General features: G+C 41.4%; 1 protein-coding gene across 1 annotated transcript; it reads right to left on the bottom strand.

The window, feature by feature from the left end:
• Positions 1-14,849: 14,849 nt before the first annotated feature.
• ADAMTS5 (ADAM metallopeptidase with thrombospondin type 1 motif 5) lies at positions 14,850-70,156 on the bottom strand. Its single transcript, XM_055567749.1, has 8 exons — positions 68,307-70,156; positions 55,391-55,523; positions 42,867-43,034; positions 32,747-33,030; positions 30,744-30,927; positions 29,994-30,169; positions 27,672-27,847; positions 14,850-20,173 (listed from the first exon to the last, which is right to left on the bottom strand). The coding sequence occupies exons 1-8, from the start codon at positions 69,420-69,422 to the stop codon at positions 19,606-19,608; spliced, it is 2,805 nt and encodes a 934-aa protein (XP_055423724.1). The 5' UTR covers positions 69,423-70,156; the 3' UTR covers positions 14,850-19,605.
• Between the last annotated feature and the right edge of the window lie 1,933 nt (positions 70,157-72,089).

The raw sequence follows: 72,089 nt of genomic DNA, 5'->3' as shown, positions 1-72,089 counted from the left end.
TATCTACAGACCCCCAATAACTGCCTGAAGCCCTAGTATAACCAACAAAAAAAGAAGTAGGAATGTAAGCTTGGGCCACTTTCTCCTAAATTCCCTGGCCCTCAGATGCTTTATCTATATGATGAAGAGGGTGGGTGACATGATTTAAGGTTCCGTTAATTCTCTAATCTATACTGGGTGTTCTTTGGAAGGAATGATGCTAAAGCTGAAACTCCAGTACTGTGGCCACCTCATGCGAAGAGTTGACTCATTGGAAAAGACTCTGATGCTGGGAGGGATTGGGGGCAGGAGGAGAAGGGGACGACAGAGGATGAGATGGCTGGATGGCATCACCGACTCGATGGACATGAGTTTGAGTGAACTTCGGGAGATGGTGATGGACAGGGAGGCCTGGCGCACTGTGATTCATGGGGTCGCAAAGAGTCGGACACGACTGAGTGACTGAACTGATACATTATATTATTATTACTCTTATTCAGTATCAGGATTTCATTAGCATTGAGAATAACAAATACAACTAAAAACATATTTTTCTAACTTTTCAGCAGTTATTTTAGATGTCATGGAGATTCCGTCTCAGCAACAGGTCTCTGATGAGGTGAGTGAAGAATTTGCATGCAATCCCAAATTTAAGAAGGAGGCTGGGGTGTCATAAAAACTCATAATCAAGAAGAATAATATCTAGTTTTGCATTTAAAAAAATAAAAATGAATGCAAAAAATCCATAAGACCAAAATATCAGCAATCTATGTAAGGACATTACACTAAAAATTTAGATTGACTTAGTATTAGAAAATGTCTAGTGTTTGTCCAAGGTAATATTCAAATATGTTCTCATGCCATCATTCATACAATAAATTGGCAGTGATTGAAAATATAAGGATATTGAAGACATAGGCTTTGCCTTCAAAAGATTTATTTCAATATGGGTTGGTGAAGTCAGTGAGATAGGGAAGGAAGCAGAAATAGACGATTATAATAATGTAGAGAACCATAATGTGGGCATTTAGATGATATGGTAATTGATTTTGACTGGGAGTGTGTGAGTGTGTGTAGTAGATCTGTACAGTCTTCATAAAGAATGTGACTTTTTACCTGTAAAGGATGTCATTGAGAGACATGATACAAAAGGCAAGCAGGCTGAAGGAACAACATGGAAAAAGTACAGATACTCGGGTACACAGAGAAAATAAGAAAGATGGCGGGCTTTGGGGCAGAACTATAAGTGTGTCTGATCAGATATGATAGTTGGGCATGTGGCTGGAAAGTTGGTTGGATTTGCAATGCTATAAGTAGCCGTCTTCTGCTGGATTCCAAAGTCGGGCCCTCTACAGTGAAGAACTGAACTGTAAATACTCTTCAAAGAACAGAATCCCCACAAATGAGAACCCACTGCATTTCTAAATGCAACAGTGTTTTGGAAGCGTGTAGCTCTGACCTAGTAAACCAACCAAGAAGATTTAGTTACGCATCCAGGAAAACATGTTGCCTCCAGAAGTTAGCTTTGAACTGACAAAAGGAATTATTCACGCTCTCATCTCCATCACCTGCCCAAGGAGTCAGAAGCAAGGTAACACGTTTTTAGAGATGGCTGTCAGTTTTGATGAGTAGTGTGTGTTAACATACCAGTCATCGTGTATCAGATTTTGCGTTGAGCCAAGACTGACTCTTACGATTGAAAGTCATTTCTGTGTGAGAAAAACAAAGACATCAAAGTGCAACCATTTTTCAAATTGTACACTCGCTTCTAACGATGGAGCACTTTTGGCTTTGACTTGAAAGCTGTGGTGTTGAGTCTTTTAGGAGGTGGAAGGTAATGAGTTGGAACAGCAGAAATAAACAAGAACCTCAGGAATCCTTCTGGTTTGGCAGGAGGGAGCCCAGTGGCAACGACACTGTATGTATCTAAAAATGAATAATAACCTCATGAAAATGTAAGCAGAATTTCACTGTGTCCTCCCCTGATCTTACCTGCTCTTAACTAAAATGCTTGTGAATCTCGCTCTCTCTAAAATCTTTTTTAAATTTAAATTTTTATTTTATATTAGAAGCTTCCTTGGTGGTTCACTGGTAAAGAACCTGACTGCCAATGCAGGAGACATAGGTTTGATTCCTGGGTTGGGAAGGTCCCCTGGAGAAGAAAATGACAACCCACTCTAGTATTCTTGACTGGGAAATCCCATGAACAGAGGAGCCTGGGGGGTTACTGTTCACACAGTTGTGAAAGAGTTGGGCATGACTTAACAACTGAGCTACTAAACAACAACAGCATAGTTGATTTCCAATATTGTGTTAGTTTCAAGTGTACAGCAAGGAGATTCAGTTATACATACATCCATTCTTTTACTGCTGGCTTCTCCAGTGGCTTAGCGGTACAGAATCTGTCTGCAATGCAGGAGCTGCAGAAAGTGCTGGTTCGATCCCTGGGCGGGGAAGATCCCCTGGAGGAGGGCATGGCAACCCACTCCAGAATTCTTGCCTGAGAATCCCATGGAAGAGAACCCTGGAAGGCTACAGTCCACGGCGAAGCAAAGAGTTGGACATGACTGAAGCAACAGCACACATTCTCTTTTAGATTCTTTTCCCATATAAGTTATTATATAGTATAATAGAATTCCTTCTGCTATACTGTAGGTCCTTGTTGATTATCTATGGACTGTAGCCCACCAGGCTCCTCTCTCCATGGAATTCTCCAGGCAAGGATACTGCAGTGGGTTGCCATTCCCTTCTCCAGGGGATCTTCCCGACTCAGGTATTGAACCCAGGTCTCCTGCATTGGAAGCAAATTCTTTACCACTGAGCCCTTATTTTATACATAGTAGAGTGCATATGTTAATCCCAAATTCTTAGTTTATCCCTCCTCCCACCTTGCCCTTTTTTTAACCGTATATTTGTTTTTGAAGTCTGTAAGTCTGTTAGTTTTGTAGATAAGTTCACCATATCATTTTTTTAGATTCCACATAAAAGTGATGTCATATGATATTTATCTTTCTGTCTGACTTACTTCACTTAGTATGATTAAGAAAAAACAAAAAACAAAAAAAAACTTCTCTCCCTCAGTAGTCAATTAGAATATCATTTAGGCTATCCTGAAGAGCCAAGTTTGAGAATGTATAGTTTGGCATGAAGCTTCATATATAAACCTTTATATAACTCTTATTCTTAAACAAAAAAAAAACATATCTATTACTAGTGACTCATGGAAAACTGAATTCAGATTTTCTGTTGTACGAGGGTTTCCCTGGTGGCTTAGACGGTAGAGAGTCTGCCTGCAATGCAGGAGACCCAAATTCGATCCCTGGATTGGGAAGAGCCCTTGGAGAAGAGAATGGCTACCCACCCCAGTATTCTTGCCTGGAGAATTCCATGGACAGAGGAGCCTGGTGGGCTACAGTCCATGGGGCTGCAGAGTTGAACACAAATGAGCTACTAACACTTGTACTTTCACCTTGTTTTTGTATTTCTTAGAGTTTTTGTGTTTCTAGAATTCCCTAGAAAGGAATACATACTCACTTATAGCAGTTATTATTTAAAATATATGCTATTGCATCTAAAATAAACTATTGTTTAAACGTACACTTGAAGGAACAAAACTTTCATTCTTCTCAATTCTTTTCACTTGGCTATTTGGGAAATATTCCACTTAGCTCATTCAGAAAATGTGCATACCTGGCTTTGGGCACAATGCTAATATTCTGAAATGGATGGACCAGGGCTAGTTTCCACACATTTCTTGCAATCGGTTGCATGTGGCTGGAAGTCAGACTAACAGGGATTTATAGTAATTGCCTATGATCAGTCTATGTCATGCTCACCTGCATAATCCATCAATTGTCCCCCATATGCCCAGGACTCATAACCTACCTGAGGTTATTTGATTCTTATATGAAGAAACACAGCAAGTGCCAATGATGCAAAATGAAGCATGGCCCTCAGCTCCTACTGCTCCAACTATCACAGCACCGAGGAGAAGAACGTCACGGGCCTGTTGACTCCCATCTCGTTAGAAGGTAAAAAGTAGTTTCCTGAGAATGTGCATTCCACAGGCCGAGCAGGGCAGGAGTCATCTTCTAAGGTGGTATCTCTTAGCCTCAACACTACTGACGTTTTGGGTGAGATAATGCCTGGTCTGTGCATTGCAGAATCTCTTGATTCTTTCCATTACATACTAGTAGTGTCTTGACCCCTGCATTCTGGCAATCAACAACATTCCCAAACAGTGTCAAATATCCCCCTGGGGAAAGCGGGGGATTTGCTCTGAATGAGAACTACTGTACCGGGGAAAAGTAAAACTAGGCTCTTATAATTGGCCAGCATTGTGCACTGAATTCCTGAAGTATACAGGATAAAAGTATATAGGACAAAAGGAAATAATTAGATAAATATTTATGGAACATGTGCTCAGATGCTCAGTCGTGTCTGACTCTTTGAGACCCCCTGAACTATAGCCCACCAGGCCCCTCTGTCCACAGAATTCTCCTGGCAAGAATACTGGAGTGAGTTGCCATTTCCTCCTCCAGGGGATCTTCCCTTATTAAACATGCTTACAAGTAATATATATATTATACCCATATCTGTGTATGTATGTATTGTTGTTGTTGCTGTTGTTCAGTTGCTAAGTCAAGTTTGACTCTTTGTGACCCTGTGGACTGCAGCAGGCCAGGCTCCGCTGTCCTCCACTATCTCCCGGAGTTAGCTCAAATTCATGTCCATTGAATTGGTGATGCTATCTAACCATCTCATCCTGTTCTGCCCCTTTCTACTTTTGTCTTCAATCTTCCCCAGTGTCAGGGTCTTTTCCAATGAGTCAGCTCTTTGCATTAGGTGGCCAAAGTATTGGACTTCAGGTTTCAGGGTCAGCATCATGTGTATGTATGTGTGTGTGTGTGTATGTGTATATATCACACATATCTCCAAAAGTACACTGATGGTTTTGGAAAACTTCACTGGGGGAGGGGAGTGGTAAAAATAAACCAGTTATGGTACTTCTGCTGCTGCTGCTAAGTCACTTCAGTCATGTCCGACTCTGTGTGATCCCATAGACGGCGGCCCCCCAGGCTCTCCCGTCCCTGGGATTCTCCAGGCAAGAACACTGGAGTGGGTTGCCATTTCCTTCTCCAATGCATGAAAGTGGAAAGTGAAAGTGAAGTCGCTCAGTCATGTCTGACTCTTAGGGACCCCGTGGACTGCAGCCTACCAGGCTCCTCCATCCATGGGATTTTCCAGGCAAGAGTACTGGAGTGGGGTGCCATTGCCTTCTCCAATGGTACTTCTAGAGCACTTGTTTTTGGAACAAAAGTTGCAATGTGAGAATGGTAGACTCTTTCGCCTACATTGGTCTTTACTTTGACCAATTCATTGGTTTTAATTTTACCCTTTCTTGATATGCAAAACAATTGTAGTTTTTCTTCCACTTGATAACCCATCAACTATATGAATACATATACTATATATATTGTTCTAAAGTCCCATTCCAACTCTTTTAAAAACCATACAAAATAGGACATTGTTGTAAGCTCCTTCAGTTTTCCAACTTCTTTCTTTCCCCAAAGGAACTTCAGTCTGTTTATATTATTTTTAAATTACAGTTCCCAGAATTGAAATGGGAACTCGAGTCAATGAGCAATGCTTTTGTCTTAACAATGAGAAAATTCAACAAGGATTTAAACCTTTAAAAAATTTTTTTCGTAGAACAAGTATTCCAAAGACAGTTGACTGTTGGCACTGGTTCAGCTTTGCAATGACAGTCTCTTCTGCCCTACTATTGTTAATATAGAGCAAGGAGGAAGGTGAAATATGTTAATATTAACAGTGTCTGCAGCATGGAGAATAGGAGCACAATTACTGAATGCAACTGTATCAGTATACTTCAAGAGTCTAATTGCTTCTTTGGCAACTATATCACATGACTGCCTCTGTATTTAACTATCAGAGAAACTGTCACACTGCAATATAATTTCTTTGTAACCTATATGCATCTCCTTGAGGAATTATAACTATTTATTATTGCAATGATATTATTAACATCATTTCAGGCTATATTCTTTAAGTGAACAGTAAATTTTTTTTAAACTTATCAATGTATACCAAATATATTCTAATCTAAAACTTTTCACTTGCAAAAGTTGTTTATTAGAATATTTCCATTTAAAACATATTTATTTTTCTTTCTGTTGCATTATAATTTCTTGTTTAGCTCAAAGTTCTGTGAATTCTCTAGTAATTGTGTATAATATTTGTGTGCACATCCACTTATGAAGCAAACCACAGTTTTAATCAGGTTCTTAAAGTGATACTTGGCTTAAGAAGTTTAAGCTTCTTATACAATATAGATTTTTTTTAAAAGATGAGAAATTAAAAGAAAATTTCTCTGAGAGAATTATTTTCAGGAAAATGAAAGCAACGAGCAAGGGCCTATTTTGGAGAGATCTCTGTCTTCCTATGACCCTGAAGTAGTACCAAAAGAAGAAAAAACAGAAAGAAAAAGAGAAAGAGAAGAAAGAAAATAGCATCTTCTATGACACTTCTGGATTTCATGTCAAACTGTCTCTGAGCTCATATACTGGTGTCTTGCCAATGTCAAAATCCAAAGAAGGTTCAGGACTCTACTGGATTATAAAAACAAAAATAGTGGGCTCCAGAAATACTCCACAAGTACTGAAACTGTTTTATTATTTCACTAGGAGAAAAATGCAACAGACGGGTTGTCCTTTCTACAAATCCCTACCCATTTTCAGAAGTAGATGCCTTTATGATCCAGCAATCCCACTGCTGGGCATACACACTGGGGAAACCAGAAGGGAAAGAGACACGAGTACCCCAATGTTCATCGCAGCACTGTTTATAATAGCCAGGACATGGAAGCAACCTAGATGTCCATCAGCAGATGAATGGATAAGAAAGCTGTGGTACATATACACAATGGAGTATTATTCAGCCATTAAAAAGAATACATTTGAATCAGTTCTAATGAGGTGGATGAAACTGGAGCCTATTATACAGAGTGAAGTAAGCCAGAAAGAAAAACACCAATACAGTATACTAACGCATATATATGGAATTTAGAAAGATGGTAACAATAACCCTGTGTACGAGACAGCAAAAGAGACACTGATGTATAGAACAGTCTTATGGACTCTGTGGGAGAGGGAGAGGGTGGGAAGATTTGGGAGAATGGCATTGAAACATGTAAAATATCATGTATGAAATGAGTTGCCAGTCCAGGTTCGATGCACGATACTGGATGCTTGGGGCTGGTGCACTGGGACGACCCAGAGGGATGGAATGGGGAGGGAGGAGGGAGGAGGGTTCAGGATGGGGAACACATGTATACCTGTGGCGGATTATGTAAAGTTTAAAAATAAAATAAAATTTAAAATCTTAAAAAAAAAAAAAAGAAAAAAAAAAGTCTGTATTGATAGATTTATATTAATTCAACCATAGTCTCTGGCTTCCCTGGTGGCTCAGAAGGTAAAGAATGCCCCTGCAATGTGGGAGACCCCAGTTCGATCCCCGGGTTGGGAAGATCCTTTGGAGACTGGTGTGGCAACCCACTCCAGTATTCTTGCCTGGAAATGTCCATGGACAGAGGAACTTGGTGGGCTACCGTCCAGGGGATCACAAAGAGCCAGACACAACTGAGTGATTAACACACGCTAACTTCCTGTAGAACCAATGACATAGGAACTAATAAAATTAGGAGTGAGGACTATCACTGTAAAGGAACTAGAACTTGAGGTTGCCTGTACTAAATAGAGACAAATTAAGGTACTATTCACATTTCCTAAACAGCCCATTTCCTAAGTCTTCATCCTCCTAATTAGAGTGGCTTCCCTAGTGGCTCAGATGGTAAAGAATTTGTCTGCCATGCAGGAGACCTGGGATCACTCCCTGATGTGGGAAGATTCCCTGGAGAAGCGAATAGCTTATTCACTCCAGTATTCCTGCCTGGAGAGTTTCATGGACTGAGGAGCCTGGGGGCTATGGTCCATGGGGTCGCTTTACTTGCTTATGAAATGACCTGCAGATGATTGAACAATTTTATTGTATACATGTGGCTTAATATATTTTAGAAAATAAATATTTATTTATTATTTGCTTAATTCCACAGGTACAGCTGATACCCTAAAATTTCTTTGCAATATTGAGACCTGATTAAGTCAGACATTCCTGGTCCACAGAGCTTCAACAACTTTTCAGACACATTGAAATGTTTTTTCAGGGAAAAGCATGCATAGTGGGAAAACTACAATAACAAAACTGAAACAGAGCAAAACAATAAAAATCAATTCATGTTTCCCACCCAACCAGAAAGATTCCCTAGAGTCTGGGCTGGTATACCCAGTTAATTACAAGACTGTGTGACTTCTTGTCTGCAGCCCACTGGTTTTGTACTCACACAAATATAAAGGGTAATGATTTCCACTTAATTGTTAGCTATTATGTCTTCGTAATTCTAAACATTGCTTTTTTCTGAAATGAAAGCCTCCATTTATTTGTGTGGAAATGACATGGTTGCAGAGAAAAGTTAACTTTAAAAGGTTGATAACTACAAAGAATAGCATATCGTATAATCTTTCAACTTTAGAAGAATCAAGGAAGGATCTATGAATGTTGTTGATTCCTGTATTGTGAAATTTTTAATTAGTTAGTTGTGCTAAAAAAGAGTGTTCTGGGACTTCAGAATCTTGGCCTCCAGAAACCATGTAGGTTCCACTTGGTACTCTAGAAACACCTACTCTTGGCCTTCTGAGCCACCTTGTAAGAAGACTGACCACAACCTGCTGAAAAGATCTTTCTTCAGGGCAAGACCTGAGATATATAAAAAGGAAGGCTCCAGCTGAACCCAACCTTCTCGTTGTCCTTGCCAAGATGCCAAACTTGTGAGTGAACCTGTCTTGGACCCTCCAGTCCCATCCAGCTACAGATGAATCTCATCAAATAACTCCAGTTCATATGTGAGGCAGGCACATCGCTTAACTGAGGCCTGACTCACAGTGTCATGAGGCTCAATACGCTGTAGTCTTAAACCACAAAATGTGGGGATGGTTTGTTAATAGCAATTTATACTCAGAACATCCTTATTAAAACTTTGACTTATTTGATCAAAACTTTTATTCACTGATTTATTGCCAACAAAAGATTTCTTAGCTGCATTTTGGAGAACAAGGTTCCAGGCAATAGATTTCTCTATTTCATGAACTCCTATCCCTTCTGCCCCTATTTTCAATCTGTTTTCACTTGTTCTAATCTGTAGCTGCAGATTCTCACTTCCCCTCAAGTTTTTAGCTCATCCTGTATTTGAGTCAAGGTATATATATGGACCACTTTTCCAGCAGCCCAAGCGACTCCATGTCAAAGTGAGCTTAGATAAGGGTCTGATCTCAAGCCTTTGTCCCTGTTTTAGCAAGTCAGAGTCTTTGTTTTTCTGTGTTCCCCCTTCTTATACTATAACCCCAAGAACTAGTTCCTAACCTTGATCATTGTTCATTCAGCTTAATGGTCTAAACCAGTTCAGTTAAGTTCAGTTCAGTCGCTCAGTCATGTCCAACTCTTTGCAAACCCATGAACCGCAGCATGCCAGGCCTCCCTGTCCATCACCAACTCTCAGAGTCCACCTAAACCCATGTCCATTGGTTCAGTGATGCCATCCAACCATCTCACCTAGAGCCAGACATCCTGGAATGTGAAGTCAAATGGGCCTTAGAAAGCATCACTACAAACAAAGCTAGTGCAGGTGATGGAATTCCAGATGAGCTATTTCAAATCCTAAAAGATGATGCTGTGAAAGTGCTGCACTCAATATGCCAGCAAATTTGGAAAACTCAGCAGGGGCCATAGGACTGGAAAAGGTCAGTTTTCATTCCAATCCCAAAGAAAGGCAATGCCAAAGAATGCTCAAACTACCGCACAATTGCACTCATCTCACACGCTAGTAAAGTAATGCTCATCAACTGTTGTCCCCTTCTCCTCCTGCCCTCAATCTTTCTCAGCATCAGGGTTTTTTCAAATGAGTCAGCTCTTTGCATCAGGTGGCCAAAGTATTGGAGTTTCAGCTTCATTCAACCCTGAATGTTCATTTGAAGGACTGATGCTGGAGCTGAAGCCCCAATCCTTTAGCCACCTGATGCCAAGAGCTAACTCATTGAAAAGACCCTGATGCTGAGAAGGACTGAGGGCAGGATGAGAAGGGAGTGACAGAGAATGAGAGGGTTGGATGGCATCACCAACTCAATGGACATGAGTTTGAGCAAACTCAGGGATATAGTGAAGGACAAGGAAGCCTGGTGTGCTGTAGTGCATGGGATCCCAAAGAGCCACACATAACTTACCAACTGAAAAAATATCAGGCTCAGCTTGGCTCAGTTGGGTCTCTGGTTTGGGTATAACCAGGTTGAAATCAAAGTGTCAACAGAGTTGCCTTCCTTTCTGGAGGCTCTGAGGATGACTCTGATTCTGAACTTCATGCTGTTGCCAGAATCCAGTGTCTTGCAGGTGTAGAGCTGAGGTCCCTGTTTTCTTCCTGGCTGTCAACTGGGGGATCATTCTCAGCTTCTAGACTCTTTCTACGTTCCTTGGCCTCTGACTCCCTCTCTCCATCTTCAGAGTCAACAGTCATGCGTAGAATCCTTCTCATTCTTGGAATTTCTCTGACTTGCCCTTCTGCCTTTCTTTCCTGCCTTTAAGAGTTCATATGATTACTTTGAACCCTCCACCCCACTCCCGGTTAGCCCAAGATAACCAACCTAGATAGCATATTCAAAAGCAGAGACATTACTTTTCTAACAAAGGTCCGTCTAATCAAGCCTATGGTTTTTCCTGTGGTCATGCATGTATGGATGTGAGAGTTGGACTGTGAAGAAGGCTGAACACCAAAGAATTGATGCTTTTGAACTGTGGTGTTGGAGAAGACTCTTGAGAGTCCCTTGGACTGCAAGGAGATCCAACCAGTCCATTCTGAAGGAGATCAGCCCTGGGATTTCTTTGGAGGGAATGATGCTGAAGCTGAAACTCCAATACTTTGGCCACCTCATGCAAAGAGTTGACTCATCAGAAAAGACTCTGATGCTGGGAGGGATTGGGGGCAGGAGGAGAAGGAGATGACAGAGGATGAGATGGCTGGATGGCATCACTGACTCGATGGACATGAATCTCAGTGAACTCTGGGAGTTGGTGGTGGACAGGGAGGCCTGGCATGCTGCAGTTCATGGGGTTGCAAAGAGTTGGACATGACTGAGCGACTGAACTGAACTGAACTGAACCTTCCTTTCTTGAATTAGAGAGGGTAGTAGCATTAATTCCATCTGCAAAATGCCTTTACAGCAGTATCTGGATTAGCGTTTGATTGAATGATCAAGGGATGGGAATTATGGAGGGACATCTTTAGAATTCTTTTACAACATGTCATCCTAGGAACTAAAGATCTGTCTTGGAACTAAGGAGCTACCATCCATCGGCTTTGGTTTCCCTACATCCTTGATCTTTTGTCTAAAATGTCAGAGCTCCCTGTTTAAAATATTTTCATTACCTGTTTTTCCCCACTTGCTAAGATATCTTTGACCATTTTCTGAATCCCTTTAGTGATGATTATCTACTTGGTTGCTATCCATTCCTTCCCTCTTTCCTTCATTTGGCAAGAACTTATGAGTATTTATTTTTGCCAGGTACTTTCAGGGTAGCTGAGGAAATGGCAGTGAAGAAACAAACAAAAGACTGTGCTCTCAAGATATGTTGTCAGTTGGCCAAAAAGTTCATAACAACTTGCAGAAAAACCTGAAAGAACTTTTTGGCCAGCCCAATATATCAAGAAAGACCCCAGAGAATCTAGGAATTAAAGATGGTTTGGACTTTTCACATGCCTATAGTTCCATTTTGAACCATCTTCTTTGTTCATTTTACTTCTAATCTAAAAACTAGCCTCCGGACCACTTTTATACTTTCTACTTTGCCTGAACTAGCTCAATATTAACGTGAAGGAGTTTGTACGATTAAATACCAAGGTGCTTTTTCCCCTTCCAGCCATTTACTGGTTTTCTAAATCAAATTCTCTCTCCTTAAACAACAGTTCTTTGTACACTCTAAGCTCTTGTCTCTTTTCTCACCGTTTGCCCAACTCTCCACAGTTTCCATGCCATTTTAATTGGAACTTTAGGATCGCTCTTGTTTTTACTCAAAGGCCCACACATTAGGTCATTTAAATTCTCCCCCTAACCTCCCCCCCCAATTTCACGAATTCTTCCATGCACCCTGCAACCTCTCCCTCAGACTCCTAGTACTTTAAGAAGCCAATAATTGATGACAAATATCTAAGGGTATTATACTAGTGCTTGGTCCTTGGTGGCAGCTAGATGACCGCTGACAATTATTATGATTTGAGGGCCATCTGCAGTGTTGGGATCTTAAGACCAATGTGCTAAGGGTCGTGGAGTGGAAAACCTGGGAGACAGATTGTGATGTATTTACTATTGCGCCTGACACAAAGAGGTGTTCAATAATCTTAAATTATAATATGCCAGACTTTTAAATGTTTAAGTGTTTTTAATTATTTCTTTCAACACTATACATCCTACCAAGAAGAAAATTTAAAGTACAATTCTGAAGTACTATTTGATAAGAAAGAGAAATTCAGGGTTTGCAATGTATACTAACTAATAATGATTTCAGTTTTAGAAGGAATTCATGTCCTTCAGAATCTTAATGCTATAAATTTGATACCAAATAAATAGCCTTTTGCTAGTGAATGTTAATGCCTTTTAAATTTCCATGCATGCATTATTTTTTTGGCTCTTTAGTTTTATAAAAGTAAGGATGAAGTAGGTAGGTTATGTTGCTTGTGGTTCCAATTTAACATCAGAAGTCTGATACTAGACAGATGTAGGGGCTGATGGTCTGGTAAGAAGAACGTGAAGCAAAAGTTCATTATAGCTTAAGATAGACCAAGTATTAAAGGCCTGTGCCAAAGTGGATGAGAGATGGTAGATTCTAGAGAACCTGGGGCTTCATTAGGACCTAGCTTGGTCCTGTTGCTGTTATGAGAACAGACAGTAGTTTCTACCTCTAAAACATATTATATGCCGTACATACTTTAACCTATTTTACAATTTACATTTATTATGCCCACTGAAACCACAAAACCAATGTTTAATTTTACAGTTTAAAGTCACACATAAGGAAATGCTTTACAAAATAGGATATTGTTCCTTAATGAAAAATATTACAGTAAAGGTCCCAAACATCTTATATCAAATGGTTTACCTGAATAACAGAGCTGTTGTGGAATGTAGGCTACAAAACACAGTAATGCTTTCAATAGTTGTTTCAGGTTTGAAATATGCCAAAGCTGAAGAGACATTTTAAACAAGACCCGTCTTCGTTTTCCAAGATCTTTTTTTTTAATTTTCCAACAGCATTGTATTCACTGAAAAAATGCCATCACTTCTGGAAAACTGAGAGTAAAAAGCAGCTTACATTTTACTGCTTGTATACAGCATGTAAATCTTCAATATTTTACTCTGCCTTGAAAGCATCTTTCAAGACTTAAAAATATCAGTTCTATACCTATTTTGGTTTATTACTTGACTTGACTCACAGACACTAATATGGAAGTCAAATATCTGTGGCCACTGCCCACATCAAATCCAACATATTCCTGAAATCTGTTTAGTTATCCACAGTCTATTTACAAAGCACATGCATGATTTTCTCTGATGAATGATCTTATTAAAATGTAAGCAGTATTTGTCAACTCCTACATTTATGTTATGCTGGAGTGTGCAATGCAAAAATACCATCCAGAGACAATATAAATTTCTTAATCCAAAGTCTAGTTTCACAAAGTCACACAGTATGATACTCTATCTTAGATATACTCAGCATGGGGTGAAATGTTTCTAATACGTTGTGAGTTGTTACAGAAAAGATGGAGATAGAGTAGCCAAGTGTACAGACATAAAATACTGCAAAACTTGAAATCCAGCCAAATATACACAAAAGGTCCTTTGTGTATAAGAAACTTGAAACAAGTTTGTTTGAAAGGAATGCAGATGCCTTAGTACATGATGGAATGTGACTCATCTAAAACTGGGCTACGGTGACCTGATGCTTTTCAAGTTTGGATGTCACCTTAAATATCCTCAATGTACATGGAGCTTCTGTCACTAAACCCTGCCAATCTGAATGACCATTAGGCACAATTTCCCAAACTTTGATTATCAAGTTGTGCCCAGCCTTGACAAAAAGACTTAAAGAGCTCTTTCTTGCAAACCAAGAAATCACGTAGAATAAAATAGTAACTCAGTAATACTGCATTTGGCAGTTGGGTCACTGAAAATGCTAGCACCTTGATAAAGATTGCAATTGTTCATTGGATGTGCCAAAGGAAAAGTAAAAAAAAAAAAAAAAAAAAAATCCCTGTTTTATTTGTAAATCACAGTTGTCCTCACAGTGTTAGACTTGGATCATTCTGCTGTGGCAGTGCCTTATAGGAAGATGTGTGCGTGTGTGCTCAGTCATGCCCAACTCTTTGGCAACCCCATGGACTGTAGCCCACTAGGCTGCTTTGCCCATCGGATTTTCCAGGCAAGAATACTGGAGTGGGTTGCCATTTTCCTACTCCAGGGGATCTTCCCAACCCAAAGATTGAACCCGCAATAGGATGATGGGCCATTATTTTTTTTTTTCACTTAACCTATGGCAGTGCACATGGACCAGCTGGTGGAGCCGTGAGATATGGACCACAGACAGCAAACTTACTGTTAGTGTGAGAACATTAAGAGAGTGCAAGTTAATGAATATATATATATATATATATATATATATATATATATATATATATATTTATTTCAGTCCTATTCCATCTTAAAACCAACATTTTCTAACAACACATTCCTTTATCTTTTCTACAAAATCTGCATTGACAATTATGATAGCATGGCAACAGGATAGCCAGATGGAATACTTTCCTGATCTGAACACTATGTATATTTTCATTTTCTGAATCACTGATGCATGGGTTGGTGTTTCAATATGTTCTCATATATTAATTGAATAGAACATTCAGTATGCAGTGTAGACTGATGTGTTTTAAGAGCTGTAACTTGAAAAGTCATTTCTGTAGTTCATGCTAGTGAAAGTGAAACTCACTCAGTCATGTCCGACTCTTTGCAACTCCATGGACTATTCAGTCTATGGAATTCTCCAGTCCAGAATACTGGACTGGGTATTTCCCTTCTCCAGGGGATCTTCTTATCCTTGGGATCAAGCCCCAGATCTCCGGCATTGCACGCAGATTCTTTACCAGCTGAGCTACAAAGGAAGCCCCGTAGTTCATGCTAACAGGGAGCTACTAGAAAGACTGTATTTTTCAGTGGGCTAGTTGATCTAACCACTTAGTTGGTCTACCTGTTTGACAACCTAAAACTACAGGTTGTTGTCAAATTAGAAAAATAAGAGAGAAAACATACAAGTTCCTTTTCTGTGTGTCTATATGATAGATCACCTTGACCCTGCACTTGAATGGCCATTTGTGTTCTCAAGGTCATTCATGTAGAATAAAATAGTAACTCAGAGGTTTCTTTGTAACTTTGAAATGTTAAAAAAAAATATATAAGGTGTTTCTATCACTTCAAGTTTGACTATTAATAGATTAATAATAGTCACTGATCATGCAGATAAGATTTCATACTCAGCCACAAACTATTAGCAAAATCCAGCGGTTGTTAAGTTCAATCTTATTTCACAGTGAACTCTAAGTTATAGCACAAGTCCTGAACTTCTTTGGATCTGGCTGCTGTCCTCTCCTAAACCATTAAAATGATCTTGTTAATAAAGGAGCCAAGGGGAGAAACATCAGAACCAAAGATTGATCTGGTCAACTGCGTGTCCAGAGGTGCTTTGCCTTAGTGTGACCAGATTGTGAAATTATAGTCTGAGGCAAGCTGGTGTGATAAAGGTGTCCCTGCTTGTCCCAAATATTATCCCTCCAAAAGATTAACTTGTAATAGTAAAACATCATATCATATCAATGGAGATCCAGAAACAGTTGTGACTACAGAAAGTTATGCAGAAACAGCTATGACTACGAACATCTAAATCATTTAAATTCGATTTGTTTACTCTCATTTATAAATTCCTAAAGATGCTGAGAGGAAATGATACTAATGTTAAGAAGGGTTTCTAAAGCAGCAGCAGAAGTTATTTTGCTGTATTATCATTGATATCATTTGGAGGTTGTGATATATCAACAACTCCTTGTCCAAGTTTGTCAGTGAAAGTGTATGGACCTGATTCTGAATTGTCTTAGCTTCTACTGGAAGCTTCCAGGCTACCTATATACTCTGGTTTTAAACTTAGACCTTAGTTCCTTGAATAAATGTGTTTCTTAGCTGAGGTTTGGGAAGATTAGGAACCCAAAGACCTGTTAACATAACTACAAGTGATGAACACTACTAGCCATGGAAGATTAAATTTAAAATGTCCTTAGAAAGGAAAGGAACAGTATCAGAATAAGAATACATAAGGAATATACACATATACACCTGTTTCACACAGAAAGCTTTCAGTAAAAAAAAAAAAAATACAAAAGCAACCAGTGCCATATATTATGTAAACTCACAAAGTGTACTTTATACACAAATATGAAGCATAAATTAAAAAGTAGGACAACAGCAAAACATCTTAAATATAGAAGAATTTGCACATATTTTTGTTAAATAAGAATAAATAATTTTATCACACAAATTCACATACCAGTTGCAAAAACAATAAATTACTTTTTTTTTCAGTGCTGCATTTTTTTTGTCTGTGATTAATCCCTTCATTCTTAATGTGCTAAAACTGTTTCCACAGGAAGGCAGAGGAAATTGAATTGGTTGAATAAATTAAAACAATGTCCTTAAGCCTCTAAACGAAAAGGTAGGGCTTCATTTGACATTTTCTGTTCCAGAAGAAATAAACGTTGTATTGTTCAGGGATCCCTTTTATCTACTGAAACAATCTGGAGCGTTTAGTTTTGTGAGTGTGATTAGATTCTTACTAACCTGAGCATTTTCATACAAACTCTTTTAAACTCTTTTCTTTTTAGGAAGTGGCTTCCAGCATCCTGAATTTTACACTCTTAATTCAAGATGCAACTATGGAAAGGGAAAAGGCATAACACAACTTGAAACTGAACTAAATTACTGTGCATATAGTGAGGATTTTTCCTTTGCTCATCATTCTCTGTGTCTACCAAACACTCCATTTCTCTAAATTTCAGTTTCCAGTCTATATATTTTCTCAGGAGTTTAGACATACATTCCTTAGTCAATCTACTGATACCCATACAAAAAAAAAAAAAAAAAAGCCCCTTAGATAGAAGCATGGAATAGTGGTTTATTTATTTTAAACTCTCTAGGATTGCTCCTACGAGAAGTGTAAAACTTCGGTATTTGGGGAAAATTGGAATCATTGATAAATCATATTTTACAAATCTATGAATACAGTATGGAGAAGCAGAATAGGAGACAATCACGTTTGCTCTTCAATTTTTTTTAATGTTACTGCCAATACAACCACAAAAGATTAAAAAATTGCCATAGCTGAATTACTTGATTCAAGTTATTTTGAATATTGGAAAAAGTAAAGCTGGTCTGTTAATTCTCTCAGCATAGTCAAATGATCAGTGTTATTTTTCTTTTTTCTACTGATGGGAACAGCTTTGCTCTCAGTGCCTCATATCTGGTACCTTCATCAAATGAAGGTTACCAGTCATGTACAGGCCTCCATTCTCTAGCTGGTACTTGATTAAGAAAAAGGACCATGTCTACAATGAAGTCAGCCTACAAAAACCCAAAGGATGATTTAACACTTTTGATTTCTTGAGAAAATACTTGAAACACAGAGACATCCATTCCCTTGGTTTACTGAAATGAATGTGCTATATCAAGATCAATTACATAATTCTTTTATATTAAAAATATGTTATGACAAAAATAAACTCTTATGAGTTTAAGGAAACTCAAATAGTAGTTCCCTAATATCCTTATAAGCAAATCTCTAATAATAGGGCACATTTGGTAGGATTATTATAAAATTTCATAAAAGCAAATTGTTTGTGCTATTTCACAAAGAAAAATCAAATAAAATGAAATATTTTAGTTTTTCTGAACCATGGCATAGAGGGATGTGGTTTATTGCCTATAAAGTTTCTATGCAGGTGACTGGAAAAATTTTCCATGTCTAACTATTCCAACTCACAATCTACCTAAACAGGCTATGGAAATAAGAGCAAACTTTGCAAAGGCCATCACATTTCATCACTCACTGATACTACCAAATGCTTTCTAACTGGGAACACTCTTAACAGTATCAGTATACTTGGATTAAAAAAAAAATGCAAAGAATTATTGCCCATGGTGTGGAAACAGTCTTGTTAATATTCACTTTTTTTTTTTTTTTGCACTAGCCACATTAACGATAACCACTTCTACATGCGTCAGACTACCAAGTCAACAAGTCCAAAACATCGTAGGTTCAGAACCCTTGAACAAAGCAAACAAACGAGCGAAAACAAAACGCATTATAAAGGCTTGCTGGTAAGAGGTATACCAGTGTTGAATGTGATTGAAGACTTTGCTGTGTGTTCTGTATGGCTACAACACATTGTGAGATATCAGATAGAAGCCACAGAGAGAGAAAGCAGTTGTGAAAATATAACTTGAAAATATGGTGAAGCAGGTATTTTTTTGTTTGTTTTTACTTTTAAACTCTAACAGGAGGAAATTAATTTTCAGACCTTTGAATACTGATACACACACAAACACTTCTTCTACCTCCTCATGATACATTAATTTGTCTGGCTGCCTGAAAAAATACAGGCAGTTAGTGATTTAAATAAATGGACCCCTGCATATATTTAAATGACTAGATACATTGAGACCCTTTTTTCTTTTCAGAATTTCTCAGAAGATGCTTGCTGTCAAAATGGTTTTTGACAAAAATTATATCTCCCAGAGTCTGAACATATAACTAACTCTTTTTAAAGCAGCAGCAAGTTCTTAATTTCCAGTAAAACATCCACAGCTCTTTCTGGAAACTGGAAAGAGTGGAAATAGCTGCAGACCTACTTTGGTCAAATACTTTTTTTTTTAATAGAAATATATATATATATATATATTTTGATAGAACCGAGTGATATAAAGTGACATACCAAGGAAGAATGTATTTACAAACAATAAAAATAAGCTGCTGTGTAAATAATATGCATGAAAATGATTATGATGCCTTTGAAGACATTCTATAAGAGGTAGGTGACGAGGGAGAGCCTGCTCGGCCATCTTCGAATGTCCCCTGATTCTACATTCATCCGTGTTTCTGCAATCTCCTCGGCCCAGGGGATGTTCAAGAACTCGCAAGTGTTTCCACGTTCCAAGGTCACCACTGTCCCACGAAGCAGTGCACACCTTCATTTTGGTCGCTGAGGGCAGATTCTGCCCATAATCGGACTCCTCGTTGACGATGACACGGCAGGGTGTGACTTTCTGCGCTTTAGGTGGACCCTGTGTTCGCCACGCCTGCATCCGCGAGCCATCCTTTCAGCCGTCCCGGGAGACGGTCGTAACCACAGGGCTAACACTTCTTCAGCAAACACTGCTTAAACGCGGAAGGCCTCTGGGAGAGGAGACATCCCTTCGCCAGCTTCCGATTCCCGTCCTGGCACTGCACCGTCCTGGTGTGCCAGCCCGTGTCACAGGTTCGCGAACAGGCAAGCCAGGGGCCCGTCACCCACTGCAGCTGCGGGGTGGGCGAGCCCACTTTATTGCTGCCCTGGCTGGTGACAGAGTTTGCTTTTGGAGCCGACTTCTTGGGAACGAAGAAGCTGTAGCGGACATCGAGGGCTTTCGTGGGGTCTGTGGCAAGAATCTGCACGATGAGAATTTCCTTGGTGGCTGAGTAGCCCATCCCATGCAAGAAGTCGTCCCTGTGGCTCCAACCGCTGTAGTTCATGACGGTCCCGTTGATGTCGATGATGGTTTCCGAAGTGGAGATCATGTACTTGCCATTGATCAAGTACTCACCGTTTTTCTTCTTCAGGGCTAAGTAGGCAGTGAATCTGGTCTGGTCTTTGGCCTTGAACTGGCGGACTTTTATGTGAGTTGCCCCTTCCGGGATCCTCACGACGTCAGTGTAACCCTTACTGGAAAGCAGGGATGTCGGGCAGGGGAGAGAGGAGGAACAGGGGGCGGGGCGGGGGAGGGAGGAGGAAGGAAAAAAAAAAAAAAAGTAAGACGCTTAACAAATAGATGCACAAATAGAATTTCTCTAAAAGCGTGGAAGACCCGGGTTTCATCCCTGGGTGGGTATCAAAGGGAATGGAGAGAAGGGAATGGATACCCACTCCAATATTCTTGCCTGGAGAATTCCATGGACAGAGGAGCCTGGTGGGTTACAGTCCATAGGGTCACAAAGAGTTGGACACTAACTGAATGATTAACACTCATACATTACCTTATCTTAGTGCAGTTTTAATGTATTAAGATTTAAAATTTTCAATTTATTAAAGCTTAAAATTGTTTTCAAATGGTTTTCTTATAACAAGATAAAATTATAGTTAGACTATCACATGGTATACATTTCTTTAAACAACAGGATTTTTTTTATTTTTAAAATTTTCTCTTATTATTTTTGGCCACACCATGAGTCACGAGGGATCGTAGTTCCCTGATCAGGGATTGAACCTATGCCCCCTGCAGCGACAGCACAGTCTTAACCACTGAACCAGGAAGGGATGTCCTGTATACATGTTTATTACGATGCTCAAAATTTACAAAGCTACTCTATGTTCTTTTTGGCACAAAATGGGATACACATAAACTCAAACCAACAAAAATCTACCCTCAATTCATCTCACAGAAATCTTTCAATTAACGTTCCTCAAGCTTGTATGCACATTAAAATCACATGGGGATCTTTGAAAAAGTTCAAAGCCTGCAAATCTGAACCCAGGGCAGTTGCATCCTCATCTTTCAGGATGGGTCAGAGGCAGCAGTACTTTTGGAGTTTCTCCCGCCGTTCCAATGCACATACTAGTTGAGAAACCATGGGCTTAATTATTTGTTAGACCAGAGACAGCATGGGGCTCTGATTCGGTTTCTACCTAACACTCTGGATTTGCTGGGGCAGGACAGAAAATACAACATAAAATTCTGTAACTGGGTAACCACAGCTTACTGGTATCAAAAGTGGGGGGGGTGGGGTGGAGAAACATTAATGCCTTAGCAAGTTTCCCAGAATTACTAGGGTCTGCAAAACTTTATGGTGGACTGCCTGAGGCTTTTATGATGAGCAACAAATGAGATAGATTTCTAATGATCCATCTTCTGCTCAAGAAAGTGGGCAAAGGTATAAGTAGCTCTGATACCCATAAGTTTGCAGAAAAGGTTAGGATGAAAGTTAACTGAGCACCAAGGCATTACACCAGTGCAGAGGAGGCATCTTTTGCCAAAATCTTTGTCTAAGTAATTAATGTCTCCATATGTTTTAGCTTCCTAGCTATTTAAATATAAACAAATACTTTGCTTGTGCAGTTTGACTAATGTGTGTGAAATTTACTTATTTACTTTCAAATTCTTACTCAAGTTTAGAGGATATGGGGCAACTGATCCATATATGGAAAATCCAAGTGTGTTTCCCACTCAAGCATTTCCTCTGATTTGGAGAGAAGGCTTATTCCCAGCGAAGGCCCCTTTGTACTGGGCATCTGATCTACAGTGATGGCCAGGCAGGTGGCAGAGCTTCTTACTGTCTTGAAGAGAGGAGATGCAATGTTGACTATACGGCTTACCTATTCAATTTGATTTATTAACTTTATTTATGTAGTACATTTTGGATTAAATTCTGTCACAGGATCTTTTTTTTTTAAGTGTCTAATAGTAAGAGATGAGATGTTTCTACAATGGCTTCAAACAAAGCCAGGAGAAAAATATTCCATCTTACCTAAAAGGCCTTCAGGGTGAAAGAGGAGAGTGAAAAAGCTGGCTTAAAACTCAACATTAAAAAAATGAAGATCATGGCACCTGGTCTCATAATTTCATGGAAAATAGAAGGGGGAAAAGTGGAAGCAGAGACAGAATTTACTTTGGGGGGCACCAAATCACTGTCGACAGTGACTGCAGCCATGAAATGAAAAGATGCCTGCTCCTTGGAAGAAAAGCTATGACAAACCTAGACAGCATATTAAAAAGCAGAGACATCACTTTGCCGTCAAAGGTCCATCTAGTCAAAGGTATGGTTTTTCCAGTAGTCATGTATGGATGTGAGAGTTGGACCATAAAGAAGGCTGAGCACCAAAGAACTGATGCTTTCGAACTGCAGTGCTGAAGAAGACTCTTGAATCGCTTGGACTGAAAGGAGTTCTAACCAGTCAATCTGAAAGGAAATCAACCCTGAATATTCATTGGAAGGACTGATGGTGAAGCTGAAGCTCCAATACTTTGGCTGCCTGATGAGAAGAGCCGACTCATTGGAAAAGACTCTGATGCTGAGAAAGATTGAAGGCAAAAGGATAAGGGGGTGGCAGAGGAGGAGATGGTTAGAATCACCAACTCAGTGGGCATGAATCTGAGCAAACTCTGGGAGATAATGAAGGAAAGGGGAGCTTGGTGTGCTACAGTCCATGGGGTCGCAAAGAGTTGGACATGACTTAGTGACTGAACAACAACAACAAAATCATACATTACCATGTGTAAAATAGATAGTCAATGGGAATTTGCTATATGACTCAGGGAACTCCAACTTGGGCTCTGTAACAACCTAGACGGGTGGGATGGTGAGGGAGGTTCAAGAGAAAGGGGACATATGTCTACTCATGGCTGATTCATGTTGATATTTGGCAGAAACCAACATAATACTACAAAGCAAGTATCCTTCAATTAAAAACAAATAAAAATAAGAGAAAGCATAAAAATTCAATGTGTAAATGAATTACACTGCAAATCTAAACAAAACTCAAATACATGTTTGGAAAAAAAAAGCCTATCGGGGAAGATGTATTAAAGTAATTTGCCCAAGTTCACTAGAGTTAACCAGTGGCAGTGCTGGGAGATTTGACTCCCAATTTCTGCTCCTTTTACCAGGTCTCTGTGCATGGAACCCTTAGCTCAATCAGCTGAACTTACTAACAGTTAAATGAAAATACGTTCTGGTAATGTTCAGAGTTTAAGTGATACCAAACAGAGTGTCAAGAAAGTAAAGAATGTCGGTTGAGAGAATCAGGCAGCACAGACTTTTTTTTAATCCTTGTTCTTGGAGTCTGACTCATACTCATGAGAATCACTGGGAACTCAGCCCATGCAGGTCTCCAGACTGAGCAGCTCAAGGCACTGGGCAGTATGAAGATTTGTGCGCTGATTTCTTGATGCTTCAGTAAAATAGGATTTCCTTTTATTCCTTATTTGTTTTCTTTCACCCTGCTTGGTATCATTTAAACTCTGGGCATTAACCAGTTTCCTTGGTCACCATGAATGAACGCAGCTGTTTTCATGTAAGTATGAAGTATGAAGTGTGGATGGCAGGGCAAGGAATCTTCTTTTTTCTTTATGCAAATATCCCCTTTTTTTGGATTTCCTTCCCATTTTGGACATGGAAGCAACCTAAATGTCCAGAGGAATGGATCAAGAAGATGTGGTACATATATATAAACAAATATTACTCAGCCATATAAAGGGACAAAATTGTGCCATTTGCAGAGACGTGGATGGACCTAGTGAGTCTCATACAGAATGGAGTCAGAAAGAGAAAAACAAATATTATATTAACACATATATGTGGAATCTAGAAAAATGGTACAGATGAAACCTATTTGCAAAAGGAATCTTCTTGTGTCCAGGGCTTTCTCCATAGTACTAAGAACAGCACCTGCCATGAAGGAATACATGCATTCTTACATACTACACATGCTGTCATGGAAGTGACATTCTAGCAGGAGTGGGGGAGTTAGACCCCCAAATAAAATTATGTGACTATATCTGTTGATAAGAGCTGTGGAGAAGAGAGGAGAGTAAGAAGACAGTGGAACAAGGAGGAAGGGGGAGAGACCCTCCAATTCATTTAAGGTAGTCACTGCCTGGGAGCAATGGGGGTTATATTTAGCAGACATTTAAAGGAATTCTAGAGTAAACTATGGTTATATTCATTGTCAAAAACTGTTCCAGGCAGAAGAAATAGTGCCCGTACTCCTGCTTGTCTTGTTTGAAGAGCGTTGGGAAGTTGGGAAGTACAGGATGTTAGAGCAGAACAAGAGAAGAGGCCAAGGAAGAAGAGACTCAGAGCAGGGCAGGGACCAAAGCTTTTGGCATCACCCAGGTTACAAAACAGCCTTGTACACTGACTCTAAGTGAGCTGGCAGCCACTGAAGAGTTGAGCCCAGGAATGCCACCATCTGACTCAGGTAAGAAGAGACCATGAAGACCCATGGGCTGGGAAGCCACCCTTGGGAAGACTGTGGGATTGATACAGCCAAAGAGGATGACCACTGGGTCATGGTGTTTGTCCTCCTGGTGGTGAGGGGCAACCAGATTCTGGGACACACCTTGGAAGTAGGACTGAGCGGATTTGCAGATGAACGGATGTGGGGTGTGATAGAACATGAGGTATGAAAGACGGCTCAAAGTTTTAGAGCTAGGCAGTAGAAGGACTGACTTGCCCTTTAGTGACATGAAGAAACTTGAGAGAGGAGTGAATTAAAATTAGGACCATGTTCCTGAAGAGTTTTGAACTTGGTGAAATATTTTAATATGCATAATCTCATTTGATCCTCACGAAAACATTTATTTGCAAGATAATTACTATTACTTGCATTCTACTTTCAAGGATGTTAGCAGGAAAGAAGTTGAGTGATTCCTCAAGACCATGTTGCTAGGGAATTACTAAGTCAGAGCTAGATTGCAAATATTCCAGCTCCAATATCAATGTTCCTTTTTCTCAGTCAACTATGTCAAGGTAATTTATTCAGGATACTCAAACAGATCATTTGCATCACAAACTCTAATCTTGGTCAAATCAGTTTGCAAGGATTTATGGTGCATCCTGCTTGTTGGTATCATGAATACCTTCATCTTTTTGTGTGACAGCAAATACATGTTTATTTGCTGTAAATACATAAAAAACCTAAAAGCTAAATCTAGCATTATAAGAGTCTTATAAGTTGATGTAGGAAGAATACATAGCATATAGTACATAAGCTATTTTTAAAAAAATAATTTTCTTTCCTTTTTTGGTTCTGAATTTTTTCCTTTCCTTCTTTCTCTCTCTCTCTCTCTCTCTTTTTTTTTTTTTTTAACAAATAGCCTGTGCATCCTATTTTTATGACCTAAACTATAGCCTTTACTTTGGCATTCCCCAGTCATGGAAAACTGCGTAAATCTAAACTTTCAGAGTCCCAAATCCCTCATTTATAAAGCAAAACATTAGATGGGATCTTTTCTAAGGTGCCTGCAGCTTTGAAATATACTGAAATGCAGAATATAATTGGACTTGCAGGCTTTTTGACCCAGATGGTCCAACACCATTAGATGAATAATTATAATATCACTAGCAACAAGATTAGGAATGAATATTTTAATACAGAATAAATTTTCCAGCCATATATTTTTTATCATATCAAAGATCACTTTTAGTTTTTTTTACATTACCATGGCATGTGATTTGTTTTAAGAAATGCTTCTTATTGACTTGGCTTGTATATTCCTCTCCAGTTACAGACAACACAGCACATACATCAGGAATACAGATGCACCTGATTGATGTATGTGTGTGAGTGTGTGTGCACACTCAGTCGTGTCTGATTCTTTGTGACTTCATGGATTGTAGCTCACCATGGAACTGTAACCCTCCTCTGTCCATGGCATTTTTCAGGCAAGAATATTGGAGTGTGTTGCCATTTCCTGCTCCAGGGGATCTTCCTGACCCGGGGATCAAACCCGTGTCTCTGGCATCTCCTGCATTGGCAAGCAGATTCTTTACCACTGTGGCACCTGGGAAGCCCCATCAAACCAATACCACATAGTGTAAGGGTAGTCTGGTGAAGAGGAAAAACAATTCTGCATTCCTGCAGACTCTTTAGCTGACTCAGTCATCCTAGCCGAGCGTATAATATTTCATGCCAGAAACTGGTTACTTTCTAAACTTACATTTTTAAAGCAAGAGTGTAATCAAGGACCATGAGAGGGAGCAGGAAACAGATATTATGCTTCATAGAGTAGATAGAAACCAGGGTAGTGCACTCAAAAACAGGCTTGCCCTCTACACCACTGCAGATCACTTACATTTTGGTTTGAGAAATGTTTTCTCAGGAAAAATATAGCCCAAAGAGAATTTGTTTGTTTAAAAAAAAAAAGTAGTTAAGATGGAAACCAGTCATCTCTTCCTAAATTGCGTTTCAGGAATAACAGATCTGCAAGGTATGGTTCAAGTGGAATGTCACAGATTTTTGTCTTTGCCTTTTTCACACTCTACAAAACCTGGAGCCATGGCCACTGTGAGTCCATCTGCTTTGAGAGGTGCCACAAGTTTCCAGTTGGCAGCCAGGGCTCATTTCACATCCTTGCCTTCCTTTCTCATATTCATGAAGCATTAATAAGGGGAGGCTGGCTAAACCTCCTCTGAGACAGGCCTGGGATCTGGGACGCTTTGCTGCAGTGCTTCAATGCTTGCACCTGGACACACCTCTCCTCCAGCAACAAAACTCAAAGAAACTCTATGGGACTAAAAATGACTGCATGTGTGATCGACTGTGTGTAGCTGGGGCAAATTCTGGGCCCCCAAAATACGAAGAGATTAAAAAACCCAACCGCCACTTTTGAAGAGCATGGAGCAAAAAACAGGGTACTGTGCCTGCCCCCCTTCACTCCACACCACCAGAAAGTGAAAGCGTTAGTTGCTCAGTTGCGTCTGACTCTTTGCAACTCTATGGACTATAGCCCACCAGCCTCCTCTGTCCATGGAATTCTCCAGGCAAGAATACTGGAGTGGGTAACCATTCCCCCTTCTCCAGGGCATCTTCCCGACCCAGGGATAGAACCTGTGGTCTCCCGAATTGCAAGCGGATTCTTTACCCTCTGAGTCATTCCACCAGAAGGGTGGACAAAATACCTAGGTCCCCCTCTGGCCGACCCATGGACACATTCCTACTCATCCCATATAAAGAATGAGCTCTCCCTCCTCAGGGAAGTGAGCAAGCAAGGGAACCTGTTGCTTGTTGTTTTGCTTCCCTTTGTATGGGCCCCAGTAAAGCTTTTCTTGAATTTCTTGTATGCCCTCTAGTCAATTTCTATTGCTTGAAGGAGGCCAAGAACCCTGGTGGGTAACATGCTCACAGATAGCTTAGGATGTAATGAGTCCTCCTTTATCAATTTTGTAAGAGTCTAAAGTCACATGACGTGAAGAACTGACTCATTTGAAAAGATCCTGATGCTGGGAAAGATCGAAGGCAGGAGGAGAAGGGGATGACAGAGGATGAGATGGTTGGATGGCATCACCGACTCAATGGACATGAGTTTGAGTAAACTCTGGGAGTTGGTGATGGACAGGGAGGCCTAGTGTGTTGCAGTCCATGGGATCGCAAAGAGTTGGACACGACTGAGTGACTGAACTGAAAGTCTTGTTCAGGTCAGTTAAAGGTGGTTCTCTCACATTACCTTTTTTTATTGAAGGTTCCAACCACCTTTGTGCAGCTGGAGTTGTCTCCTCCACAGATGCCACACTTGTCATACTGCAGCTTCGAGCCAATGATGCCATCGCAGCCTGTCCGCACACACTTCCCCCGGACACACACGGAATTGCTGTATGGCCTGCATTCTGTTCCATCGGTCACCTGAGTAATGAGAAACACCTTAGCGATGGAAAATACTGGGTCTGCATATGTGGTTTCTTTGATTAAATCAAGTTTTAATTTGGGACTTTTAAGTTTGATTGGAATAGATTTTATATCAGAAACTAAACAACCAAAAGAAGAAAAACAAACACCCACCCCCTCCAAAAAAAAGCCATGGTTTTCAGGAGCATTGAGTAGAAAATCTTTGACATATTGGCAGGAAGATGAACTGGGATAAATCAGGGTTATGCCCTTTCTTTCTTCTTTCTCTCTTGAGCTTAATCTGAATGTGTTAGGAGATCCGAAGTCCTCATCTCCATTTCTGTGTCTGTGATAAGTCCCCATGGTATAGTCTTGTCTTTCTATTGATAGACTATTTCACCCAGTATGTGGGACTGTTTGTCACTTGTTGGAGAGAGGGAGAGCAGGATTTGAGCAGGCTCAAGAATGTGGGCATCCTTTCTGGTTGCATACTTGTTATTACTGTCATAAAATTGAAAATCTATGCCAGACACGCACAGCCTTGTCATGCTGGAAAGCATTCCCTATTGTGTGAAATGGTGAGATGCTGAAATAGAGATGTGTGCGTGTATGCTCAGTTGCTTCAGTCGTGTCCAGCTCTTTGCAAACCCACAGTCCATGGCCCAGCAGGCTCCTCTGTCCATGGGATGGTCCTGGCAAGAATACTGGAGTGGGTTGCCATGCCCTCCTCCAGGGATCGAACCCGAGTCTCCTGTGTCTCCTGCATTGCAGGTAGATTCTTCACACTGAGCCACCAGGGAAGCCCCAAATAGAGACAACTTATATAAAAAAAGGAGTCTGGGGAAGTCTGAGAAAAGTACTTACTGGAAGAGACTGCATATTTTTGAAAAAAAGAATTAGCATATATTGAAAAAGGTAGTTATAGTATATATATGACCTCTGAGTGGTTTGTGTACGTAAGTAACACACATAGTCATACAAATAAATGTACATATTTTGTATTTGTGTATAAACAAAACTCTTGTCATATATGTCTGTGAGTATATGAATATGTGGATGTGTGTTAATTGGGGTGGGATATTCTTCAACAGGTTAACAACTCTCTGAATGATTATATTTCCAGATAATGGTTTTTGCTTTTATTTTTTATATAATATTTTTAAAAGAAAATGTATTACTTTGCAATAAAAGATGAAATGTTTTAAAATGTACATAACTGGGACATTAGCTTATTTTTCAATAATATGTCATAAATATCTGAAGATCTGTTACAGAGGTGGTTTTAAATATCACATCTATTTACAAATTAGATAAACAGTATTTTAAGCCATAGCATAATGTTGATTGTGAGAAGTGAAACTTCAGTAATTTAGAAAATGCTCTTCTGTGGAAAATAAAGGATGCATATATTATGATGTGTATATCTAGAGGGACATTGATTCATATTAAAAGTGCAGGACATTTTAAAGTCTCAGTCAGGGATAATGATGTTGACATCCTGCTTCATGAATCACCAATGGAATTCTTCAATAAAACATAGAAAAATAGACAACTTTCTTGTTTTATAGTCCCCTTTACAAATATAATTTGTGCTAAAAATATGAAAAAGTATTCTTTTGAGAAGTAGTCATTCCATCTAGGAGGGAATACAAACTTTAAGTATTCTTTATATTTATCTTTGCTTCCCAGGTGCCTCAGTGGTAGAGAATCCGCCTGTCAGTGCAGGAGATGCAGGTTTGAACCCTGGGTCGGGAAGATCCTCTGGAGAAGGACATGGCAATCCACTCTAGTATTCTTGGGAATCCCATGGACAGAGGAGCCTGATGGGCTACAGTCCATGGGGTTGCAAAGAGTCAGACACAAGAAATTATAAATGTACCTAGGGAATACTATTTTGAAGTTAAGGTCACAACTCATCTTCTTGACAGAGTTATGCTTTTTCAAAAAATAGCTTTTAAAACATTTACTTGTTCTGTTTACAAAATCCTTTTGATTCATTGTAGCAAGTTTGAAAATACAGAAATTACAGAGGTGAAAATAAAACCTTCCAAAATCTAGCCACCCCTCAAATAATGACTGTTTACATTTGGTATGTGCAGCCTCCATTCTACCAAGTAATTCCCACCAAGGATGCCCACTGTTTCTGGACAGTCTGAGCAGTTACCTTTGGAGAAAACACCACGTAGTAGCCAGTGCCCTTAGCTCTGCAGGTCAGTTTGCACACGTCTCCGGGCAGGACACCGGCATATTTGGGAACCCATTCCACAAACGTTTTGACTCCTTTTGCATCAGACTGATATCCATTTTTGGCCTCACACTGCTCATGACGAAAAGATTTACCTAAAAATAAAAAAAGCACATTATTACTCTGTTCTGAAACTCAGATACATTCTTATTCATGTAAATACTTTCAAGGAGAAGATGCTATTTTTTTTTCTACAGTCTCTTGACACACCAGTGTTGAAGGATTTTTATCCACAGAGTTGAAAATAGCAATTATTTTTTCCTACTCCCAGAATACTCAGCTGTTTATGATAATAATTTAAAAACCACTCATGTATTTGTTACTGATTTGCACACTGGTGGAACAGTGTGGTACAAGATTAACAGAATATTTCTTCAGCCTCTCCTATTGACGACGGCTGGAATAAAATTGTTGTTGTCTAGTTGCTAAGTCCTGCCTGACTCTTTTGCAACCCCATGAACTGTAGCCCACCAGGCTCCTCTGTCAGAGGATTTCCCAGACAAGAATACTAGAGCCATTCCCGTCTCCAGGGGATCTTTCTGACCCAGGAATTGAACCCATGTCTCCTGGATAGGCAGGCAGACTCTCTACCACTGAGCCACCAAAGAAGCCCCAGAATACAAATTACGCTTGACATATGGTGGCTGCTGACACTTGGGAGCAGCGTACCATTAGCTGGGCAGGGCGTGACGCTGCACGAGCGGTAGATAGCCCTCTTCCCTGTGCAGTAGCGGCCGTTGTTCCTGGGCGCCGGGTTATTGCAGTGGCGGTAGGCAAACTGCACTCCGCCCCCACACGAGCGAGAACACTGGCCCCAGGATCCCCAGGACCCCCAGTTGCCGTGGCTTGATGTCTAAAATAGAAAACAGGAGATATTTTACTCAGAAGCGTGGACAATTTTCAAAATGTACATTTAGAAATCACTTGTATGCAATGACTCGGTGGAAATGTCATTGCAGATAAAACATGAGCATCTTTGAGTTTAACATGGTCACAGATGTTGAACACTCGGAAGTTGCAATGCGATTCCAATTCTAAACAATCCACCTTTTCTGCCCCCTGCTCCCCCAGCCCTAGAGGATCTGAACAGGTGTGTGCTTGGTCACTCATTCTTGTTCAACTCTTTGTGACCCCATGGACTGTAGCCCACCACGGGCTCCTCTGTCCATGGGATTATTCAGGCAAGAATACTGGGGCGGGTTGCCGTTTCCTCCTCCAGGGCATCTTCCTGACTCAGGGATCAAACCCGTGTCTTCTGCATCTCCTGCACTGGCAGGTGCATTCTTCACCCTGAGCCACCTGAGAAGCCCAGAGGGTTTGAATATTCACCTGAAGTACTGAGCACGCTGCAAAGACCTTCTGCTACTGTGTATTTCTGTCAATCACCACCAAATCATGGTTCACTCTGTGTCCACTCTGACTTTGCATCTTTAAAGAACTGTGTGATGCTAAAGAAGCTGCATGATCCCAGGCTGATTATGCTTCCATCTTTTCTCCCTCTTGAGCGCTCAAGTTCTGCAGTCCCTTTGCAGACATCACACAGCCCATCTGTCACATGTAAACGTATCTGACCTGAGCTTGGCCTCATAACACCCAGAAGAAAGGAAACAGGACAGATACTAACAGCACCCAATCACATGGACCAACACCACAGGGAATGAAGAGCCCTGTTATGACATCCCAGGTTGATTCCTCTGGAAACGCTGCAGCAGGAAGCCGAGAGATGCCAAAAGGAAGATATTAGAAACTCCTTTGTCAAGGACATTCCTGAACAACCTCCTCTGGCTGCATGGTTCAGGGTGTCTGTGTCAGGGTATCTGAGACTGGTAGCTTGGGTGGTAAGCCTTGAAAGGAACAAGCAATGAGCCCATGGCAAAGGTCTTTCAGGGACTCTGAAAACGTGGCAAGTGAGAAGGAACCAATGCTTTGCTTGACAATGAAGGTGGTAGGAGCTGACCTGAAGCTGGACTGGGTGTACAGGGAGGGAGGTCGGGTGCCTTCCTACAGCAGATGTGGTTACTTTAGTTCCTGAAGTTAGATGACTTGCCATTGCCTCAGATGGTTAAAGGATCTGTCTGCAAGGTCAGAGGCCCAGGTTTGATCCCTGGGTTGGGAAGATCGCCTGAGGAACGAGATGGCAACCCACACCAGTATTCTTGCCTGGAGAATCCCACAGACAGAGAAGCCTAGCGGGCTGTAGTCCATAGGTTTGCAAAGAGTCAGACAGGACTGAGCAATTAAGCATGCAGCAGGCACACCATGAGGGGGACCAGGAACATTTTGGAGCTGACCAAGTATTCCTGAGGATCATCTGTCAGCTCTACTGTGATTCCCTTCCTGAATTTAAACAAATGTATTCCGATAATTTGAAGAGCAGTTTGAAAGCAAACTCCCAAGTAGTGACTTGGGGGCCCTACTTGTGGTCTCAATGAGACAGAATCTGGGCTCTCTACTTATTTATTACTGGTATAACCCGAGACTGGCATTTTCTCCAGTAATTAACAGCTGAGGATGACTCCTGCAGGTAAAAGAGGAAGCGGTAAATAGATCCCTCAAGGAAAAATATTTTAACTAGGAAACAGAGCCTTCTGGGGACAGTCCCCTCCATATGTCACAGGAATGTACTTCAGCCCTTGGGGCTCCGGGCCTTGCGTGACAAGAAAAGCACTTACCGAATAATATTTTTTCTTGGTTTTGTCCACACACTTGCCCTGCAGGCAGATCCTCCCTTTCCCACATGGCGTTCCTTCCACGGCCGGCAGCTTCTTGGTCAGACACACCATCTGGCCCTGGCGCACCACGGCACACCAGAGGCGGGCACACACGTCCATGCCGGGACACACGGAGTAGTCTGGCCCGAAGGTCAGGTTGCACTGCTGGCTGGCATCGTAGGTCTGGCCCGGGAGCTCCTCGGGCCCCGGAATCTGTTTGCGTGGTAGGTCCAGCAAACAGTTACCTACAAGAACAACCAAGATTGGCTACCGTTCTGCGTTTCTGTTTCCAACTTTGAAAATGATGGATCTAAAGAGGCAAGACTCCAGCTGGTGTGGAGACACATTGCATCCACAGATCCCCAGTGAGGGGACTCTCTGGACGAGGCTGGGCACCTCCATGAACTCGCCAACACCCACCAGGATTTCTGATGGATGATGTGCCCTGGGGTATCCATAATGATGGTATCTTAATGATGGCAGTGAATTTTATTTGATTAAATAAAATTTTGCAATAATTAGCTGTGAAAATAACCATTGTGCTGAGGGACTAAAAGAACCTGGGAGGGACCTAGCAGAAATCAGAAAGTGGGTATAATAACAATGTGTGTGCTGTGCGCTAAGTCACTTCAATCATGTCTCACTCTTTGCGACCCCATGGACTGTAGCCTGCCAAGCTCCTCTGTCCATGGGATTCTCCAGGCAAGAATACTGGAGTGGGTTGCCATGTCCTCCTCCAGGGGAGCTTCCCAACCCAGGGATCCAACCGTGTCTCTTATGTCTCCTGCACTGGCAGGTGGCTTCTTTACCACTGGTGCCACCTGGGTGTTACAACAACGAGAACGACAACAACATTAAGTTGTGTTCACAACTTAGAGAACAGAGCTTGTCCTTGCTCCCTTTCTATGCCCCTTTGTCCACTACCAACCCCAATTCTTGCCTCTTTTTCATGCACTCATGCCCCATCCATGTCACCTTTCCATTAATTCCATAAATAAAGAACAATGGTCATTGCTGCACTCAATAAGTATCTGCTTAGCATGTACCGTGTTCTACCAAACATACCAGATATTTGGGAATACAGAAAAATGACCCAGATCCACTCCTCACGGGCTCCTGATAAACTGAAGGGAGCAAAGTAAGTCAGGTCTTTCTCTTAGACTGAAACAATTTTAATGAAGAGCTTTCAGGCACCATGCATTAGAGCAGTGGGAAAAGAAAGGAAAATATCTCTGATAACTTGGGACTGAGCCCATTTTGTCACTCTTCACCTCCTTTTCTCCCTTTGTGTCAGTTGCTGAGTGCAATTGGTAATTTGTTGGGTCTTTGGAGGGTGTCTGAGTACATAGTGATGGGGGGATCAGAAAGGGAGTGGGGAGTCAGTAGAAGCTGACACAAAGACAGTGCAAACTCAGAAGCTAAAATACACCTCTCCTTCCCCAGAAAGCTTCCCTAAGAAATCCCTTCTGAGTGAGTTCACTCCGTTAATTTCCTCAGTTTGTATAGGAGCTTACATATTGTCTATCAGTTTCAGTATTTTTCTATTTACTTGATTTTAGGGTTTACACACTGATTGCTACTGCTAAGTCACTTCAGGAGTGTCTAACTCTGTGTGACCCCATAGACAGCAGCCCACCAGGCTCCCCCGTCCCTGGGATTCTCCAGGCAACAACATTGGAGTGGGTTGCCATTTCCTTCTCCAATGTATGAAAGTGAAAGGTGAAAGTGAAGTCACTCAGTCGTGTCCAACCCTCAGCGACCCCATGGCCTGCAGCCTACCAGGCTCCTCCATTCATGGGATTTTCCAGGCAAGAGTACTGGAGTGGGGTGCCATTGCTTTCTCTGACACACTGATTATTTACACACTAAAAATGATGAATATTTGTTATACACTGACACTTGTTTTGGGCTTCCCTGTGGCTCAAAAATTTAAAGAATTCACCTGCAATGCAGGAGACCCAGGTTTGGTCCCTGGGTTGGGAAGTTCCCCTACAGATGGGAACGGCAACCCACTCCAGTATTCTTGCCTGTAGAATTCCATGGACAGAGGAGCCTGGTGGGCTACAGTCCACAGGGTCACAAAGAGTCAGACAGGAATGAAGCGACTTAGCACGACACTCTTTTCAGTTCTTTAAATGTATCAGTTTATTCAATCTTTACTAGAATTCTACGTAGCAGATTCTGTTGTGTTGGCCAAGAACTTCATTTGTTTTTTTTTCCATAGATGTTATGGAAAAACTGGAACAGAATGTTTGGTCAACTGGAGCATTATTTTCTTTTTTGCAGATAAGGAAACCGAGGAACCTGAAGACCTAAGGATCAGTTACCTAAGGTCTCATAGCTATCAGGGCTTTATGCTCAGACCCTGCTCTTCTCATCATATACAAACCCGACTCTGCTTACCATGTGGACAGGCTGCTTATTTTATTGCTAAAGGGCAGGCATGTGTACGAATCCTTTAAACGGTAACACCAGGCCTAATGGTAGAAACACCCGGTCTAAAGTTTAATTCTGGCAAAACACTAAATGGCTGAGTGTTCTTGGCCAAATTAGTTCACCGTCCCTAATTTATTTTCAAGATCTATGAAATGTTGCTTTTCTCACTGTGACACTGGAGGGGCAAAATTAGCTCACAGAGCTATTAAGGGGTGACCAGAAAAACATAAGACTATCATACTGGTACTATGCCCAACATATTTAACAACATTTCAGATTTATTTCGAGTTATTCTTTTTATCCAACAAAAGAAAACCATGTTTAAATCCTATTTTCCACTGAGAAATGGAATATTCAGCACATTTTAAGTACACTGCAAATGTTTTTACAACTACGCTCAAGTTTCTTCAAAGCGAATACCTTGAAATTTGTCAATCTGTGATGGAGGCATTATATGAAAATGAATAAAGAGCAAAGTTCCTATTTAACTTCTAAGCCAGAACTTTTGAAGAGGTAAAGCTTCTTAAGGCAGGCCAGAAAAAGCATTAAAATGTACTATCCAGCCAAATAGAACTTTGGGAGGAAAACATCAAGTTAAAAGAAAAACATCAACAGCAAGTCAATAGGAGGGAATGATAGTAAAAGCTCACTAAGCTTTGTTTAGAAGATAAAGTGAGATGAGGCCCTTTGGACTCCAGGAAAAGCATTATCTTCCTTGCTGCATAAAAAAGAGCCTTGTGTAAAGCAGAGAATGCTTAGTGGGTTGATGATGGTAGAAGACTGTCAACAGATTTCTGAAGCATCAAGAATGCTTTCCAGATCTTCAAAAGTACTGTTTGACGAATCTTTTTTTTTTTTCACTGAAAATCACAGACTGTAACACTGTAACTAAACATCAGCTGGAAAGTATTTAATATGCGTGGGTGCCTGTGGCATGGGTCGACATTGCTTTTCCCCAAGTCAAAACAACTCATCACCTCCCCATGGATATGTCACTGACACCCTTTCAACCTCCCCGGCAGATGACTTGTGAAAAGAAATGGACAAGGTAATTGGAAATTGACTTACAACAAAGGAGGCTTCAGGAGGTGGGCCCTCTTTATTTAAGCTCATGTATGTCTCGTGCTCAGTCGTGTCTGACTGCTTGCCACCCTTTGAGCTGTAGCTTGCCAGGCTCCTCTGTCTGCGGGATTTTTCAGGCAAGAATACTGGAGTGGGTTGCCAATTCCTTCTCCAGGGGATCTGGTTGACCCAGGGATCGAACCCGTGCCTCCTGTGTCTCCTGCACTGCAGGTGGATTCTTTACCCACTGAGCCATAACATATTTGCTTGACTATTAAAAAAAAACATATTTAGCTCTGTGGTTTTCCATTAGAGGTCAGTTGGAGACGAGCTGTTCTTGCTTAAAAAAAAAAAAAAGCTTTATTCAGATTTGCCTTTTACTTATGACTTTAATGTTCTCAACATCAGGATTTGTTGCTGCATTAGTTGCTGATAACACTGAAATCTACAGTTGATCGATTTCATCTATATGTTGACATGTTGTTTGGCGATAAAATAGGTATAGACAGCGCTACCAAATGGCAGACTGGTGCCAGGGAACAAGAATAAAAAAATCAAAATACAGTTTGATTCTGAGTCTCACGATATGAAATATTTAAGATCTGAGTAACAGTGGATTGGATATACATCTTTCATCTAAAAAATGTGTACAGTTTGGGGAGGGGTTAGCAAGGAAATTGATCAGCCTTTTAATACCATTTATATTGACCTCTAAAAGTGTTCAGTCTATTGCTGACTTTTCTTAATCTCTATTACTTTTATTCTCAACCATCTCTTTACATATTTTAAGATTTATCTTAGCCTGAAATCCTATCTGGACTTCACTGCCAACATTTTGTCTATTTATTTTGCTCCATAAAATTGCCAAGTTCTTTTTCTCTTTTCTTTCCCCATCTCTTTTCCTTCCTTCTTTCCTTTTGTTTTAACATTCTGTGTAAAGACAATGAAAATGTGTGCATATTGCAAATTTGTTTTCACTATCCATGTTAAATTAAATGCTTTAGGTAAGGTGAAAAGTTTAAAAAGTAAGACTCAGTGATTTGTGATGAACAAATAAAGGGAATAATGTGGTTATATCCCATGGCCATAAAGTACACTTTTGGGTGATGGAAGGTATGCCAGGTCTCCAAGAAATGGAGCAGAAAAATTTTTGTTTTTTATATATGACTGGTGCCACTGTCTATCTTTCATATTAATGATTAATGAAAATTATCAGATGAAGGTAGGTTGTTCTTTTTCTCCCCACTCCCCACCCCCCATTTCTAACACTGTAGTTATTTCTGTCTTCTCTTCCTTTTTAATACACATGATGAAATTAAGAATTGACCCAAATAGAGAATTCCCTGGTGGCCCAGTGGTTAGGATCTCATGCTTCCACTGCCAGGGGCCTGGATTGGATCCCTGGTCAGTGAACCAAGATCCTGCAAACCGAGTAGAGCACACAGACACACAGACACAGACACAGACACACACACACACACACACACGCACACAATGGCCCAAATATTCTTGGCCTAGGAGAAATAAATTAATATTCTTAACGAAACTCATTCAAAGAACCCTCATAACACTACAAACTCGTTTCTTTATCATCATCTGTCTGTGGTCTTGCAACTCTTCTTTGAGGTCTTTATCTGAATGTCTAACATTAGAAGAGACACTGATGCATCATGGGTTCAATGATGGATAAACTAACTTGTTGTTTGTTGTTTAGTCCCTAAGTCGTTTCCAACCCATTTGTGACTCTGTGAACTGTAGCTGCTAAGCTCCTCTGTCTACAGGATTTCCCAGGCAAGAGTACTGGAGTGGGGTGCCATTTCCTTCTCCAGGGAATCTTCCTGACCCAGGGATCAAACCTACATCTCTTGCACTGGCAGGAGGATTCTTTACCACTGAGTCAGTGACTCAGTAGTTAGTTGCTCAGCCTATAGCTCTCTAGACTCCTCTGTCCATGGGATTCTCCAGGCAAGAATATTGGAGTGGATTGCCATTCCTTTCTCCAGCAGACCTTTCTGGCCCAGGGATCAAACCCCAGTCTCCTGTATCGCAGGCAGATTCTTTACCATCTGAGCTAAAGGGAAATCACTAGGGAGGCCCTTAAACTAACTTGGGCGATGACAAAAGCACAGTCATTACTTTGCCAAAGTAATTCAAAGTAATTCACGAGATCTGCTTGTGAAAGTGTGAGACGCATTAGTACACTGTTTAGCAGATATTATGCCAGGGAAATTTCGATTAAAAATTCTCTGTATTTGAGGATGAAGATTAGCTTTTTAAACAGGTCACTGTGGACTTAAAATTCATGTCTTACTTGCAGACTCTGTTAAAGAACATATTTACTGTGATAAATCAAGAGGCTACCATAGTGGGCTTTGAATTTCATAAGACCTTAAAAACCAAATATTAAGATCGTATTATGACCTCTACTGTCTATACTTACAAAGGATTAAGAGAATGGCTTTTTAACGCCAGTTTTTCTCCAAAGTTGTGTGTTCAGTAAGTGGCTGCAAATTAGTTCTTAAAATATGAATTTTTCAAAGATGTCTCTAGCTTTTCCTTAGCAGCCTGTGTCTTGGGTGTGCTTGAGTTGTATCTGCTTTGGCAGTGGCCCTTTCTCATCACCTGGCACTGGGGACTCAGGGATCCAGAGGACACGGCTATTATTTTTGGCTTCAAGATTATTAAGCATTTGAGAAAAGGAAATTTAATAACTTGCTTTTGCTAAGCAATTTCTCTGCCAGTGCTTACCTTTATTTTTGAGGATCATACTCCTAAGCCAATTTGCCTAGAGCTAGGCTGTATAAACACTACAGAAAGTTACAAGTATCTTGGCCAGGCTGGGATTGTGGGTCTCCCATAAGACATGACTTCTTCCTTTCTGAATCACAAATTTGCAGGCCCAGTTATTTTAGAGTGTGCAAACTGAATTGTCAGTCATAACCTAATTGCTGTGCATTTCTTGTTGGAACTAAATCAGAAAGCACTCAATATTAATAAATTTAAATTTTGCAGTGGTAGAGTGCTACACATGTCTAGTTACTTATGGCTAATAATTTTAAAAACAAATGATACAAATTAAATTGTACTCTAAGAACTCATTTCTCCAGCATTGCTGGAGGTGGGAAGGAGACAGGTAAGCAATTATATAAATGGATTTTCTAGGTACTCTGCATGCGTGCGTGCTAAGTCGCTTAGTCGTGTCCAATTCTTTGTGACCCCATGGACTGTAGCCCACCAGGCTCCTCTGTCCGTGGGATTTTCCAGGCAAGAATACTGGAGTGGTTGCCATTTCCTCCTCCAGGGGATCTTCCCAACCTAGGAATTGAACCCGGGCCTCCTGCATTGCAGGCAGATTCTTTACTGACTGAGCTATGAGGGAAGCCCTAAATTGTTAGTGGCCTAGAAAATCAGAACAGAAAAACAGAACCATTTCATTCCTACTGCATGTGAACGAATGGGCTCTGCATGCAAGTTGTAGATGGAAAAGGAAGGTTTGATGATATGGTTTCATGACATCAGCTTAGTCTTCTAACAAAGATGTGTGTTTGTTTGCTTTTGTTTGTCTTTCCATTGCCTTGGGCTTTAATGGTGCCCTTGATTCTCTCCTAAGCTCTGAAGTTGAAATATCAGAACCGCCACCATCTCAAAATCCCGCTGACTAATTCCTATCACCACACTCTCAGTTGAATTGACCTAAGTCAGCTTTTGGTTGCACTCTAAAAGTTATTAAGGTATTTAAAGTGACGCTTAAATGACAGTGCTACATAGAGTATTGCAGCTTCGATTCTGTATCTGTTTTTCAATGAATGCTTCCCTGGTGGTTCAGCAGTAAAGAATCTGCATGTGACACAGGAGACTCAGGTTTGACCCCTGGATGGGGAAGATCCCCTGGAGAAGGGAATTGCTATCCGTTTCAGTATTGTTGCTGGGATAATCCCATGGACAGAGGAACCTGGTGGGCTACAGTCCACGGGGTTGCAGAGTCGGACATGACTGGGCATGCATAGGTTTGAAATGAATATAATTGATCTTGCCACTGTGTCACAGCTATGGTGCCTTTCTTAGACCCTCATCATAAAATCAGTTTTCTTTTGGGGGCAGAGCGGGGTTGAAGGGTTAGCTAAAACACAAAACTGCTTACTCAACATTCAAAGGTGAGAGAGTCTAGGTTTTGATGAAACAAATGAATGAATGACTATATTATGAGAATTTCCTGTCCAACAAATATTGGTAATGAAATTTATTTATTTACTTAACATATAGATAGGAAAGTTAGATAAGATTTTCTCAGTGCAAATGAATGAGATCTATTTCTAGTAAAAGTACGGTTTGGTGGTTATCTACCAGGAGATCCTTTGGAGCAGATGCAGAAAGATGTATAAAATTTGTTGTAAAAATTTTAAAAATCTGAGTGTAGACTCTTTTAAATACAGAAATGAGATTTAGAAAGTGAAAACAATACTGGAAGCATCTTCACTGCATGGAAAGTAAAATCATGAATTCCACAAACATGAAATAAATGAATCATTCCAGAAATATGGCAATAAGGAACAAGATTTTGCACAGCATTGTAATTAGCTGACCTAATACTTATACAGGCAAAAAAAAAAAAATGTTGGTCCCATTTTAGCCATAAGTATTTGCTGCCTTAGCAACTAAATCTGTTCATTTAGTGATTCAAAGTTTAGCTCAACCTTTTGGAATGTGTAATGTGGGATGCTAAAATAAAATATTAATGTTATTCCATATTCACAAAAGCTGAAAAAACAAAACAAAACAGTAAAAGTAACACTAAGAGTGGAAACTAAGATTCCACCTAAGAAGAAATGTTATTAGATATGGACTTGATCAATGTAGGTAGGCAGATAATTAGGTAAACATTCATCTCAGGACTCTGCATTTACTCAGCATTTTAAACTGAGCTAACTAAACAGAAAATTACCACTTTATTATTAGTCTAGGATAAACCTAATACATCGATTCTTGAAATTGTTTCTAAATCTTTGAGATATTAGGCCATCTTTTCAACTAACAAAGAACATTTATTTTGTGTTAAGGGAGATTTTAAAGCAAGCTAGGTAGGTATTGTTTTCAGGAACAAGAAATTTAAATAGTCGAAAGTAGCTAAAACATTATCAATTCACTATTAACATAGCAAAAATGAGTTTGTGAACATTTTGGCTATAAGACAACAAAAGGCTATATAGTAGAATTTCCTTTTGTCTGAAAAGAACTGAATTTACTAATTGTCTTGTAATTATGTAGCCAAAGCTCAAGATGGCAAATTCACTAAGAAATTACAAAAATATCAAGCTATAACTGCTGTGGAACTAGGGAAAAACAGTTACCCCAGATTCTCTTTATCCAGCTTTGAACCATATCCTGAGATAAATTTGTGAACAATTATCATGATCAAGAATTTCTGTCACATTTACTTCAACCATCAGTTTTAGAAAGAAATAAATTTTAAGAGGAAAGAAAAAGGAATGGGAATGTGTCCATTCAGGTGGCACAGAGGGTAAAGAATCTGCCTGCAACTCAGGAGATGCAGGAGAGGTGGGTTCAGTCCCTGGGTTGTGAAGATCCCCTGGAGAAGGAAATAGCAACCTACTCCAATATTCTTGCCTGGAGAATCCCATGGACAGAGAACCCTGGTGGGTTATAATCCAAACGGTCACAAAAAAGTCCATAGTGTCTGAGAGTAGGAACGGACTGAAGTGACTGAGCATGCACACATGTAATGTAAGAAACTTGAACTCTGTGGTCTCTGAAAATCTCTTCCAAATTTATCTCATCTATTTGCCTGTGTTTCCAGTATTTTAAAGTAACAGGGATGCTAGGAAATTAGCAATAGCTTGTTTCAAAGATTACTTCAGGGTCAGAATTTATTATTTCTAAAAACTGTGACTTCCTTGGTATTTTGATATAATTTACAGCACTAATCCTAGATTTAATAGACCTTAATAAAGTATGCTGTGCTCTCGAACTCGATTTAGAGGATAAAGCCAAAGATTTTCTTTTGAAGTTCTTAAACTGTTTTCTCATGGTTCAGATTGATTTTCTATTTCTGTTTCTGCAGCTTTTACCCCACTTTCATGAAAACGGGCTGCCAGGGTGAAGCCAAGCCTTGTAGTGAATGTAGATCTATAGAGCTTCCTTTCTTGGTTTTATGCTGCCATAAAGAGAATCTGACAGAATTGTCACTTATATTCTAACCATATCTTTATAATAAGCGTGTAACAAATAATTCTGAGAGTCCTATTAATAACAGGGAAATGAGATATATGCCAACATTCTCACAGGAGGCTGGTGTGGTGAAAGAGGGAATAAAAGCCAGGCTTTCAGGGCACTAGCGAGGCCTTCTGTGTGGTCTCCCACACTGCTTCTCTTTGAACTTGGCAATTCAAAAGCAAAAAATACCATAGCTATAATGCCACCAAGGATGTTGGCATTCCATACCAGTAGACAGACCCCCTTGTTCCTTTTTCTGACACTGTCTCAGCAACCATTGTCTTAGAGGGCAAGGTGCATACCAGGAGGATACAATGAAGTGTTGTTTCTGAGCCTGTGGAACTGTACCTACCGTGGCCATCATCCAGAAATTCTGTGATGGTGGCTGAGGTGCATTTGGACCAGGGTTTGGATGCGTCAATGCTGGTTAGGATGGAAGACATTAAGCGCTTATCTTCCGTGGAGCCGAAATTTTCTTCACAGAACTTGGAATCGTCATGGGAGAGGCCAAGCAGATGTCCTGAAAGACAGGATAGATGAAGTGCAAATAATGAGCGATTTTTGCACATCTACTTTTCTGTGGCAATTAAACTAGCACTTGACTCTTCTCTTCCCAGTTGTACATGAGTTCATTTTAACTGCTTTTTCACACAGAGACTGGACTCCCCCTAGGGAAATTAAAGCTGGATGTCATCAGAGAGGTCACTTTTGGTGAACATTCTGGGGAAAACTGAAAAATTACACGAGACGAGATGTTCCCATAATCCATCTGGATCACACATGCTCAAGAATATGCAGAAACAGACCTTATTTAGAATCTAGAATTTGCAAGGCAACTGTGGGATTATGTCATAGTCCTCACAACATATTATTTTGAATGCTTGTTAATTTTCCATCTTCTGTGCTCAACTATAAGCCCCATGAGATCAGAGAGCATTCCCCACCCCCCGACTCCCCACCAGCCACTGCAGGAAAATCTATATTTAACTCTATGTTCTGCAAGTTACAAACACTTAATACATGGTATTTGAAGGTCAGGGACTTCCATTTTATTGGCCACATAAATAGGTAGCCATATAAGAGATGACTAGAAGAGAAAAGAAAGAAGTGAACTTAGCAACTTCCTGGTTTCATGCAAATGTTAGCTTGCTTCACTCTTTCATTTCTTTCAGTTATTCAGTGAGTTGTGAATGTTCACTAGTTCCGCAAGTAAATGGTATATATTGAGGATATACCCATTTGCATTTAAGAAATACCTAAAGCACCAATATGACTCTCACCAAGTGTTAGCCGTTGGAGAGAAAACAAATACTAAGAAGGGAAGTGATTGTCCAAAACCACTCAGGTGGTGTTTGTGCTTAAGTCTACCAAACATACTCTCTGTGACCCCACACTGGTGCTCCCGTTCTACTGTGCTAGGTATTATTCTAGAGTACATAAGCCCATTTTTACAATCTGATTAAAATTTTTTTATTACATAGGATTAATTTTTCACATAGTCTAAAGGTATAATACATTCTACAATACATTTAAAATACTGTTTTTTGTGTGTTTTTTTTTTAGTTTTTAGTTTTTTAATTGGGGGAAAATTGCTTTACAATGATCTGTCGGTTTCCGCCATACAGCAATGTGAATCAGCTATAAGTACACATATATCCACTCCCTCTTGAGCCTCCCTCCCACCCTCCTATCTCACTCCTCTAGGTCATCACAGAGCACCAGCCTGAGCTCCCTGTAGTTATACAACAACTTCCCACTAGCTATCTAGTTTACACATGGTGGTGCATGTACTTCAGTGGTAAAATTCAGATTGGAGAGATTCTAAACAGTAAACAAGACATCCTAGTAGTGTAGTGTTTTTTGCAAAGCTTTTAAAACCCTACACAAACCACCAAAAAAAAAAAAAAAAGAAAAGAAAAAAAGTGGAAAATACCATAGAAAAGCGATTACTGCATTCTCTTTGGGTTCCTGAATACCAAAGGCAGGAACTTTGACCATTCTGCCAAGAAAAAGTCCAGTGTGCAGCAGTAAAACCCAACAGAGATGAAATTTTTCACGCCAAATTCCAACTACTTGGGGCCAACTTGTTAAATCACTAACACCTCATAACAAAATTGTCCACTGAGCAGCTGGTTGCTGTTGTGGTTGAAATTAAGTGGCCAGGGCTCAGTGACCTTCTAAGCTTCGCATTTTGATGCTATTTATACAGTTATTTACTTCAATAGCATTTACTCAGCTAGTCAGTTCTCTGTGGGAAACCCTCTTACCACCACTCACGTTCTATTTGGTCAGCAGCATAAACTCACAGTGTAGTTCATAAAATACCTTCCAAATAATATGCAAAAGAAGATTGGCAGGAGCTCGTCCAAGTTTTGGGTGGTATGTCGAGTTTCACCGCACCCACAGAAAAATAGTACCTTTCATTCACATCCTATTCAAAACTGCTAAAAGTTACTTAGTACATCAAATACTTGTTAAGAATGTAGAAAGTTTATCAGTGAACACTGTGGGATTAGTGTGGAGGTTTCACACTTGAGTTTTTCCCCCCCGGCATAGTAGAGAAAGTGGCCCAAAGGAACCTCTGTATTATGAATCTAGGTTTTATACTTCAAAAAATGTGATTTTTGCACTCTATTTCCTAAGACATTTATATTTATTTAATGGAGAAATGGTGGCTTAGACAGTAAAGAATTTACCTGCAGTGCAGGAGACCCGGATTGGATCCCTGGGTTGGGAGGATCCCCTGGAGAAGGGAATGGCTACCCACTCCTGTATTTTTGCCTGGAAGTTCCATGAGCAGATGAGCCTGGTGGGCTCCAGTCCATTAGGTCACAAAGAGTCAGACACGACTAAGTGACTAGCACTTTCAATAGAATAATAGTCTTTTCCTCCAAATGTATCTAGATAAAAGCATTCATATGCATGTGTATTATTGCCTCAAGAGATACTCACTTCATCTGGATGCTAAATTTTAGATATTTCATTTAAATACAAGCCACATGGTAAACACCACATTCACTTTGAGGGGTCAAGAAAACTACTTCTATTTTTTTCTTTTATACATAATGGTGATGCCTATGTGCTAAATATCAATTATGAAAGCAAAGCAATTTATTTTAAGATGCTCTGGTCTTTTTAAATGAATCTTTTGGCAGACTCTTTGGCCTCTGAATTGCTAATTTATCCATGTGATAACTTGTTGCTGAAGATACAGGTATATGATTATTAGAAAAGACAGCCACTCTGGGCATGAATAAATTGGAGGTCCACTTTGGCAAGAGCTGAAAAGAGAAATGAATTTTATAAGAGCTCCCAGAGTCAGTCAGAAAGGGACTGCTTGCGGGTCAACTGAGAGAGACAGACTCCTTGGAGTGAGGATGAATGCTCTGTCCTCCATGAAGAAAGCCTGTCAGCTGGCTGGGAGAGGAATGCTCTCCCCAGGACAAGGAGAATCACGGGCAATGTGAAGACCGTTTCGGCACCAGAGAAACAGGCAGCCAGTGCCACAGGAGCTGGATCCAGGGCACAGTGAGAGAGACCCATGTGACTTCCCTTCAGAAGCTGGAGAGGGATTGAAATGGAAGAACAATGCGCGGGATGTCTGGATACTCTTCAGGAGAGACGTGACAGGCATACTAAAGGCTGCGGACAGCCAAAGAAACGGCATTCTCAAATGTGATTCCCCTCATCATTAAGCTAGGACACCTTACGTCAGCCTGAAATCATCCTGTATCTTTGAGCCCTAGAATGGCAAGATATAGATAAAAGCATAAGTTTTTTTCAAGGGACACTCACATTAGAGACCACATGCTTATTAACAGAGAAAAGCCTGGAACCTAGGAAATTTCGAATGTTCTGTAGCAACTGACAACAACACATTTTAAGTGGATGTTGTGAAGGGCTTGACCAGAATTTATCATGATGTCACTGATGGCCTTTTCCAGTGAGAATCTGTCCCTAAATCATCCAGTGAGATGTGCAAAATGACAGGCATGGATTAGAGATTAATCACTTCTCCCACAAGCAGCCTTGAACAGTATTAGTGAAGCTGAGATTTAAACACATGTGCTCCAGAGGATAAAACAGTGTCAGAGAAAATGTTGACATCTCCTAAAATAATGTACTGTTTTCATCAAAAGGCTTTTTTATGATGAGTTTTTTGAGCAATGCAAACCAGAGTTAGTTGAAGGGTGGGCTTCCCAGGTGGTGCTGGTGGTAAAGAACCTGCCTGCCAATGCAGGAGATGGAAGAGACACACGTTCAATGCCTGCATCAGGAAGATCCCCTGGAATAGGAAATGGCAACCCACTCCAGTAATCTGGCTTGGGAAAATCCATGGATGGAGGAGCCTGGCAGGCTACAGTCCATAGAGTCTCACAGAGTTGGCCCGACTGAAGTGACTTAGCGCAAGATGGAGGAAGAGTCAGGGAGATAAGATCCAGAAAGTCATAGAGAAAGGCAATTCTTTCCCTTGGAAAGACAGAGACATTTCTTTCTCTAGGCCAAGTATGGGAAAAAAGTGAATTTAAGATTCAAGGCAGTTTTGAAAGGTAAGGGAAGAAATTTGAGGAAGTTCTACCAAGCTCCCTTACTAAAACAGGATGTGAAAAATCCTAGTGAGGGGGCAAGGCTGATATGGATTAAGGACCACAATTCAAGATCTGGGTTTAAAGGAGAGGTTCCAAAGTCTTGCTTCAAGGAAGCATTAGCAGTTGTATATGGAACCATTTGTAATCAGTAGACGTGCAAAAGATTGAAGAGCGGTTTGTTTGCCTTAACTAAGTTAGGTAACCTTATTTACAATGCTGTCTTTCTTGGTGAACCTTTAATTCTTGAGTGATGTAATTGGGAGCCACTTCTCATGTAAAATCCCAACACAGTTACAGACCAAACACTGTTAGGCAGTGGGTGAGTTTGTTAACAGCATTCATACACTAAATTTCTTAAAAAAGTATTACAGAAGTCAGAGTGAAATTTACAGTGATGTGGGGGTCCAATTCATTATTTCCCAAGTGATGCAGCCCTTACAACTGTATCTTGATGTTTGAAATCATTAGTAAAAATCCAGGTGTAGATTATAAGGGCTTCTGTAGAAAATACCCATCTATTCTTAATAGATATTAAACCATGTCATAAACATGACAGTCCTGCTAATGAGTGCCCATCACACAAAGTAACCTCAGGAAAGAGTTTATTTGAATTATGTGGAGGAAATGAGTTTCGGGTAAATTATGTCAAAGCAAAGTCTGTAGGGTAAGAGTCTAAGTGTTAGTTCAGAAACAGCAAACTATTAGTCACCTGGTAATTTTTTTGGACAAGAATCATTTTTTAAAATTGGTAAATAGGCAGAATTTCATTAAATCAATTTCATCTTGGATATTCACAATGTAGATTTTAAAAAGCATCTTGCCTCCTTAAATTCACACATGAATTTGGTGTCAGAAAATCTGAACTAATGGACACCCTGGTGAAGACACATTACAGGAAAATGTTGGTTTAGCTTCTTATTCAACTCAGGTATTACTGTACAACTAGGGCTGACTTATAATATTAACCTCAGGAAGGAAATTGGGTTGTTTTTCTAAACTTTGGTCTGTAAATTAAACAGAACTTCAAGCTCTTGTGTCCTGACCCCAAACTGGCCACTAGGCAAGGGGCCACAGCATCACATCCTAAAAAAATGTCACAAAAAGCTCTGTCATGTGTTTACTTAAGAAAGCCCTGCTCATGAAGCATCTGTTTCTTAATGAGGTCATGTTTTTATTTTTACCTAATTTTCCAGCTGGGATTATTAAGGTTCAGGAAGGTCTTGCCAGGGGTTGAAAAGGGAGTCAAAAACGCACAGGGGATCAGGACTAGAATCCTTGGTGAAGGAAACCAGTCCCCAATAATTGGATCCTACATATCTATTCAAATGCAAATCCTTAAGCGAAGTGATACAACTCTTAAACTTCCATTTACAAACATTTGTGTTAGTTACCCAGTCCTGTCTGACTCTTTGTGACCCCATGGATTGTAGCCTGCCAAGGTCCTCTGTCCATGGAATTCTCCAGGCAAGAATACTGGAGTGGATACCCATTCCCTTCTCCAGGGGGTCTTCCTGACCCAGGGATTGAACCTGGGTCTCCTGCATTGGCAGGCAGATTCTTTACCATCTAAGCCACTAGGGGAGCCCTAAACACAAATGCTAAATGTTATATCAGTGATGTAATTTAGAAGGAAGAAAATACATTTTTTTCACCTTATAAATAGCTGTGTCAATATCCTTTTGATTCAAATTCAAGACTATCTTTCAAAAGGGACCCTAACAAGCCATTCTAGCATAGTGTCCAAATTTTGGGCTCTGGAGCCAGATAAATTGGATTTAACTTTTCCCCAAGCAATATACCTAGTTGTTGACCTTAGATCAGTTTAGAGACTTCTGTGTGTGTCAGCATCCTCCTTTCTTGGGTGACTCATTAATAGTACTCACTTCATGGGATTTGGTGAGGCTTAAAGGATATAAAAGTTGCAAAGTGCTTGGAAAATGTGCCTGAGAAATATAAAGGCCTGGTGATTGTTACTGAACTTTATTGTTCTCACTGATATAGTGGGTTTGTTAAAATTTTAATTTACGAGTAGTTTAATTTTACATAGTTTTTGATAAATTCCGATTACCAGATGCTAGATTACTAGTGTCTGATTAGTAGACACTTGATTACTAGTGTCTGATAATCAGACACTCAATTTGGGAGACAAGGGGAAATTTTCTAATCCTAAGAAGGAAAAAAAATTACATGTTGTGTGTGATATATTTATTTTCTGTCACCTTCAACTTGTTGGCTTTCCATACCCATGGCAGACAACCCATAGGCTTTCCCTAGAGAAATACGAATTGGGATTTGATTTAAAAACAAACCAACTGATACTAAAACTACATCTTTCAATGCTGCCTCTGGACATGGAGCAAAGACCTATTCCCACCTTTCATCTGGGGGCCAAGAAAGACACTGTATGGCACTGCTCCAAACCGGACAGAAAAAAAAAAAAGCTCAGTTCATGTTGATTAAAGCTATGGGTTTTGAGGGTAAATACCAAATTTAATCCTGGCTTCCTTTCACCTCACATCTCACAGCCAGTCCTGACATCTGATTCTGTGTACTTGGCTTTGGTCTATGGTGTTTCCAGGGCCTCTGCAGCCTTTCAAAACATGGCCTCGTTTAATCTAATCGATGGCGAGGGCAGAGTCCCACGCAGATCAGCAGAACCAGAGCACTCCCTCCAACCGCAGCAAAACACAGGCAGCCATACTGTTGTGTCTCCACCACTTCCTAAGTTTCCAGCTGACTATCTGGCCCTGACTCTTTGAGTGGCCTGATTTTAGCTTAGGAAGCATTTTTGGAGTCTTTCATGATGGAGAGATTCACTTAGCACATTTTATAATTAACCACTCTAAGGCAGAGCTTCAGCCTGTTTGCAAACTATGGATATCATGAGTCTAAATAAAATTAGATGGCTCCCCTAGCACATTAGAGGCTGGCCCAACATCAATAAAATTATTATGTTGGAGAACCATGTGTGCAGCAGGTGAAATCATTATTACAAGCCCATAATAAAAGTTTGACAAGTTAAAAACATAAACTCTAAATGTAAACTTACATTCACTTGAAACTTGCTACAGCTCACATTTGGATTGTAAAACAGCTATAGTCACATTCTTACCTCCACCCATAGTCCAGGGATAGGAACCACGCTCTTGATAGTTTAAAAAACTTTCTCAAAGATCCTAACACTTTACCCGATGTTGGCCTGTCCATAAGATAGCAAGAAGGCAGGCGGTAAGGCAATTCTTTACTGCCTAGGCAGTGTCTAGACGCATCAAAATCTATTTTCCAGAAAGCTGTATTGACACCAGTGGACTGCGTCTCCAAAATCTAGCTTTCTGTTAAGAAGGAACAGGAAAGCAGGAAAAGAGAAGTATTCCCATTCACATGTGGCACATGAAGCAAAGGTACAAGATAAAGACTTAAGGCTTGCCTCTGTCTTACATGATAATTCTCAATGTAGGGATGTTTCAATGGATTGAGTGAAAGAGCAAGTAAAAGTGAGTAAAAGAACAAAAAAAAACTTTGGGGGACTTTCCTGATGACCCAGTGGTTAAAGAATCCACCTTACAATGCAAGGGATGCAGGTTGGATTCCTGGTCTGGGAACTATGATCCCACATGTCTGTAGAGCTACTGAGCCTGCACACTTCACAGCCTGTGGACCCTGATGAAAGATCCTGCACAAATAAACCAAGACCCAAGTAGATAAATTATTAAAAAAGAACAAAAGATTTTATATTCAACTCTCAAGACTGTGTGTTTTAAATGCTTATTGTATAGAAAGAGGAAGTAGTGACTAGAACATGCCATGAGAAGCTAAACCAGTTAATAAAAGTGAACCTACATGCAGAGTACATCATGCGAAATGCCAGGCTGGATGAAGCACAAGCTGGAATCCAGATTGCTGGGAGAAACATCAATAACCTCAGATATGCAGATGACACCACCCTTATGTCAGAAAGTAAAGAGGAACTAAAAAACCTCTTGATGAAAGTGAAAGAGGAGAGTGAAAAAGCTGGCTTAAAGCTCAACATTCAGAAAACGAAGATAATGGCATCCGGTCCCATCACTTCATGGCAAACAGATGGGCAAACAGTGGAAACTGTGTCAGACTTTATTTTCTTGGGCTCCAAAATCACTGAAGATGATGACTGAAGTCATGAAATTAAATGACACTTGCTCCTTGGAAGAAAAACTATGACCAACCTAGAGAGCATATTAAAAAGCAGAGACATTACTTTGCCAACAAAGGTCCGTCTAGTCAAAGCTATGGTTTTTCCAGTGGTCATGTATGGATGTAAGAGTTGGACCATAAAGAAAGCTGAGTGCCGATGAATTTATGCTTTTAAACTTTGGTGCTGGAGAAGATTCTTGAGAGTCCCTTGGACTGCAAGGAGATCAAGCCAGTCAATTCTAAAGGAAATCGGTCCTGATTATTCACTGGAAGGACTGATTCTGAGGCTAAAGCTGCAATACTTTGGCCACCTGATGTGAAGAACTAACTGATTCATTGGAAGAGACCCTGATGCTGGGCAAGATTGAAAGCAGGAGGAGAAAGGGATGACAGAAGATGAGATGGTTGGATGGCATCACCGACTTGATGGACATTCATTTGAGCAAGCTCCGGGAGTTGATGATGGACAGGGAGGCCTGGCGTGCTGCAGTCTATGGGGTCACAAAGAGTTGGACACGACTGAGCAACTGAACTGAACTGAGCGACTGAACTGAACAGATTCTTAATTATACCTTTCATTGCTGATAGATGAAATAAAGTAGAAAAATCATGGGAACATCCTGGAAATTTTCTCCACATCTTATATTTTGAGCACAGAAACATATTTACCATACACATGAAGCAAATTGCTCATTTTGGAATAGACTCAAGTGAATTCAAAACACTCTGGCAAAACTGAGGTTTCACAGCGGCACTTTATCACCATATAACCTGTCACCATATCACCATATAGCCTGGATATAACTTCCAGATCTGGAAAGTTGTAAATGTCTAATAAAAAGGGAGGAAATTACATAGAAGAACAGAGTAGAATTAGAATCCAGAGCATAATAAACTCAGGCTGATGGCTACAAGCAACAATCTAAAAATAAAGCGCTGGAAACAGAACAGGGAACTCCATGACCCAAGAGCACACTGGCTGCAGAGGCAAAGCTCTGTAATCATATACAGATGATTAGGAAATATTTTGTAAGGTTATCTTTGCTACAATTTTTAAGGCTCATACTTTATAACACATGTTTGCAATATTTAGGTGAAAAGTGAAATTAAAGAATAATAAAGCAATTAGAAAACAAAATGAATGAAATCCAGATTCCTTTATGAAAGGAAAATTAAACCCATATTCCCCTATCCCCAGAACTTACATTTCTCAGATTAGGCCATAGGTGACACATAAAGAGAAATGAAATAGGCACTGTTTTATTGGAGAACAAATTACACAGAATTCTAAAGTACATAGAAATGATCCAATCAAGAAATTAAAAGGAACATGGAGTGTAGTTAGACAGCAAAGATTTAGGTTTGATTTTTTTGCAGAGAAACCCACATTTCTCCCACATTATTCTCTTGTAGAACCATGTCTACTTAAGAAAAGAAAACTTCTCATTGTACATAAATAGTTTTAATAAAACACCTGTTCTCATTAGCATCTGGCTTCCTACCTCTCTGCTGTATCTGCCTGTGTAATCCCTTGTAATTCCCTAGGAATTCAGGAGGGCTGAGAAAGGTGGTGCTAGAAGGTTCTTCATTCCAATTCAGTTGCTTTGAGGGTCCATGAAACCTCAAAGAAGCTGCATTTCCTGCCACTGTGGTTCCCTTACAAAGAAACCTCCCAGATGCTGTCAGTGTGTGAAAATAGATAACTAGTTGGACCACAAAGAAGGCTGAGCGCCAAAGAATTGATGCTTTCGAACTGTGGTGTTGGAGAAGACTCTTGAGAGGCCCTAGGACAGCAAGGAGATCTAACCAGTCAATCTGAAAGGAAATCTACCCTGAATATTCATTGGAAGGACTGATGCTGAAGCTCCAATACTTGGCCACCTGATGCAAAGAGCTGACTCACTGGAAAAGATCCCGATGCTGGGAAAGATTGAAGGCAAGAGGAGAAGGGGGCAACAGAGGATGAGATGGCTGGATGGCAACTCTGACTCAATGGCCATGAGTTTGTGCAAACTCTGGGAGATACTGAAGGACAGGGAAGCCTGGCGTGCTGCAGTTCATGGGGTCCAAAGAGTTGGACACAACTTAGCAACTGAACAACAACAACAAGAGGATTGAAGGAAGAAAGCCTGTCCTTCATGGAATCTGGACTCTCTTTTTTAGAAGGTCAATATTAGGGCTCATGAGCTTATGGTGGTTGATGCCACAATTCCACTTTGTTGCTTATCCTTCATCATTCCTTAACCAGCCTCTGCCTACCAGGGCTTAGAACTTTCCTTATGGAACTTCTCCCATTCTGAATAATGGTGATTAAATACTGGTGTACTTTGAAAATCATCTCTGGGTAGTTACAATGCCTTTGAGTATTTGAATTTATTCTTCTTAGCTTTGCTGAAAAATCAGAATATTGCCTTGCGTGGCTCTTGTGTTTCTCCCACTTACTCACTTGTGCACATATAGATATATGTAACTAATATTGATGAAAGACCAGTGCTAGGCTGTATTTTTATTAATCAGTTTAATAGGCAAGAGTAAGAGATAGGTGAAGGCATAATCCCAGCCCTGAAGTTCAAATGGCAGCTGTGTTTTAAAAATATTTGCAGCCATATGAGGTCTTCTAGTACAGTCACCAGAGGGCCGTCTCATTCATTATTGGTTTACCTTCTAGGGAAAAAACGGGGACTCGTCTGAATCTCTTGCCTGAGATAAAACAGAGAACATGGAGACGGAGCTGGGAGTCCATCTCGAAGCTAAAGAGGCTCAATTAACAAAGTGTTAAATTGGATTGTGATCAGTGGTGCTCTTGGACAGTTATTTACATTAAGATGCTATGTTTGTGCCTTTTTTTTTTTTTTTTGCTTAGGTGGTAAGAAGAGTGTCAGTTAAGAAAATTAAGATCATGATTAATACATATTAATTGGAATTTAACTACTGATTTCTATTTTACTGTTCTAATATACAGACTTATGCAATTGCACTTTTGATGTGAAGTTAAGTCCCCAAAGAAAATATAGCGGCCAAAAATCAACACATTGTGAAATGTTCTTTGCCTACTAACGTGGAAGAAAAGTTTTAATTTCTATTTTAAAATTACTGTGTTAGCTTAAGAAAACTATATCTGTTTAATAAAATACAGCAAAAGGCGCAATAATTTGCACCATACTTTGCCCCCAAAAAGATAATGCTAAAAGGTGATACATTTAATAAGTAAATTAATTAGTTAATTAAAAAGCAAAACAGAAGTGATATGAATATAAATAACAGCTGGTATCTATAATTTACCCAACTTGGCCCCTGAAATAATTCAATGAAGTAGGCGCTATTATTTCTATATTTCAGATATGAAAACTGAAGCTCAGAGAGTTTAAATCATCAGACCAACCGGACACAAGCAGAAAGTACTCTAGCAAGAACTGAGTCCAGATGTACCTAATTCTAAAACCTAATCCTAAATAGTAAATTAACTTCTCATATGTCTAGTAGCCTCGGTCACTGAATACAAAACACATATTCCTAATTGCTGGGATATTTGTCATATTTAGTCTAAAATTTCCAGTTTCAGGGTTGAAATGAGTTTCTTAATGTCACCAGGTAAGGAACACTTTACAATCAACCCTGGTGACAGATTTTGTTTCATTTGCTTCGCTTCTTAAAAACAAGACTGGAATGGTGACCTTAAGCTATTGATTACCTTTGCCAGGAGTCGATGTATCACTGACAGTGGAATAAAACCTGATGAATTTCTGTGTAAATTGATTTGCCCTGGATGAGTCCACAGAGTGATTTCTAAGACAAACATCTCTGCATTCCATTGTCAACTGTGACAGATTTTATCTCATCAGGTCCTGGGTGGACACTTGACAAGACAGTGGCAGTAGAAACTTTCTCTGAAACTTTTAAATGGTACCAACAGAAAGGAAGTCTCTACCACGTGTGCCTAACTTTGGTTTCCATCCCTCTTAGGAGTTAACCCTAAAAGTGCAAATATAAACAAATATAATCCCCAAGGGTTATCTGAACCAGGAGAAATCTGGAATTAATTGACAAGTATGCCGGTTCCTGTTGCAGCTGTTACAAGGGTTTGATTTGGCCAGGAAAGAGAAAAGACGCGGCATACCAATTTCGTGAGCCACGGTGAAGGCTGCATGGAGGCCATCGTCTTCTATCACCGCACAGCTGCGCTCAGGAGAGCATATGGTCCCAACGTCTGCCATTCCCAGGGTGTCGCAGGAATGATGCCCACATAAATCCTGCCCAGGAGAAAGAAAGAAATCATTAGAGTCAATTTACATCCAGAAGGAGCCACCTTGTAGAACCACTTGCTCACTCCAAATGTCAACACTGGGATTTGTTTATGGTATCACCTGCTCAGCTCTGGAAACGGTCCAAAGACAGACTAACGGCATTATCTCTGCTGAGCTTCTCCAGGCCCCAGAGACACAGAAGGATGATGGGACTCAATTACATTTTAAAAGATGTCCAGGATTGTGGCTTGTCCCGTACAAAAGTAGCCACAGTCTTAACAAAGCTGTATCATGTAAATGTAGGCACATATCTCATTTTCACATAGGGTCATGCTTAAGAAAGTCTTAATATTCTGACCTAAATTCATGTTAAATGTATCAGAAGTCAAATGTAATTTGTTTTCCATCACAGGGGCAAAACTGCAATTCTGCTACCTATTTATGGCAGAATATATAAACTTTTCAGTCATTTGGATAGGAAACTAAGTTTTAATGTATGAGGGTAATTCCTCAAAAGATCATCTCAATTTCCAAATCCAGTGGTAATTTCATAGATTGTTTCTTCAGAAATGTATACAATCTTTCCCATAGTGTTTAATGTAGTGTTTCTCAATTTGGTCAATCCTCAGAAAATATAGGTAACATATTGTGGGTGCTCAGTCACTCAGTCATGCCTGACTCTTTGTGGCCCCATGGACTGTAGCTCACCAGGCTCCTCTGTCCATGGAATTTTCCAGACAAGACACTGGAGTGGGTTACCATTTCCTCCTCCAGGGGATCTTCCTAACCCAGGAAATGAACCCAAGTCTTTTGAGTCTCCTGAATTGGCAGGCAGAATTTTACCACTAGTGCCACCTGGGAAGCCCCTGTAATATACTGTATTTATATAAATGAGTGTATGCATTTGTCTGGTGAGAAGAGAACACGATCACACCTCACTAATGGTTGTGAAAGTGGCTCAGTCATGTCTGACTCCATGCGACCCCATGAACTGTCTCCAGGCAGAATACTGGAGTGGGTAGCCCTTCCCTTCTCCACAGGGTCTTTCCAACCCAGGTCTCCCACGTTGCAGGATTCTTTACCAGCTGAGCCAAAAGGGAAGCTTGTTACTCATGGTTGAGATGATCAAATTAGATGAAAGAGATATCAACAAGACAATTTTAAATTATGAAGCATAAAGAGAAAATAGAAGCCAAAATTTATGATATAGATTTGTAATGATAAACTTTCCACTAAATGTTATTTGAATATTAATGCACATTAGCTTTTCTTGTATTTGACTCCTGTTTTCAATGAAAATGAATTGAGAGTGTGTATATTTCTATCAAAGAAACTGTAAGTGAATAACAGCAGAAGAGTTTTATAAAATATTGATTACTATTAAAGATGACTGTTTACTAATTGAAATTGTTCTTTCTATTGCAGTTATTATCTTTGTGTCTCCAACTACCACAATGTCTGACTTTCAACAGAACTCAACAAACATTTGCTTAATTGAAGGTGAGTTCTCAGATGCAATGTAGACCTCACAGGCCTTTATTTTTTGTTCATTTATATTTTGATGACATAAGCTAATATTTTTATCCTACCAGGACGAAGAGAAAAGATGTTTATCTTATGTGGACTTTTGCCTTACTGAACATTGTCACACAGGTTTAATATGCTGTATGCTAACAAGACTGCAATAGACTCCAGGAAGCCAACACGAGATGTTACTGCTATATAACCAATGCTGCCTAGTCAATGTCTACATACTCTTCTAACCCTTCTCTATTTTGCTGCATGGAAGTCCAGCCAAGGTGAATAATATTTAAAAGATGTACACTACAATCTCCCTACTTTTTCAGATCCTTACTGTGTTCCATATGAGATCCCAGCTGTGATGAACGGTACTGTGGCCACCATGTCATTACAACTTCAGACAGTGGAAATCTCAGCCAAGTACCTTTGGTGAATCGAGTCACCAAACCAACAATAGCCTCCCAAAGTCTCCTGGGTATCCTCATATGCCATCCTGTGGGATGTCAAATTACTACTGTTGAGAACAAATTAGTAGTTTTTAAAATTGAAATTAGAACACACGTTTGCATAACAATCGGTCTTTGAGATAATTGTATAGTTGAATGCATGTTTTAATCCATTTTTTTCCTCCAGTCATTTTAGTAGCTTTAAGACCAAAGACCGGGGTCATGGTTTAAGTGAATTGCTGGACACTGTAGGTTATTTCTGCACATGCAAAATTTTTTTTTAAACCAGGATTTATGTTTACCTTCACAGTTTGGGGTTATTATCTTCAAATGACAAAATCTAAGAAATGTTTCCCCTTCTTACGCTTTACTTCATTAATAAGCTTGGATGAAGAGTCACAACTAATGGAAATGACCTCTTGTTCTACACAGAGTTTAATGTGGATTCTTCATCTATCTCTGTTTACTGATAATCAATTGCTCATTAGAGCCCATCAACTCTCCTTGTCATCCTTGAATTGCAGTAAATGCATTTGGCCCTTTGCCATGGAAATTTGTACATGTGACAAAATTATGAACAAAAGCAGTTTTTTTTTTTTTAAATCACATTGATTAAACCCCTTGACTGCATAGCCACAGTCTTTATTTCTGTAACTGTAATTATGTGAACTGGCAACCTTTCCATTTTACTTATGCAGTTTCAAATCATGGCAGCCCAGTAATGGTGTCTTCCTCAAGACTGACAATGACTGCCTGTGCTTCTCTGTGATCCAACGTTCACTCTAATCCACTAAAACTGAACTTGTGCATCAAATTATTAACACATCAAACTCATCTCTATTTTCTGATGATGATTTATAACAACATTTACAGGTGCAAAGCTTATTTGAAGTTTATAGGTGTTTTTGTTTTTTTAATTCAGAGCAGGATGAAGCATCCTAGTGAGACAATAGCATATCTATGTATCTACCTGTCTGTCCATCCATTCATCTATCTTCCAAAACTGGAGGTAGGAGATAGTGTTGCTGCTGCTGCTGCTGCTGCGTCGCTTCAGTCGTGTCTGACTCTGTGCGACCCCATAGACGGCAGCCAACCAGGCTTCCCCTCCCTGGGATTCTCCAGGCAAGAACACTGGAGTGGGTTGCCATTTCCTTCTCCAATGCATGAAAGTGAAAAGTGAAAGTGAAGTCGCTCAGTCGTGTCCGACTCTAGTGACCCCATGAACTGCAGCCTACCAGGCTCCCCCGTCCATGGGATTTTCTAGGCAAAAGTACTGGAGTACTAAAGAAATGAAAATCACAAAAGGTATACATATAAGAGTCAAACGAATTAAGAGTGCTGACAAGGATTTTTCTGCTTAGTCAGTGTAAATCTGAAGGTTAATTTATATCTGTTATGTTAAAGATGGTTCTTTTTAAGCAGGATTGATTTCATGATATTGATATGTATAGACAATGATGCAATGGAAAATTGAATACAATGTAAGGGTTTTGAGAGCATGCAGAGATTTAACCAGTGGGCTTTGGGGTGTTCCTGGCTGGAGGACAGGACTGGGACACTGTATCTAAAATAGAGCTGAAATGGTCAGCAAGACCAGGGAAAGCTTGACAGAGAGGTCATTGACATGGTGACTAGGGGTGGCCATTTACAATATCATGAATATGGCAGTATCTGTGATTCATCATGGAGTTTAAAAGGACTCACAGCATCCCAGACCTATTCCTGCAGATGGAGCGGGGAGTAGGGAGCCAGCAAAGCATGCTATCTTGAAATGCAGGTGCCTAGAAGCTAATACAACTTGGAAAATCAAAGTGATTGGTACTGGGTGGAGAAAAGGAACTAAGTAGACATAAATGTGCAAACTGGAGGTAACAGCAAGAGATGTAGGGGAGACTGGTCTCTCAGGCAGCACAAACGCGCTGGGGGAAGGAAGGAAACACGGAGGCTGATAAGAGCAGATTTGATCACATCTGCAGAACAGCAGCCAGAATGAAGGCAGAGTGCTTCGTAAGGGGGAATCTGAGTTAACTAACACTTCAGTTCAGTTCAGTTCAGTCGCTCTGTCCAGTCCAACTCTTTGCGACCCCATGGACTGCAGCACACCAGACCTCCCTGTCCATCACCAACTCCCAGAGTTTATGAAAACTCATGTCTATCGAGTCCATGATGCCATCCAACCATCTCATCCTCTGTCACCCTCTTCTACTCCTGCCCTCAATCTTTCCCAGCATCAAGGTCTTTCCAAATGAGTCAGTTCTTCACATAAGGTGGCCAAAATATTGAAGTTTCAGCTTCAGCATCAGTCCTTCCGATGAATATTCAGGACTGATCTCCTTTAGGATGGACTGGTTGGATCTCCTTGCTGTCCAAGGGACTTTCAAGAGCCTTTTCCAACACCACAGTTCAAAAGCATCAATTCTTCAGTACTCAGCTTTCTTTATAGTCCAACTCTGACATCCATACACGACTACTGGAAAGACCGGCAGAGTTATGTCTCTGCTTTGTAATGCTCTATCTGGGTTTCTCATGGCTTTTCAGCTAGACCCCTACCTATTGTTGATCGGCTGGTCATTGCTGTTGAGGTGCTCGACAGTTGTGGTGAAGTGATGCTCAGCCTTGCTTCTCCCAGTGTTTGTAACAGTACTTTCTATTAAATATTTATACAGATATTACCACTGATAAGGACAAGCTTGGGCTTCCCTGGGGGCTCAGTGGTAAAGAATCTGCCTGCCAGTGCAGGAGATGAGGGTTCAATCCCTGGGTCAGGAAGATCCTCTGGAGGAGGGAATGGCAACCCACTCTAGTATTCTTGCCTGGAGAATGCCATAGACAGAGGAGCCTGAATGGCTGTAGTCCATGGGGTTGCAAAGAGTTGGACACGACTGAGCCATGGAACACATACATGAGGACAAGCCTGGCGCTCAAGGGAAGGTCAGAGAAAAGGGTTTACGTAGCCTTGTGTGTCTGCCTATCTGTCTGCCCAGTTCTTAATGAAGAAGAATTATTGATAGGAGAAAGGGGTGTGGTACATATTATGGCCTTCAGTATAACTCAGATATACACTTATTCATCATAATTCATATTTTTCCTGTGGGATCCTATTAAGATTTTTTTGATGTGGAGCATTTTTAAAGTCTTTATTGAATTTGTTATAATACTGCTTCTGTTTTATGTTTTGGTATTTTGGCCTCTATGAATGTGGGATCTTAGTTCCCTGGCCAGGGATCAAACTAACACCCCCTGCCTTGGAAGGTGAGGTCTTAACCACTAGACCGCCGGGGAAGTTCCCCTGGATCTGATTCTTGAGGTGTCATTTCCCTCTCTGGCTATCTAAATGGCATCCCCCCAATAACAGAGGGTCTTATGTGGGCCTCAGCAGAGACTATATTATTTGGGTCTGTTTAGCCGAACAAGACAATGTCCCATGTTATGCAATCTCCATCTGTGCTTCTGGATACAGCTAGGTAACACAAAACACAGAGAGCCCTGCTGGATTAGGGACCAAGGGACGTGGGTACACTTACTCCTAAAACAATTACTGTGTGGTCACAACCTGCCAGACACTGTACTAAGTGCTGACAGAGTAGTGAGTAAATAAAACAAGATCTGATCTCAACGGTTAAGAAACGTGACATGATTTAGACACGTCGAGAGGGAGGCAGACTGAACAGACTATTGAGGGATTTCAGAAGAGGAATGACACACTCTCCTTGGGGAAATCAACAAAGGTGTCTCAAAGGAGGTCACTGGATCTTGAGGGATGAAAAGATGTTTGACAATGTTAAAAAAAAAAAAGTGGAAGTATTAGTCTCTTGGTCATATCTGATTCTTTGTGACCTCATGGACTATAGCCCACCAGGCTACTCTGTTCTGGAATTTTCCTGGCAAGAATACTGGAGTGGGTTACTATTTCCTCCTCCAGGGGATCTTTCCACCCAGGGATCAACTCGTGTCTCCTGCAGTCCCTGTATTGGCAGGTGGATCCTTTACCACTGAGCCACCTGGGAAGCATCATCTTTATCTCTATGGCATGTCTGGTGAAATTCAATAATCTACAGGCGCAGTACAATACATATGAAATGCACTGAGAAAGATATTCCAGAAAAGAAGCTGAAAGTGATGGATAAGACACCTGGTGACCTCATTAACTTGCCTGCCTCTCCTGGCCACATCAGATTGGTCACTGTGAGTCACAAATGTCTCAGGTAGCTGTCCTCTCTTTCTCACTCATTTCATTGTTCCTTCCTGTCTATCACTTCAGGCTTTTAAAGGGTCCTTTGTCTCCTGTGAGATCTCTGCTGCTACTGCTGCTAAGTCACTTCAGTCCTGTCCGACTCTGTGTGACCCCATAGATGGCAGCCCACCAGGCTCCCCCATCCCTGGGATTCTCCAGGCAAGAACACTGGAGTGGGTTGCCATTTCCTTCTCCAATGCATGAAAGTGAAAAGTGAAAGTGAAGTCGCTCAGTCGTGTCTGACTCTTAGCGACCCCATGGACTGCAGCCTACCAGTCTCCTCCGTCCATAGGATTTTCCAGGCAAGAGTATTGGAGTGGGGTTCCATTGTGAGATCTCTACCTATATGCTACAGTAAGTTACCTTTCAGCATCCTGATGTCGTGCTGGGTGCTAAATAGTTTCAGTCGTGTCCAACTCTCTGTGATCCTATGGACTGTAGCCAGCCAAGCTCCTCTGTCCATGGGATTTTTCAGGCAAGAATACTGGAGTGGGTTGCCACTCCCTCCTCCAAGGCGTCTTCCTGACTCAGGGATCAAGCCTGAGTCTCTTGTGTCTCCTGTGTCTCTTGAATTGGCAGGGTCTTTACTGCTAGCGCCACCTGGGAAGCCCCTGTCCTTTCATTCCTAAAGCTTATTATATTTCCCAGGATTGCCATGCTGCCTCTGGGCAATTCCAATAATTAATTTGGTGTTTCTACAATGCCTATATCCTCCTTCCATAAGGAGGTTAATTCTCCTCTTTCTTCCAAACTGAACTCAGATGGGTTAGGCTACCTTCTAATGTACTCCCATGACATTTAATGACCACATTTCTTAAAACATCATCACACTGTAGAACAATCATCTACTTCCTTTTCTGTTTCCTACATTAGGATTCTTAGGAAAAGGGCCACTTTTCAAACCTCTGAATCCCTCTTTGCCTATTAGAAATATATTGAATGTTTTCATAAATTCATTGTAATATTTTTATCTTAGAGACCACTTAATAGGACAAGGAGAAGGCAATGGCACCCCACTCCAGTACCCTTGCCTGGAAAATCCCATGGACCGAGGAGCCTGGTAGGCTGCAGTCCATGGGGTCGCTAAGAGTCAGACACGACTGAGCGACTTCACTTTCACTTTTCACTTTCATGCATTGGAGAAGGAAATGGCAACCCACTCCAGTGTTCTTGCCTGGAGAATCCCAGGGACGGGGGAGCCTGGTGGGCTGCCGTCTATGGGGTCGCACAGAGTCGGACGCGACTGAAGCGACTTAGCAGCAGCAATAAGGACAACTTCCCTCTCAGCCATTTGTCAGCTGTTACTGGGAGAAGTTTTATCTCTGTTTCTCTTTGTACACATGTCCTTATCTGTCAAATGATAATAGGATCAGATGCATGCACATTGTTGAAAGAATTAACTCTTAAATGATTTATGACTATGAATAGCATCTTATGAAATGCTCAACAAAAGCTGGTTGAATCCAAATAAAATCTATCCATCCTTTGAGGACCAATTCAATTCTCCATTTACAATAAAGCCTGTATAAAGATCCAGAGGCAGAATTGATTGTTCCCTTCTTTTTCCTTTCTCAGCTTTTGTTTATAGCTCAGTTGCAGCAATTATCAGAGCTTTCCTAATATTAGAGTAATATATGCATATATGTGAGCCTCCCAGGGAGTACTAGTGGTAAAGAACCAGCTTGCCAATGTAGGAGAGGTGGATTTGATCCCTGGATTGAAAAGATCCCCTGGAGGAGGGTGAGGTAACTCACTCCAGCATTCTTGCTTGGAGAATCCCATGGACAGGCTATAATCCACTGCATCAACTCAAACAACTTAGCTTGCAGGCACAACACATATATATACACATAAGCAGACAAAGGTCCGTATGGTCATAGCAGTGGTTTTTCCAGTAGTCATGTACAGAAGTGGGATTTGGACCATGAAGAAGGCTGAGCACTGGAAGAATTGATGCTTTTGAATTATGGTACTGGAGAAGACTCTTGAGAGTTCCCTGGACTGCAAGGAGATCCAACCAGTCCATCCTAAAGGAAATCAGTCCTGAATATTCATTGGAAGCACTGATGCTGAAGCTGAAGCTCCAATACTTTGGCCACCTAATTCGAAGAGCCGACTCATTGGAAAAGACCCTGATGTTGGGAAAGATAGAAGGCAGGAGGAAAAGAGGGCAGCAGAGGATGAGATGGTTAGACACCATCACTGATTCAGTGGATATGAATTTGAGCAAACTCAAATGGTGGATGATAGGAGATGGTGGAGGACAGGGGAGCCTGGCATGCTGCAGTCCATGGGGTCACAAAAAGTTGGACATGACTTAGTGACTAAACGACAACAACATGCATATATCTGCTTCCTCTCCCCTGGTGACAAGCTGGAGTGGGCAGGGATGAGATATTTTCTTACTCCCTTCAACTCCCTAAATGAGTGTCTCACAAATAGGAGGTGCTCAGATGCATGAGCTGAATATAAGAGAGACGACAGTGAAATATATCCTCTGTGTCATGGTTTATTGTCTCTGATCTAATGGCTTTTGATTTTGTGGAATATTCTTCATGACTACTTAATTTAGACATAATTTATTTACAACATTATGTTAGTTTCAGGTGTGCAAACTAATGATTCAATAGACACATATATTGCAAACTGATCGCCATAGTAAGTCTACTTAACATCCATCACAAAGTTTTACCCTCATGATGTAGAACTTTTAAGACCTACTCTCAGCAATTTTCAATTCATAATTTATTATTTAAATGTCAACTTGAATGGCTGAAACTTCCCCCTGTCTTCCCAATTCTGAGTTATTTAGCTTTTTACCAGTTAGAATTGACCTATTGGCTATGATTCTTTGAGAAGGCTTCCCTTGTGAGTTTAAATGGGATTTGAACTCAAATGTGTGATAGAATCAGTTAATCCAGCCTATAAGCAAATAAGAAAGAGCTCATCCTTTTCCCTCTTCCAAGCTCCCAATCTTCTTCTAGGGTGCCCTAATATGATAGCTAGCTAGTAATTCTGAGTGGAGTCCCTGTTACAATGTAAGAGTTCCCCTTATAATGCCTTACAGCATTATAAGGCAGAATGTAGATTGGCAATTTGGGATTGACATGTACATACTGCTATGTTTGAAACAGATAACCAACAAGGACCCACTGTGTAGCACAGGGAACTCTGTTCAACACTCTGTAATAGACTGAATGGGAAAAGAATTTGAAAAAGAATAGATACATGGATTTGCATAATTGAATCACTATGCTGTATACCTGAAACTAACACCAATATAAAAAATACTTTAAAAATAAGAGCAATTATAGGAGCAAGGTGTTAACTGGCAGACAATTACCTGTTAACTGGCACACTGATGATTCATGAAAATGAATGAACTATTTCTTTTGTATAGTTTGATAGCTGGTTCAGTTTCGATCCAACCCTTCCAATCCGTGACAAAGTCAAGCTTTCATTGATGTGGTGCAGAGGGCAGAAGATATTAAACAAATAATTTCCCACTCTGTTCTCAAGCAGGCAGGCAGGTGTTTTATCTCTAAAAAAAATTGCATGGCCCCCAAAGTGGGTTTAGGAGTTTGTCTTTAAAGAAACTATCTTTAAAAAAAAAAAAGAAAAAGAGGAAGCCAAGAACCAGAAAAGGATTCTGGAAGGCAAAAATAAACCCTAGGGTGATGGGATTTCTACTGTTTGATGGAAGAAGTGGTGTGAATTCCAGTGTAAGTGCCGCTGCGGGATGAAAACTGCTCCTCTTGCAAGAAACAGTGACTGGTGCTAAGTTTCTCTAATTAGGACAGCACCAAGGGCTGGGGTACAGTCCTAACAGCGAAGTCTGTTAGTTTGATAAATGAATTACCAGCAGTATTCTGCTGACTCCTAGACACAGCATTCAAGGTGGCCTCGGCTAGTCAACAGGGGTGGAAAACATATCCTCACACATTTGCTTCATGCCTGAAAAACAAGCAATTTAGGAGAAGACATCTGGACACAGAATTTGAACAGTGCTGAGCCCATCAAAACATGGATTTCATGGCTTGGCGTCTGGCTGCTAAGCAACGTACTTCTTACATTCAAAACAGAGTTGTAAAAGCGGGATCCTGGTGCCAACTCCGGGTATTTCTCATTGAAAAAAAAAACAGCCATGAAAGTTTTTCTTTAGATCCCAGATATCTGATTTCCATGAAACTGAAGATCTCAGATCATTTCTCCTTTAGTTCCCCTTGGTTTCCATACTCTGAAGTATTAAGCAGAGACTGACATTGTATTTTAAAGTACTCCCCAGTGAATGCTATGTGAGAATCTTGCTATATTCTTCTCAGCCCCTTAATTAATTGTGCTTTTTAAATTAGATGCATATAATCATGATAATCTGCTTTACAAATATTTGGTTCTCATCAAGATAGATGTATATACCAGAGAGCCAGCCACCAGCTAAATGAGATTTACTTTACTGCTTCTGCTTGGCAAGGAGGCCAAGGAGGGCCCATGTAAAATATTTTCATGTGTAGACTAGCTTGAAAAATGAATGTCCTTATAGTACTTATTAAAATGAAGACAGATGTTAATTTATTCCTTCCTTATCTAATAAAAGGTACTGTTATATTCCAAAGCTTGGAAAATAGGAATTGTTAACTACTCAAATCAAATCCAGAAAAGGCAACAGGCAAATCATTTAGAATCTGACTAGTTTTACTTTTTTCTTTTTATTCTAAGACGCAATTAGGAAAATTATAGGGCAGGAACTAGGGAGTCATGGGGTCTTCTATTTATGTTTATTTAAAAAATTATGGAATTTGCATTTGTATTAAAAATGAGAGTGCACCATGACAATGTTCAAAGGGAACAGTTTGGAGTAGTATGCCTACAAAAGTATTTTTTCTTCTGTCTTTGGAGAACTTCCTTCCATAAACTCTCTGAAGCCTCCTTCTTGGCAGCCTCTAGTGATGTAGCAAAGCAAGAAATCCAGACACGGAAAGTTGCTTACCGAAAAAAAAAAAAAAAGACCTGGAAACCAAATAAGAAAGGGATAGTTTTACAGGAGAACTTCACTTCATATGGAAGGCTACAAAAGTGAATGTTCTTCCGTTTTAAAGATTAATGTTGTGCAGAAAAATTAAAGGATGGTGTCCAGGAGATCACTCAATGAAGAGAAAGATTTTCCATCTTGCAAAGCACCCTGTACTGTCGGCTTCTCCCTAACTGCTGCCCTCCAGCGTCTTTATTTACATGTGGTTTGCATTTATGTCCACCCCATGAACCACAAGTGTTTCTTCACTCCAAATTTATCAACACTTTTCCTTCATACCAGGAGTGCCTTAGTAAAAATAGGAGAATTAGGTGGTGGAGCTGTGTGATTCTGAAACCTCCTGCAAGCCGTCATTGAATTTCCTGTCCTATTTCTGTTCGTTCCCTTTTGTACCATGAATTTGCATAATATTCCAAAGTTTCTAATCCTTCCTCTATCCTGGATGGATCTCAAGCACTTAAAGAATGTGCTATCAAGGTCCATTCTTACCAGACATCTGAAAGCATGACTCAAAACTGCCAATCAGAGGACAGCTGTGAAAACGGAGGCTCAGAGCTCCCAGCAAAACCAGCACAAAACCAGCTCAGACTCTGTATCCTAATGTCACACTTTTGTGGTGGTCTACATAGGTACTGGGTTACTCCCAGAACCTCTGAGTCTATAAAGATCATTTTTTTCCCCTCCCATTACCTCCGTCCTTAAAAGAGGGAAATCCTGGAAAAACATTCCTTCATGTCTTGACTCTCTGCCCAGATCTTTCCGCTCTGGGACTTCAGAAACATTCATCCAAAACCCAAACATGCAAGTTGGATGTGACCCTTGACAGGCAGCTGTGGACAACCTAGCAGGGCTTGCTGTGCACTGAAGAACCAGGCAAAGGCGTTGCTAAGGAACCTCACAAGACTGGTTTCTATATCCTGCTGGCCCTCCTGCATCTCTTCCATCCAAGGAACCAAGTTTCCACCAAGGTGGATATGTAAGAACTCCATTACAAAGCCAGATGAGAAAATGAATCCTTCCTTTAGAAAGTCTTCCTTTGACTTATGTCCCGAAAGAGGTTCAAGGAAGAAGGTTGGACATTTACAGAGGAAGATGGTGGATAAGAGTGACTACAGTGAATCACCCAACACAGCCCTTTCCATCAGGTTAGCCAAAGTTCTATCTTTGGGTTCATTGGAAAGTAGATGACCTCTGATTCCAAAAACAGACTCAGCTTTCCCATTCTCCCCACGGAACCGTGTACATTTCCCCAAGAATGCTAGCCCAGCCCATTTTATCCTATTCGCACCTCTATGGTACCAGATCTCAGACGGGAGACATCCAACGTGATGGATTGATGTCTAAGCCCGACTTGGTCATTTAAAGTTTGATTTGCTGCGCACTCTATACTCTGAAAACACGAGCACAGTGGGAGGCTGTCACGGGTTTCCTGCAAGGAGCAGATCAGCAAACCCACGGGGCCAGGCGGTTCGTGGGAGAAAGAAGGCTGTCAAGAAGGCTATCCCTTTGACCTACCTCCTTACTGCAGGGCTTGAACCACCCACCCAGGTGGGACCTACCTCCCGAGTGAACAGGATGGCCGCGTCATAGTGCTCCTCGTGATCATCCCCTAGCTGGTTGTGCTGGTGCTGCCACTTGCAGAAGTTCTTGAGCGTGGTGGCCGCGTTCTTGCTCACCTCCAGGCTCTTGTCCTTGTCGCCCAGCACCACCACCTTCACCACGACCAGGCGGATGTGGTTCTCGATGCTGGCGTGGCTGTACAGCTTGTTGGCGATGGAGGCCAGGGTCAGTAGGTAATGCTGGAGGCCCCGGCCGTACATCCGCGCCATGGATGCGTCGGCCACCAGGAGCAGCTCCACCTGGCGGGCCCGGGAGATTGAGCGGCGCCGCCGCCGCCACCACGTCCGTGGTCCCTGACTCCGGTCGGACGAGGGAGCCGACTGGCCCGGGAGCTGCTGCGGGGCCAGAGCCCAGCGTCCGTCCAGGCGGCTGGGCGCCGGGGGGCGCTCGCGGGCGCCTGGCGGGGACGCGTGGGTCTCGCAGCTGGTCCGAGGAGGCAGAGCCTCAAAGCTGAAACCCTCGCGGGTATAGACGTGCAGGATCCGCGCGGACCCGTCCCCGTAGACGCGCGCATCGTCCTCCGCCTCTGCCCAGGGACCGCGCAGCAGCGGCTGCAGGGTGTAGCGCGCGCGCTTGACAGCGAAAAAGCCGTCGAGGCCGCCGCAGAGGTCAAAGACGGCCAGCGAGCGCGGGCTGCCGTCCACTGTGCCCCGATAGAAGCAGTGGCCCCGGTGGCGCCGGGTCGCGTTCGGCCCGCCTCCTGCGGGCACCAAGCCAGCGGCGCCCACCGAATCGTCCCTCTCCAAGTCCAAGAGGAACCGCCGACCTCCCGCGTAGACGAGGTAGCCCACCTTGCCGCCGCCGGAGTAGAGCTGGTCGATGTTCTGCACGAGCCCGCGGCTCCCGCGCTGCGGCGCCAGGGGGTGCGGGTGGCCCGGAGGCTCGGCCGGCTCCTGCGCCTCCTCCCCCCGCCGCCCGCGGGGCTGGGCGGCCGCAGCCACAGCAGCAGCCCGAGGCTGCCCGGCTTTATCCTGGGCAGGTGCCGCGGTGGGGCCGGCGGCCACCGGGGGCAGGCGGAGCGCGCACAGCATCAGGGACGCCCACCCGAGCAGCATAGTGCGCTGCCCGCGGGGAGGGGCTGCGCGCCGGGGGGCACTTGGTGGGTTATTTGTTATTAGCTCTGGAAGTTACCGGGGCGGGAGGTGGGGATACACATACACTTGCTTGCAAGGTTGAGTCTAGTGTCGGAGGGAGGGGGAACCCGGTAGCAGCGCCAGCCTGTCCCGGCCGCGATGCCAGCGTGCGAACTTTTCTTTGTTGCTTTGGAAAATGTTTGGATTCGGGCTCCGGAAAGAAGAGGAAAGAAAGAAAAGGAAAAAAGGGAAAAAAAAAAAAAAAAAAGCCGGTTTGTGGATATTCAGCAAGTACTAGAAAAGGGGGGAAAACCCAAACACGGCTAGGATCGGGGCACCAAGAAAAGTCAGGAAGGTGCCGCGCACCAGGCGGGAGACTGGTGCATGCTTTCCTCCAGGCTCCTTGCTGCTCCCGATCCGCCGGCCGCGGGGTTCCCAGCTCCGGAGCTGGCTTCTTTTCTTATTTGGGGGATCTCCTTGACTCTACTGGAACAGGCCAGAAGGCAAGAAGAAGAGGAAAAAAAGGCAGAAAAATTAAAACAAAAATGCCAGGGGCGGCCTGGGGCAAGCCAGCGAAGCGGCGCGTCTGGGTCCCTTCGGATGCGGTGTCTTCCTGCCCGCCGTCATCCCCAGTCTGCCGCTGCGAGCGCCGAGAGCAGCGCGAGCGCTGTGAAGATGCGAGGAGGTGGAACAATGAATTTATAGCGGCATGCCATCCTGCAATGGCAATTTCAACAATTCGTCACTGCAAGCTGCCTCTTAAAGGGAGAGCTTCCCCCACCACTCCCACCCTTCCTGGTCCGCGCCTAATCAGATGGGGGAGGGCGGGCCTGGGATGGGGTGGGGGGGTTGATCGAGGAAAGGGCGACCGCGGAGGAGGAAGGGACCCGGCGAGGTGGAAGGAGGGAGGAGGGAGAGAGCAAGGGCGAAGGGGGAGAAAAAAGTATTTGAGGAAGCAAAACAGAAGATTTCCTTGGCCTCATTTAAAGCCACAGCGGCTCGGGATTTGTCTGATATTTCACAACCAATGGGGTTGGCTAACCTCGGCTTACCTCATCTCCAGAAGGGGTGTTTCTGGTGTGCTTTTCAAGTTACTGAGACGTTTCAAGTCTCTCCCTGCCTCCTTCTCGCCTGCTTTTCTTTCCCTCGGTAGGAAGTTCCTGCCGCAAGTTTTTTCCCCTCTCTCTTTGCAGGCCGGTGCGCGCCGGCCGGCCTCGCAGACCTTGCAGCAACGCATCCACCAGCCAAGGGCTTTCGGCTTCCCGTGCACCCCCTCGCCCTGCGCTCCCGGTACCAATCTCCTCCCTCCACATTCCCCAGACTCTTCGCTGTCGGTTTCGGATGCCCGCTAGGCTAGGGTTTCGGGTGACTAACTTCTCCCAGCCTCCAGCAGAGGGGCCGGGCAGCTGGCGCGCTGGTGCGGTGTCCCCGGGCAGGGCCGCAGGAGGCCTGGGAACTCCTCGCCTTTGTGTGCGAGCCGCGCGCTCCCCCCTTTCTCCAGCGCGCGTTTCATCCGCGCCCGCAATCTGTCACTCAATCCCAGATGACTGGAACTTCCTTTGCTTTGCTTGCTGACGGCCAGGTTGAAAGTGTTAACTCATTTCCCCCCCATAAGATTAAAAAAATAATGTACCCACACTTCACTTCTTCCTTCAGCTAAAATAATACTTACACGATAAATACCCATGAGTGAAGTGAAGTGAAAGTTGCTCAGTTGTGTCCGACTCTTTGCGACCCCAGGGACTTCTTCCATGGAATTCTCCAGGGCAGAATACTGGAATGGGTAGCCTTCCCCTTCTCCAGGGGATCTTCCCAACCCAGGGATCGAACCCAGGTCTCCCACCTTGCAGGTGGATTCTTTACCAGCTGAACCACCAGGGAAGCCCATAAATACCCATATTTATATTTATTTCTCTTAAAACAACCACTCACCATTCTTGGTCCTAACATACTATCATTCTCAGAAATTCCTTGTAGGTGAAAAAGAAGACTGTTTTTTGGAAGGAAGGGTGCCAATTGGTGTTAGTATGTGAGCAGCATTGCGACTGCAACTTTATTTGTCCCTCCTCTTTCTTTCCTCAAATTATAAAATCTAGCAGAAAAAAAGAAAAAAGAAAGAAAAGAAAAAAAGGAAAATCCAACGACTTTCTAACCACTCAGTTCAGTTCAGTTCAGTCACTCAGTCGTGTCTGACTCTTTGTGACCCCACGGACTGCAGCACGCCAGGCCTCCCTGGTCATCACCAGCTCCTGGAGTTTACTCAAACTCACGTCCATTGAGTCGGTGATGCCATCCAACCATCTCATCCTCTGTCATTCCCTTCTCCTCCTGCCTTCAATCTTTCCCAGCATCAGAGTCTTTCCAAATGAGTTAGTTCTTCACATCAGGTGGCCAAAGTATTGGAGTTTCAGCTTCAACATCAGTCGTTGCAATGAACATTCAGTACTGATCTCCTTTAGGTTGGACTGGTTGGGTCTCCTTGCAGTTCAAGGGACTCTTAAGAGTCTTCTCCAACACCATAGTTCAAAAGCATCTATTCTTCGGCACTCAGCTTTCTTTACAGTCCAACTCTCACATCCATACATGACTACTGGAAAAATATTTTAACCACTACTAATAATGATTAAAAGGTCTACTGTAGGGACAAGA

Source organism: Bubalus kerabau, chromosome 2 (assembly GCF_029407905.1).
Source record: "Bubalus kerabau isolate K-KA32 ecotype Philippines breed swamp buffalo chromosome 2, PCC_UOA_SB_1v2, whole genome shotgun sequence".
In the NCBI taxonomy this organism is placed as follows: Eukaryota; Metazoa; Chordata; class Mammalia; order Artiodactyla; family Bovidae; genus Bubalus; species Bubalus kerabau.
The sequence above is the reverse complement of the archived record's forward strand: the minus strand, read 5'-3'. Positions and strand labels throughout refer to the sequence as shown.

Coding starts and splice junctions, on each gene's coding strand:
- ADAMTS5 (XM_055567749.1), bottom strand. CDS start 69,422: ATGCTGCTCGGGTGGGCGTCCCTGATGCTGTGCGCGCTCCGCCTGCCC. Junction 55,524..68,306: donor CCATCCTGTTCACTCGGGAG/GTAGGTCCCACC, acceptor TCTCCTGGGCAG/GATTTATGTGGGCATCATTC. Junction 30,928..32,746: donor CCAAGAAAAAATATTATTCG/GTAAGTGCTTTT, acceptor TTTCTATTTTAG/ACATCAAGCCACGGCAACTG.